This window comes from Larus michahellis, chromosome 4, assembly GCF_964199755.1.
Source record: "Larus michahellis chromosome 4, bLarMic1.1, whole genome shotgun sequence".
Taxonomy (NCBI): domain Eukaryota; kingdom Metazoa; phylum Chordata; class Aves; order Charadriiformes; family Laridae; genus Larus; species Larus michahellis.
The window spans coordinates 49,744,622-49,813,354 of NC_133899.1; the positions used below are offsets into that span (position 1 = coordinate 49,744,622).

Below are 68,733 nucleotides of genomic sequence, written 5' to 3' on the forward strand. Positions count from 1 at the left end.
AGTACAGCTGGCAGATGTTAAACTCATTTTTACCTGTACTCTCAGACAACCCAAAAATCTGGTAACTGCATTAGCACAGCACTGAGCTTGAATTAATTATCCCAATTCTGGCTTTAATTCAGGTTTTGGTTGGCAATACAGGAAACCTGAATTTTTGATTCCTCATAGCAGGTTAGTAGTGGCACAACTGCATAAAGCAAAATACTGAAGTATGATATCACTCTGCTGGTTCACAATTTATACTGCTGAGACCCAGCAGGGTTGGAAGCACAGACTAGTCAGTGGGGAACCACAGATTTAGGCTCATAGCTGGCTAACAGAAACATAAATCGTTCCGCTTAGAGCATATGCAGCATGTACCCATTTTAATCCGAACGCTGTGCAGATATTCCCCAAAGTATTAAAATGCCTATCCTGCTTGCATTGGAAAACTTTCCTTCTCCTGGCGGGACAGCGTAACCATCCTTATGAAGTTTAATGAAACTAAGAAGGGAAGGCTCCTGGCGGGAGAAAGGATTGCAAAGTCTAATCTGCTGTAATGGATTAATGCTGTCCTGAAAAACATGCTGGGCTGAGCTTTCAGCCCCTTTCCTCTTAAATATCTAGGACAGTATTGAAAAATGCATGTGCCACCATTACTGAGAAATGGACAACTTCTTTCCATTCCTCTTCCATTTGCCGGGTAAACAGGCCAATCGCAGAGTCAGCAGCCATGGCAATTTCTGAATCAATATTTATCAAGCCCTTCTCCAACTGCTATTTCATGCCTCATTGGTCAGAGAGCATCCTCTTCAAGTGAGCCAGAAAATCCTGACCTTGCAAATGACAGAGGAGCTGCTTGAGGATCACAAAGTACAGCAGCTCCTCTAGCTTAAAAAAAAAAAAAGAACAAAAGGAAAAAAAAAAAAATCATGTGAATGTCCTCATGGCACTACACATTCTTCTTCCACCCCTTTCCTCTCCCATCCCTTCTTTCAGTGGCAACCCTTGAAGCTAAAGCTTCAATTAAGAGCCCTAAACAAACAGCTTGTTCATTAGCAAAAATCAAACTATATGTAAAGGACATTAAAAGCCATGGATACCTGCAAGGGAATTGTTTTGGGTGGGGGGGTGAGGGGATGTCTGTACTTTTAGTGACATGGAAGATTGATTTCTTCCTACCCCTCCTCTAGGCATAATTCACAATTATTCCATCAAACAAAAGCAACTACGACAATGAAGGGGAACAGACTGACAGAAAGGAAGGTATTTGAGGGCACAAAGATGCTATCCTCCATCCTGGCACTCCCCAGAGGAGACTACAGAGGGCAGAGAAACCTGAGAGAGGCCAAGTGCTGTAAGATCACCCCGGGAAAACAGATCACCAAAAAAAATCAGCTGATAGCTCAGGGATATCTGTAAGGAAAAAAAGCGCTGTCCTTCCCTAGCGAAAGAAAATAACTTCTTATAAAAACAAGTATGTCTGTGATGCTAAGAGATGAAGTGGTGTTACCTACCAGCACACCCTCTGAAATGTATGGATTGTCTCCAGGACCAATTCAGACAAATTAGCATTAACTGTGCACTGTAGCCCAGAAGGGATTCACAGTACCACACAATCTGGTACCACAGCACGTTCCTCTGCTGCTGCTGGACATGCCTGAAGTTTTCTGGAAAAATACACGTGTACCTGAACACCCCATCAAAATATACACTGAAGGTGAGGAACTGCTCCTGCCAGAAAGAGACTGAAAACACAATCAAAGTGCAAATGTGAAGGACCAGAGAGGAGTCATGCCCCTAAGCACACAAGGAAATTGCATCTTTGAGTTTCCTCTGAGCCCCAAGATAAGCAGAGAATTTCTGTATCTTTGACCACTCTAGTGTAGATGCCTTAGGCCTTCTCTGTACAAGTCCATTATTCAAAACAAAACAACAAACAATTGGTATGATTTCAGTACATTTTCCTCCTATTAATCCCCATTACTCTTCTGGGAACACTTCTCCCAAAACAGTTTCTCTCTTCACTATTTCTTACCCCTCTTTTGCTTACAAGCTAATATAAAACTGCTCTTTTGATTTTCATTATGTTTGTAGGGTTTAGCGATAACCTACTTTGTTCTTTTCAACTTTCCTAAACAGGACCGCCCAGTTCTTCAGTCTCTACTCTTTTCTGAACACTACTCAAAAGATCACATCACCACATTTCAAATACTACGCTGCACTCTGTGTTTGAAGCTCTCTCTACTGATTCAGAGGGTAGTCTTGTTCAGGGCTCTTTTGCCATGGGATATCACTTGGATACCAGCTCCAAATTATATAAAGTGATATAGCTTATCACCACCTTGATCCCTGGGAGAGGCTGCTGTCTGTAATATGTACACACCCAAGCTAAACAACTCCAATTGGCACTTTGTTCCTAAGGAGCCCAAGATGACCTCTCTCAGACTCTTTTGTACAGTTTTATTTCTCCAGTTAAGCCATGTTTCATATGACTTCCACTGTTTGAATTCTGCTGTATTGACTTCTGTCCAGATTTCAAGACTTTTAGTTGCCTTTGTATTTATCTGGTACTCACAATGCTTTCCACATTAGCAGCATCAGTGAACTAATGGGCTATTTGTTATTTCCCAGATCATTAGTCAAGGCCTTCAACAGAAAAAGCCCTTCAGCAATACTCATCCCTGCCCAGGAAGGGCTCTGCTTCTCAGCTTCATTGCTACCATTTTCTGTTTCCTTACATATACCGCCCTCCTGTTCACTAGCAGACTATGTGATAGCACCTTCACACATACCAGTGCAAATGCATTTTTCATTGCTTTTGCTGCATACAAAATGCTTTAACAGAATCCCAAGTGTTTGGGATCCTTTCTTCCTGCATTTCTGCCAGCCAATCAATTAGCACCATGTTTTCCTTGAGATAGATGTATATAGATATGTGCCACAGATATAGCAGTTACTGCAAAGGAAAAAATAATAAAAACCAAATCTTATTACATAAACAATGGCATGGAGGAAGTTCAGTTTCTTTCACATTATCTCCTGCTACATTCTCATCCACATCTCCTGAACCTGACTTGGTAGTTTCAGGCTCCTGTGCCTTTCCCTGTTTTAGAGTGGCACGCCAGAAGGGCAGGATTCTCTGTGGCCAATCTGGACCCACAGAGCTACTGAACAGCATGCCAGTATGCACGTGTTAACTGGCTAGTTGGCTGCTACCAGACTGAGCAGAAACAGCCAAGCTGTTCTCTCAGCAGAGACACTAACAGATGCCTACTTCTCTTCTACTCGGTCACCAGTTCCCATGGAGCACACAGAGACTTGACTTACTTGCTTTCTGTTCTGTTACATTGGTTTCAAATTGACCTGTGCATTCAAATGTTATGAGAGAAGCTCTGAAGGGTGGCAGGATTCCCCAGACCTCATTCCTGAAGAGCCAGCCTAAAACCGTATTTGTGTTGGTCCGCACATGCGCACACTTGCAGCATCAAGTCATTTGGGAGTCAATCATGGTGGCAGATGCACCTCATCCGGATCCTAAAGGCTCAGCAAGAGTCAGGCTCAGCCTGCAGTCATGCTCTGTGCAAGTTCAGGGACTAAAGTTTGAAATTACATTGAATAAACAATGTGTTTTAAAAGGTGAATGTTGAGGTGAGGTAGTATCAAAAGACCTTATTAGGGCTTCCAGAACTAAGAGTCACTGGCAAGTCCAAAAGCTGTAAAGGCTGAACCTTGACAAAAGCATTGAGGGGAACTTCGTTATGGTGACAGGAGAAGAAAAGAGAGAAAGGCTTGCACAGGGATTGCTCTCCCTCTGTCACATACTTCCAGTGAGACCTTCACAGTCTGTGCTGTGTTTTTCCATTTGTCAAAGAGGAGTTTATAGACTACTTCTAGATATACTGATGGGGGGAAAAAGCAGGGGCAGGGGGGAGGAGAGGAATGGCACAAGTTGGGGATCAAATTTTGAGGCATCAACTTTAAAGGTGTTCCTCAGGGTTCAATTCTAAGGCCAGTTCTGTTCAACATATTTATCAACGATCTGGTTGCAGGAGCTGAATGCACCATTAACCAAATTTGCTGATGATACCAAACTGGGAGGTGCTGTTGACTCTCTTGAGGGACAAAAGGCCTTGCAGAGGAATCTAGACAGACTGGAGTATCAGGCTATGATTAATGGGATGAAATTTAACAAGTCAAAATGCTGGATTCTGCACCTAGGATGGAGTAACACTGGGCACAAGTACAAACTGGGAGACGAGTGACCGGAGAGCAGCCCTGCAGAAAGGGATCTGGGGGTGCTGGTCGAGAGCAGGCTCAGTAGGAGTCAGTAGTGAGCCCTGGCAGCCAAGAGGGCAAACCACATCCTGGGGTGCATCAAACACAGTATAACCAGCCAGAGAAGAGAGGGGATTATCCCACTGTATCCAGCATTGCTGTAGCCTCACCTTGAACACTCTGTGTAGTCCTGGGCCCTGCAATTTAAAAAGGATGTGAAGGTCCTCGAATGCGTCCAGAAGAGGGCAATCCAGTGACAGGACGTGAGGAAATGGCTCAAAGCTGTGCCAGGGGAGGTTTAGACTGGACATTAAGAAGCATTTCTTTATAAAGGTAAAACACTGGAACAGGCTTCCTAGAGAGGTGGTCGATGCCCCAAGCCTGTCAGCATTTAGGAAGCATTTGGAGAACACCCTTAACAACATGCTTTAACTTCATCAGGCCTGAATTGGTCCGGTAGTTGGACTAGGTGAACATTGTAGGTCTCTTCCAACTGAAATAGTCTGTTCTATTCTATTCTAAACAGTAGAGTGCACTGGCAGTAAAAGCATGAAGCAAGCCTTTCAAGTTCGCTGTGCCAGCTCAGAGCTCTGGGACAAGAAGTTTCCTCTAGACAAGCAGGCCTTGCTGACTTACCTTCCCCCGATGATTCAGAAACTCTGACTGATCTACAATACCATCAGTGATATTTTTTATTTTTTTTTTTTTTTTACTTGGTTTCCTTCTCCACCCACCTCTTCCAAAAGGACTGATTTGCTCCTACATTTCATTACAAGCTCATCCATTCCTTTTCACTGCTGGTGCCAACCAAATTCCTCAAACATGGCTGTTGCATTTGACCTTCAAAGTCCACAAGTCAAACAATATTGTGTGATCAACTCACAGTCTGCCATTCATGGACACATCAGTGATGAGGTTACCCAGACTGACAGCCAACCATATGACTGCAGCATCCTAAATAGCTTCCATATCAAATCAAGGGTAATAATATATTGGTGACTCAAGAGAGAGAAGCCTTTTGTCTCTGAACAAATTTGTTTCTCTCTGAAATTAAGAGCTTCTGATTTCAATTTCACCTCCTCTGCTGCTGCTGAAACGAAGCTGCTAAAAGCACAGATGACGTGCAGCAATGTCCTCTTTGGGCTAAACAAAACTTCAGAATAAACAGATAGAAGGACTTGGCACAGCTCATTCCTTATGCACCCAAGAACAGAAGAGCATTTTCCTTTGTCCATTTTCTCCTGTCTCAGATAACATCTGGCTTGGTCAGGGAGATCTTACTGCAGAGGCACATTTCTTTGCTGGAGGCCAAAAAGGCCCTTGACAAGAACCACATGAATACACACTTTTGTGCTATCAAACAATGTTACAGCAATTGTGTTTTTGTGGGCAATGCGGACATCCTATGGCCACATATGAATGTGCATGCGAGAGGGTGGAAATCAGGTGGCCACACCATATAAACAAAGAAGTTGTGAACCAGGTCCGTGCTCTATACCTCTGCTATAAAGAAAAGCACTTGCTAAGTTATACATAACATGCTAAGAATAGTTGCTAGGGAGAGCTCCTTTAGTTTCCTAGCACATGCCTCTTCAGAATGGAGCTAGGGTACCATAAAGGTTTTGCTTATAAGATTCCTAGAGGCTTTTTAATGTGTGTACACATGCACAGGCAAAACACAATTAACTGTGAAATCCTTAAAGCAGGACAAGCATGGCATACAGACCTGCTGCATTTATACAGTTTGCTATGGCTGCAGTTTTACAGAAAGCAGGAGTGAGGGGTGCCTTTCAGAGAGCTGGCCATGTAGACAGAAAAATGAGCTCACCCACAAAAAGCATTGGGAACTGGATACTCTCCTGAACAATCCAGGAATTAATTGATTTTTCAAGTCTAAATCAGTAAGCAGTTCTGTGCATAGCAACAAATGACAGACATACAAACTGGAAAATATTCTTTGTAGTCTCACTTTGGCCTGCCATAAAAAGGGAAAAACAAATCAGAAAGATACATCAGAACAAAAACTTGTTAGAAACCTCCTCAGGCAAGCAATATGGCAAGGACTCTAAGCTTTGATGGCATTTAGACTCCTGGCTACACAAATCTCTTCTAAAATAAAGCAGTCTCTAGAACAGATAGTCAGATCACACAATGACAGATCAGTAGTTATTAAGTTCATGATCTTTCAGATGAGACATAAAACTGGGTCCTGACCTTGCGTGATCATTAAAGATCTCATAACGCTTTTTGCAAAAAGAGGGTTGTTAATCCCACTGGTCTGGAAACAATCCAATTTGGGTAACTACCTAAATCAATCTTACAGATTCATCTAAATACAGTAGTCTTCGCTGTTCTCCAGGCTAAAGTAGTGTGTGGCATTTCTGTGTGCTGTAATACATAACTAAAAGAGTCCTCCCTATCTCAGCATTAGGTGAAACAATCTCTGTATATGCATTCACTGCCACTCCTACAAAGGGGTTATGAACCTTAACGTTTGCTAAGGAACCTGGAGATGCATAGTACAATGGATAAGAAATTTATTACGGTGTTCAACACGGTTCAATTTTTCATTAAACCCTTTCCACACTAGAGTAGTTAGAAATTAGAGCTTCCCAACTTTTGAGTGCTAACAGAGAAACTACAAATGCAGGGGAGTAGAATGCTTATGCCTTTGCCATTGAATAAGCCTATTGGACAATATTCAAAGGGAGACAGGGACACGACTGGGACACCTCAATATTGCCTGAGTTATGTCTGCTGAACACATCGATGGTCAGCAGGTGAAACTATAGGTGGTCCAAACCAGTAAGTTTTCGAAACAGAAGTATGGGGCTCTTTGATAGGCATTAAAGGAAAACACACAGATTCATCCTAAGCACAACTTCCAGCTTCCACCCAGGATGACTCATAAGCACATCTCATTTTCAAGACTTCTTTACAAATACCATCACTATGGGTCCCAAAACTCCTCGTGGTTCATTCAATATGGAAATCCATAGAAGCGGATGAAAAAGCAGACAAAACCAAACAACAAAATATCAACAGTGCTATTCAGTAAGGAGTTAGCCTCCCAACGTAGTCAATAATTATCTCTTAGAGGAATAAAGCAGCACCCAAATCCTGCAAGTACACACAGCTTGAGCTATAGAAGACATGAAATATGGATGTAGTAAAACAGCGTGGATTTTTTACTCTAATAAAAATGTAAGAGGATAACCACATCTGCCACGCGAAAGATTAAGTTTTGAGACACACAGCATCTTAACATGAGCATTCCTGCACACACATAAAAGAATGCCTGAGTCAGGGTGTGCCTTTGGATACTAACAGCAAAGGCTGATTTTGAATTGAGCTGTCTGCTCACAACTATCTTATTATTTTGCAGCTAGATGAAAAGGAGAGCTCATTATCAAAGAACAACTCCATTATGGTTACTTACAGCACTTACCTCTTGTGATCCTTTGGCATTACTAAATAGAAGCCATGATACCATTCCCATTAAAAACCTAAGAGTAGATTCCCTGGGGAAAAAATTAAGACTAATCTGCAGATGATTCTCACCTGCATCTTCCTGAAGCAGAACATCCATGTTTTCTTCACCAGGAAAGCCTACTAGGTTACCATTTTCCTGGTCTTCACTGTCTATTTACCTCAACAGTCTTACAATGTAACCAAAAGCCAAACACAAAAAAAGAAGGGATCCAAGAACAAGTAGTTTCTTGTAGTGAAGCTTGCTTCTTTGATGAGCCTGCAGAGTAAGAGCATGTGACAGGGCTTTTTTTTTTTTTTTTTTTTAAACACATGTAACCTCCTATTAAAACATTGTGCACTGAAATCAAGAGCACAATCCCAGTAGGACTCTTTCATGGTCACTCTTTCCTGTTCCTCAGTACAGGAATGCAGTAAGGAGCATTCTCCAGTTACTGATTTAGTACGATTTGTTGGAACAATAGGTCGTTACCAAAAAAGAAGCCTGAATGAACTAAACCACAAACTACACATCACACTTTAGGAACCTTGTTCCTATAATTCTTTATAATTAATTCTTCATGAGTATTCTGTTGAGAATGAAGCAAAAAGTAAGAATTCATCTTTGGGTACCATTTTGACACAGTCACACTTAAGTGCACTGTAGCATGAGAACAAGGTGGAAACATCAGAAAATTGGGAACACCTTTCACATCAGAACAGCTGTTAGCCCAGCAGTTTGGGTCTCTCACATCACAAGAGATTACCCTAACCTCAGGCTATTGGTCTTTCTGGGGTGCATCATATTTTCTCTCTAGTTCAGACCAGAAACTGCATTCTGGAAAATGCTCCTGGCAGGGGTTTAGTATGACTATAAAATTGCATTTTCTGTTTAAATAAAGGTCAAGTATTCTATGCTAGCTATAGGCTTATCGCTTCTTTCTTTGATGTGCAGCTAGCTATAGGATTGACTGAAACAAATAACTCCAGAAAGCAGTAAGCAAAGATTGCTGGTTCAAAGGGAAAGTCAAGTTGCAAAACAGAGAACAGTTTCTTAATCTTAAGAGTATCTTACAGTAGCAGAAGACTCATGCAAGAAGACAAACAGTTTATTGTCCGTAAGACAATATTGACAATTACATACTAATTCTAGAGGAGGTCTGCAAAATGCACATGGGCATACCTGCTAACTTTTCCAACAGTGGAATGCTGGGCCTTCATGGCACTGGTGCATACAGAGAATGAAACTGTTTGACTCACGATGCACAGGAGTAGTTATTCACAGTCACTGCTGAATAAAAGTACCCAAGTTCTGCACCCTATTTTTAATGTGCAAATTGCACTGTTACAAAAAAGATAAGCCCCATCACCACCACCCAAATCTGAGCTTCAGAGACAGCTATAAAATATAAACTTTGCTGATAAGAGCTCACTGCAAAGAAGCATGGTCAGCAAGCCCACGCTCTCCTCCATAAATATTTTAAGTGTTCATGAAACAGTACCAAAGAGAGAGAGAAACACACTAAAAAGTATACTTTACATCCCCTTTCCTCCCACTCCTTTTCACAGTGGACAGACAGGAGAAGAGCAATGGCAGCTCCTGCCCAAATAATTTCATCAGTCCAAACCTGATCAATGTTACTGCAGACAGTACTAAGAGGAACAAAAATGAGCCACCATCTGTGGCATCTTCTGGGTGGCAGCAAAACTAACATTTTGCGAGTGAGCTGACACTCATGTCAGAGACAAGAGACACATGATGCTTTAGCAGAAACTTTTGTATCATTCTAAATTTACTTTTGATAATCTATATGAAAGAAATATTGATGCCAGGAGTAGCAAGCTGCTTTTCTGTGAAGGATGCTAACAACGTGTCTTCACAGTTGCACAGCACACTTGTGTGGCTGTCATTGTATCGTTGCAGTGTGACACAAACCAACCCCCCCTCTGAAACTACAATTGATTATCAGCAACACAATACCTAAACTTAATTCAGAACTCTTGGGCTTCCTGCTGCTCTGAAGAGATCAAAGAGCCACCTGAATGTGCACTGTGAGGGAAGCTGCTAACAAAAGCCCACATGCACTGAGGAAGCCTAGAATATTGTTTTGGAGACATGCTCATTGATTTTGTGAGGCAAAAAGTTACTGTGGTAGAAGGCATAACAGTGTAGAAAAGTCACTTGATATACAAGCTTCAGTCTCCCTTTCAGCAGACAGATCCAATAGGTTAATTGCTAAAGTGCCGTCAAATATCTGACGGATCAGACCCAAACAGCGTGGTGTGCTTATACCACCTACACAGCAGGCAATCTGAGTCTTAAAAGTAAAGTTACAGCCTCCTTTGCTGTAAGGTTTCCAAATGGACATGTCACGCACATCATTTATGGACATCTGCCCAGACCTTCAGATGAACACGCCAAGAGACACGAGGTTCCACCTCAAACTCAGCGGCTGCACCTCAGTTCTCCAGTTTAACTATTGAATTACTGATTTTTTCTGCAAACAGCTAAAAGAGTGAGAAAAGCCAATGGAGAGGAACTAGAAGTTACTATGATGCGGGAAAATTCAAAATAGAAAGGCAGACAGAGACAGGGAGGGAAGGAGAGCCTAGTGGAGGAAAACAGGGATAGGAAAAAAATGCGAGAGAAGACAGGGAGGGGGACCCTGTGGCGAAAGAGGGGGAACCACAAACCTCACCTCAGCATGAGAGACCCAGAAACAATGGCACCTGAAAGCTGAGCCATCCTCCACACTCATCGGCTCACTCAATCCTTCCCTTGGTTCCTTCCCAAAGCCTCAAACCAGCCACTACAGTCGGGGAGCAAGGCTGCGCTGTGGTGGGACCTCCAGTACCCGCTTTCCTGCTCCCCCATCCCCTCAGCTACCGCCAGAATTGGCCTTCTCCTGCCTCCACACCAGGCAGCTGGAGGAGCCGGGGGCCTGTCAGAGTCACCTCAGACCACCCCAAAGCGAGGCCTCACTGAGGGCAGGATGAGCACAAGGCTGAGGACTTGGGCAACCCTTCCTCCCTCCCTCCCTCCTTCCTTCCTTAGGGAAAGCACAAGGCAACCACCAGCATAGCCCCAAAAACACAGCAATCACCTCAGCCAGGCAAAAGCCTCGACCCAACAGGACTGCCCCAGTACACAAAACACATGTTTTAATGTTGCCAACCTGGTCCGCAGCCTCTACAGCCCCTGCCAGCCACCCAGTGCTCCAGAAAAACAGATAAAATGGATGAAACACAGTATTTTCCTCCCATTGATGCTGCTGCTGGCCCCTCTACAAGCTGTCTGAGGGATGGCCCTGCCCCTCCCTGCTCCAGGTTGGGCCCAGGTGTCCCCCATTACCTGCCTGGCCCCACAGCTGCCACCACTCAGGGCAGGCTCCCAGCCTCCAGGCTCTTGCAGAAAACTTCCTTCTAGGCTAACAAGCAACTAATGCACCAACCTCAGACTTCAGCATACACAGGCATGCCCGTGCTTTGACATGGCAGCACTTCTAAGTCACACAAGCCCCCCTCCTTTTTTTTTTGTGGCTGGGGGACGTAGAGGGTAGGTGCCCTGGCCTTCCTCATATACCTTAGACTTTGTTATGATCTCCAAATACAGTACTTACTGGAAACATCCATTGCCCCAACAGGACTTTTGAGCTGGTTGCTCAACAGAGTACCACACAAAAGGTGCCCAGAGGCAGGATAAAGGCTATTGCTCTGGTCTCTGGAGCCACAGGTGTCTGCTGGTATCTGCTAGTTATGACCCAGCAGAAAATAAAGAACTGGACCCAAAGATGGACCAGGTGTCACTGTCTAAAACACCCTTTATCCGTTAGTAACCTACACATAGCTATTGCTTGGGGTCTGCTGGAGGCTCACCGCAACACTGCTGGTGCAGCATCTGGTCCTTTCAGACCACACAACCTCAGCTGGGTTCAATTTGGTCTCTTCAGGCTCTTCTTCCCCTCCTTGGGCTGGGGCTGGCCAGAAATCTACATGCACCATTTTTGCAACAGCTGTTTTGAGACTCAAGATTACCACACAAAAAAGGGAGGAAGGCGAGCACACAGTGCCCATTTCACCCCTGCGTACAAACACTGCTCATCACGCAAAACAGCAACTCTGAGAGCATGTCTTCACGGCTCATTCTTCATTCAAAGTGGGAGGAAAAAAAGCCAGATTTTAAAAACTAGGGCAAAGGCCAGTAAATTACCATGAAGTTATTTTTACAAGGGATATCAGAGGCCCAGCTTTGTGAACGGAGAGCTTATACAAGGTTCTGTAAGGGGAAAGAAAACATGTTTTGCCCCCAGATTTGATTATCAGCTGGAGGCAGCACCACTTCATTGATTAGAGATTTCTAAAGAGAACTTTGTAGAGCCAGGAAAGAGCAAAAGCCAGGATTAACAAGCTTTTCTGCTCTACTTTGTCTGACACCAGAAGAAATGGATTTGTCTGACCCTAGTATATTTACACACCCACATCTTATGGCTTGTTCTATCTGTCCGTGACTTAATCAGCAAAAGGTGTTTAGGCTTTGCCTGATACTAAGTGGCCAGACAGAATGCATTAGTCTAGAAATGGATTATTAAATTCCACTGTCAAACCAAAGTAGTCAATAAATACAAGTCCTTTAATCATACACTGCTTCACGTATACAGTTCCCATACAGTGGGGTTTCAGTCCTATTTTGATTTCTTCCTTGTCTAACTCTTCACTTTCTTCTGCCAGGCTTTGCTCTGCCCTACTGTGTGGTACAGCCAGCCACTGAGTTGCTTACATCTTCTTTGGGAACTGCCCCTACTCAACAGAGTGGGTCAAGTCACTACATAGGGATCCAAAATCCAGGGAATTCAAACCACTCACGCAGTTGAAGGATCACAAATGAACTCCATTTCTTCTAGGTAGAAAAGGACATGCTTCCAAGCTAATGGGGAGACTCTCTCTCCCCTTTCAAAAAGAAAAAAAAAAAAAAAAAGAAAAATCAGTAGAATTCAGAAAACTGCTGCCAGTAAAGTTATGGAACGCAAAACTGACAGCCCCACCATCTTACCTGCCAACTCAACAGCAATACCAGAAGGATTATCTTCAGCTCATCTCCAGTCCAATCAACTGCTTGTTTTTAAAACCACATTGTTGCTGCCTTCCAGCACAGCCCCATCTGAATTTGTCCCATTACAGATTCCTACTGTTCCTACATGGGATAACATCTGTAACTGGGATGAAACCAAGCATTTTCAAGTCACAAAGGACAAGAAGATGGTGGATTGTTTTTTTTTCTTTCTGAGAATTAAAAGACAGCATCTGTAGGGATTTTTTTATTTGGTTGTTGGTGGTTTTTTTGTCTTCTGATCACAGCTACCAGACAACATACACTGTTCTGAGTTCAAACTACTTCAAACCCAGAAACCTACTTGTGGGTCTTATTTCAGCAGAATTATTTTCTTCTCAAAGAAAACTTAAGCTTTTGACAAAGAGTTAAGAAGTCACATCAATTATTGGGACAGTTTTCATTTTCTTCATCTCCTCACTTACTCTGATCAGCATTAAACTGGATTAACAGAACTGTCACACTTTGGTCCTACTTCAGACTGCATTCAGTTTAAATTTTAAGCTTATACTCACTCTATCAGGATTCTTCCAACATGCTCCTGCTGGCAAAGCACTGAACGATTCTTAAAAACCAATCACATCAAAAATTATTTCGTTCTCCACACTTTCTCCAAAAGTATATGCAAAAATTAAAAATGCAGAAAATTCAAACCAGGTTTAAGGGTTAGTTGTTTTTTGGTTTAAGTCCCAATTGCACTGAGCTGAGAAAGTTTGCATTTAAACTAGATAAAGCAATGCCCTCTAGTGTTCTGCAGAGAAATCTGGCACTAGGCTGCCCAAAGCCGTAAAAAATTCAAGTTTAGGATTGCTGTAACATCTCAAGTGACAGCCAGTTTTGAAAGCTTACAGCTCACATACAGTGTCCTTAGAACATTCTGCACACAAGTGTGGCCTGCAAAACGATTTGGGATCCTTTTGTTTCCTTCCCCCCATTGCTGATGCTTGCATCAGAGTTTCATGTCAAAAGATGCAGGTATTTTCTGGGGATACACTGATGGCTTCAAAAACATCTGGGAAGAGAATCTGGCATAAGCCTGATCCTTTCCTTCCCTTCCCAGAGTTCGCAAAATCCACCTCCTCTCTCATCACCTACAAATACCACCCATGGACAGTTTTTTTAAACTGTGTTTTAAGTCACATAATACCCACGCCACCCTGTACCTTCCCCCAAGCACACACAACATTTGGTACCCTGTGTTACTGACCCACCACGCAACCAAGATGATGCGTTTGGCTTGAAAAGGTCTCTTACAGAGCTCCAAAGCTTAGCGCATTTCCTCACAGCGGTGCCCTTCCCAAGACATCAATAAATTGCAAACAAAACCATCCAAACTCAAGTAAGATTTAAATAAAGGAGAGCATTCTCATAGTTCCAAAAAAAAACCCTGCAAAGCTATCAAAATATTTATTTACACCCTGTACACGTTACAAAACTCAACTTTGCATCGCACAAAGGACTGGAAGAGGTTTCATAACTGGAGGCCTGAAAAGCACAAGGTGAAGTCCTTGATGAAGGCTGCTCTTAAATGGGCAGCTAGGAGTCCTTAAATATTACCATCCATTGCTCTTGAAATGACAACTGCAGGGCTCTATCTAGACAGAATAGAAACTTGAATGACTTCAATTAAACTTTTAATCACAACAAGTACTTTTAAAATAATTAACAATAAAGAAAAACACGTTGACCACTGTGCTTTTGTTATGTGCCATTGATCTGCAGCAGAGAGAAACCACAGATCAAAAGCTGCAATAGAAGGAAAAAAAAAAATAGGGATTAAAATGAAACATCAGTTCCGCCCATGTCCTATCTGAAATAAGGAGAAAAAAAGACAAAAGGTCTATTTTCTGGCAACCTGAGGGGGACTGGTACACTTAGAAAACTGCAAATGAAAAGACAGCACCACAGCCATAAAGTTGCTAACTGGAATTTGTTTCTTGTCTGGAACAATTTCAACAACTACAAGCTGGCCTGTTAACAGTGTTTCACACTGTTATTAAGACATTCACTGGAGCAAGGTTAATACAGGCAGGGTTTCTTTGGAGGGAAGCTACCTTGGCCTGTTTGATAGATAAAGAGAGAAGCTTAGATCTTCAGGGTAGGCATCACCCTGCACCTTCCAGAGGAATTTATTCATAAGAACAAAAGAAATAACTTTAACAAGTTTTGTTCATAAAAGTAAGTTCTCCAAACCAAAGCCTGCCAGAGGGACTGTTGTTCTGCAAAAATTATTGGATATAAATGAAACATCCAGTGAGATCACACCTAGGGTAAATTCTGGGCTTGACCTGGCACTTGCAATGAGCCTTTAGGCCACTGTATTTGTAGCCCTTGTGTCTGAGGCTGCAATACAGAATTTGGATGAAGAAGTGGGATCAAATTAGGAATTTTTAAAATTAGGTTTAAGCTTAGGAACTCCACTTTTAAATTTAAATTACAATCCCCTCTACTTAGAGGGCAACCAATACATATTCTATTTAAACAAGCAGATATGTTTCCCCCCACCACCACCTCTAATGGGGAATGATTACTGCCAAGCATCCTGCCCTGCAAAGAAATTATTTTTGATCTTGTTATACATGTAACCAAATTAAAGGAGAAAAGAAAGCAGTTTAGAGGCTATCCAAAAGACAGCCAAGGGAGGATATCCAGTGTTTGTACCACTGCACTAGGAACTATTATTTCTTAGAGGTCTGACACAATATGTCCGTGTGACTGACTGTGTGCACAGAACACTGTCCTGTGTGTGTCCTGTATATAAGCAAAAAAATTGCTTATCCATATAAAAAAAAAAAAAAAAAAGATCTCAAGATCAGCTTCTTCCCTGCTGTATTGTCATTTTATTTGCAGGGGATAGAGTGAGGAAAGGACCACTCAAAACTCAGGATACAAAAAAAGCAAGGGAAAGATCTGGAAAAAACAGACATCACCTTGAGAACCCACAGTCTCCAGCCTGGCTGAACAAAATAGCTTTTCCACTTCCTTCAGTTTATTCAACAGTCCAGTGCCCCTCAGCCACATTCTCGCCTTCTCTGGGGAGAAACAGAAAAACCTGAAAGGGAACGGACGAAAACGCTCCAGCATTCATCATGGAGAAGCCGCACAGATGTATTGCCGATTCTTGAGATGATGTGCATGGGAGCACTCTACTAGTGCTTCACTTTGTGAAGATGCCAAAAGTGTCCAGATACGACACTGAAAATTTCTGAAGTGCATGTAATTTCGTTAGTGAAGCATAAACTGAGCTCTTCCATTCTTCCCCTTGGCCCTCTTCTTGCCCAAGTGTTTTGCTATGAGACTAGCGCTGGTGCATTCTCCTTATTTTCTTTCTGTGTCACCATCTGCAGGTACTTCAGTCGCATAGCAGGGAGCTGCTCATAAAGGTCAAATCCCAAAGGGCTCTCTGCATTCAGCAGTCTGTAGTAGAGTAGGTGCTTTTTCAAGGTCTGAAGAAAGAAATAGCGGCCATTAAGCATGTCTGAAAAGAATCTAATCTTTTCCACCGTGTCTCCAACACAACATAGCAACCTGACAGATAGTACAATTCCATCATGCCCACCACATTTAATTGCATCATCTTCAATAGAAGAGCTATAAAAGATGAGTTTCTTCCAAGAAAATTCACATTTGATTTGCATGAGATTTCCTCTTCTGAACACAACTGCACTGTCTCTTCAACAACCCCTCAACAACGACTTCTTGCCAAAAGCCCAAATGGGGTTTTGAGTGGGAGCTAAGAATTTACCCTGGATGCTAAATATAAAGGGCCAAATGACCCAGCTCCGTCACACACATAATAGACCTTGGCAAGCTCCCTGAGAAAAAGAGAAACCTTGCATCTATTTTGTCCTTTTCAGGGAAAGCATCCAACTAAGAGCTAAGGGCCACCTATTCATAGTTGTGCTAGAATCATCCCCGTAGGACCTCTCACTATCCAGATATAACACTGCTTGGGCAAGAGGCATGGAAACAGAGTGTAGGAGATTCACCTAGGTTCCAATAGGCTCAGTGCTCCGAGTTCAATTACTACAAGAACTGGATAACAGTATTTGTAGTCATCACAGGTCAAAATCCCGCTGCTAGTCTCTTCTCATTCTCAAATTAGCAAGGTAGTTAAACAGAAATTTCAAAAGCCAAAGGTAAACCTGTGAGAGCACTGTGTCTGAAAAACAAGTCCCAGTGTTGCAGACAGAACCTTACATATCCTACCTCATCCACCAACAGCCACGTCTTCCGCAGCATGCTTTTCCGAGCAGCATCAATCTCCTGGGAACAAAACACATACTTTGGTTAACATGGCACAATGCTATCTTTGCCCCTACAGCACTCCAGGAGGATGCTTTGCTCATTATGATGATGCCCCAAAGAGCAGCTTGTTCCATCAGAAAGGGCTTAGGATGGCTTTTGCTTGGATCCTGCCTCTCTCCTGAAACTCAGCTGACTTCTCAACTTTCAGGTAGAACTGTAGATCAGAGGTGACTGTTAGCACAAGTAACCAGTTGCTAGAGGCCCCAAGGCCATGGGAGGGCTTCTGCTTGGTTATTCAAGCAAAGTGAAAGGAAAGAGTATTCTGCACCTTAAGATTGCCCCAGGCAGTGGCTAAATCTATTACAAGCTCTCTCTGCCATATCAGCTCCCTCATCCTCTCTGTTTCATTCTTTCCCCACCACCACCAGAGCCCACGCAGTTACTGACTTCAAAGATTTATGTAGGATTGGCTACCATTATTTCAAGTGCTTTAGGGTATAACGAACAAAGTTGTCGTCTCATATGTGAACTCTCAAACAGCTGACTGGTACTCAAAACATTTGCTTACAATCTTTGTTTTCAAGCCCACGGTCAGTGATTCACCACAAGACACACTGGATTCTTGGGAAGAGCAGATGCAAAACCCAAAGCTTCCAGCCCTGAGGCTCTGCTATCCATTACCTACCTGCGTAGTGCTGTCTTGGGAGAAAATAAAGCTGTTCACATGAGTCACAGCCACCACATAAAGAACAGGGCACCAGCTGTGGCGCAGTGCACCAGTGACCAGTGTTCGGAAGTAGAGTCGCAGGAGGTTCAGGTTATCCTCAGGAGGCGAAGTGTATCGCTCAAGAGGCACAGGAAACTGCAAACACACACACACAGAGGCAACATCACAATTTTTGTCAGGGTTTAAGTAGTGAGGGGAAGTTCATGAATTTAGGGTGCCCTTCCCCAGCTGCTTGTGTGTGCACTCCCATATAACATGATGGGCCTCAGTGGCACAACCCCCATTTGGAGCAGAGTTGTTAATGCCCACACCGACTAATGTGACATGCCTTTGACAAAGCATCCTCAAGACCTCTTCAGCTTTATGGAGAGATGTTTTACTGGTCAAATCACTGCAGTTGCTTTTTGGCACAGGTAAGAAGACTGGTTTCAAAGGGAGGAGACAGAGTGCTTTCAACAGCACTGCATCCTGACAGTGTACCAGAGAGGCTTACACTGGCCTATGGATTTAGCCAGAAAATGAAAGCAGATATATGTGCCAGAGTCAATGTTGTTAAGCAAGGTTTCCAACATTTTCCGACTTCACTGTCTTGCTTTGAAAAATAGGTTAGAAAAGCTTTAATTAACAACTTGATTTTGTTTGCTTCTCCCCTCTCCAGAAGCCTAATTTCCATTCTTCTCAGTTTTGAGATAAGTTCTCTAGGGCCATATATTTCACTCTGGAGCATCTACATGATTAAAGACAATCGTTGATTTTACTCAATTCAGAAAACAGTCTGCCTGCTAGGGCATTTAACTCAACTTAAGACAAAAAGGAAAAAAACCCAAACAAACACCACCTCCTCAAGTGACCTTGCTCAAGTTTTCCAACACAAAGTATCTGGCATTTAAAAAAATTTCTAAGCACATGAAAATCAATCTGCTTTGAAATATTCTCCATTGTAACACATGCCGCAATTCTGATGGTACTGAGGGATCTGGCGTTGAGGGATCAAGACAAGATAAAGCATGTGACATAGAATCAAGGCTATGGTTTTCATGGAACATGGTTTTCATCTCTTTTCCTACATATATTTGTGGAACTGGAGTAGAGACAGGGAAGGGCTACTGGGAACATCAAGAGAACAGAGAGCTTACTGTAAGATGCAGGCCAGAATATTTTGGTTTACCTGGCTTAAGAAACAAAGGCTCATCTGGCCATAATGATATAGAGAAACTGGCCGCAGGGATACTACAACCAGAGCAGAAGCACTGCAAGTACACAATGGAAAGCACTGATCTCACATAAACTGCTGCTTCGCAGTTGTTTGGAAAACAGATTTTGAAAGGTTATCTTTGTATTAGCAAACATTTTGTCTAGATTGGTTACTGTCTGTCAACTGACAGAGAACTTAAAGCCGCCCCTGCTCATTCAAAAGAAATGCAGTCCTGCACTTCAAATTTTTTCGCCGAGTTACCCAGCAAAGCACAGCTCCGGTATAATTCAATGCGGAAATAGGGTTGAGAGGGAAAAATGACTGTCCATGCATTGCGCAAGGAAAAACATTTTTTTAAGGGAAAGGTTATGGCTGGCAGAAGAACATGGGGTGCAGACTAGCCCTGCATATATATAGGCCATAAATTAGAAGGAGGTTCTCAATTGTTAGACCAAGCAGGGTCTGGGACGGTTTCCGTTGAAGACTAAGCAACTTCACAGCTCCTGCCCTCCACATATATGCAACTATCTGCTCTCAAAACAAAGTTCAATAGGTTTCTGAAAATGATTATGTGACAAGGGCCTGCACCTACAGGGGCTGGGCTCTGTTCTTCAGACTGACAATCAATCAAGCTTTTTAATTAAAAAAAAAAAAAAAAAAGACAAATAACCACCACAAAAAAAGTATACGCTGCTGTCACAGCCTTAAACCAAAAGAACATTGCTCTCCGTTCTTATTCTGTTTTACGTTCCATGCATTGGACTTTCTTCAGGGAGCGTGAAAAGCTTCTAAGCAAAGAAAGCATGATTATTCTACTGGACAAGGAGGGATGAGGAAGAAGGGAAAGTGCTGGGAGGATGCCCAAATCAAGGTTGGAGAAACACAGGCAAGAGCCTAGTAACCCAGAAATACGCAGTGACAGGCATCTACCATAAAACAGGATTACCTGCTGGAGCGGCACTCCCAGTGCCCGCAGGATACTTGTGTGCTCCCCAAAAACAGAGAGACGCAGATGAACGCTGAAACGCTTCTGTAGAGGCAGAAGAACAAAGACTCCAAAGAGTGGATCTCCAAAGGAGACACCTTCAAACTGCTCCAGAAGACTTATATAGAGATCGTGGAAGGACGCCAGACCAGGGAGAGGAGCATCCAAGTTCAGGGAGTCCAATGCCTTGGGTTGGCAATACACAGAGAGAAGGGCAGCTGTGTAGCAGTGGATCGGTGCTTCTAGAAAGAGGTCACCACCTGTGAGGAAGACACACATAAGCCGTGCAAGTTTGGCAGCAGTAGGGATGCTCTGAAGGGTTTTAGCACGCCAGGTTTCCAGCAAAAGGACCCATTGCAGGTTCCAGGTCACAGTGTTGACAAGATCAAGTGGGAGAGAATTCAGTACAGCCCCACGTGTCTCTGCATTAGTCACTTTGTTGTAGAGGCTGATAAGTGGAAAGAATGGCCAGTCTGAAGGCAGGATGGGCCCTTTGACCTCAGGAAGCAGCATTGACTGGATGAGGTAATTCCGTCCTTGGTAGGATGCTTGGGAACGCGTAAGGGCAGGCTGCAAGTGGACAAAATGAGAAAGGTAGCAGGAGCGGATGAAAGGCAGATTCTGGTACGATTCTCTCAGCAGGGCACCACGAGTAGGTTTTGAAAAAAACGCTGCCACAGAGCCAGGCTGTGCCAGTTTGGCACTGGTACCCAGATGCAGGATATCAGAGAAGTCAGCTGCTTCTGGCCCTCCGGCTTTCCCTTCCCTGTAAGATAAAAAAACCCCGTAAGTTTAAGAAACAAACAAACAAACAAAACCCCCATCAAACAAATGAAACACCACAGAAATTCATCTCTACAATCTTCCTGGATCAAGGAGAATAGCAGATGCACAGCATTTCCAATGCTTTCCAGCATTCAGCTATGGTAATACTCAGTGCCTGTAAAGCATCGGCTATCTTGGTATTTACAGGAAATGCACAGAACTACATTTGGAGTTGGCAACGCTAAGGCCTTGCCATGAAAAACCTCTACACAATGCCAGTAGTCTGGTGTGGACACTGCAACTCCTTGTCCAGAAAGGCAGTCTTCTTACCAACACAGCTGTCAGGGTGCTGAGATGAAATAGCGCATATCATATAAGGCCTACATGAATCAATAATACAATTCTCGAAATAGTAGCTTTGCCACAGCTGGCAGCGGCAAGGTCAGGGGAACCATACAGACTGGTACTTAGAAATTGAGGGGGTCAAATCTACGTGCCACAATCTCAGACCAGAGACCAACCACGGTCTCAGATTACTCGCCAAATTCTCAGAAAATGGTAGCTCTATAGCAGGTATTTGTAAAAAAACAAAAACTAACACCCCAAAAAAACCCCAAGAATTCACTCAAAACCACCCACAAACTTTCCTTCTTTCTGGAAAACTACAGTATCTCCTTGCAGCACCTTGGTCCAATCTCCTATAGGCATGCACCATGGCAAATTTTAAAGAGATTATGATGAACATGATAAACTGCTACCATTTTCTTGGCCTGATACGTGAGGCTTCACATTTGAGATGCTCATGATTTCTTCCAGTGCAAGGTGGAAGACATCACAGTTGTCAAATCAGCAAAAAGCTGTATAAGCACTTGTATAATAAGGGTTTGAGGAAAATTTAATATGCTTTTCAGGCTATGTCGAATTCCCATGTATTTTCTAGACTCACTACTCTCAGGACAGCTGATGCTGGGCCTTAGTGAAAATCAGTTCTGTCAGGAATCACAGGACTCTTGCCACAGAAGAGATCAAAAGAAACCGGTCACATTTCTCAACATTGGTACATTGGAGAGAAGTGTGCAGCCACACTGCTGCTCTGATTAGAAGGCTCCGTGACTGCAGAATATGCCAACGAGTAACTAAAATCTGAATGCAGGCCCTACGAAAGGCCAAAAATGATGACAAAATTGCAGTGCCAACATGTGCTTTTTCAATTTTCCCAAGTTTTCCCATGAAAGTGGGAAAAACTACAGAAAGGAAAAAAAATGCAAAGCTTACGGAAGAAACTCTGGATTAAAGGCAACATCCAGTAGGACCTCGTAAGCCAGATGCTCACTCCCTGGCAACAGACGGCTTAGCAATGCCATGGAAACGCAGTGATGGAGTGAGGCATGCTGGGTGTAATCCGGACAAGAGCCTACCTGTACATGAAACAAAACAACAGATAAAAGCACTGGATCATTTGTCAACAAAGCAATCAACAGGAGAGTCAATCGAGACATAGATCTCGCTGGAAAGTGAGATACTAAGGCCGACTGCAAGAACTGTCAGCATTCATACTGAGATCTTTCTGCTGCCCCTGATTGTCTTAGATAGTCAGACATCTTTCTAGCAGCACACTTGAAAACTTTGTTCTCACTCTAACCCGAAGACAGGCAAAAATATAATTTTGCCATCCAAAGTATTTTGGATGTAAATCCCCACATCAGTAACTGTAAAGATATTATTTGCTATTGGGGCACAAAAGACAGTTGAAGAGTCACCAGACCTAAGTCAGGCAGGAAAAAGAACATGGATGCAACAAGCAGTTGCCAGTCTGACACACTGAGTGGGAGAGGCCAGCGTGAAGTCAATTCCTTGGGTAAAAGAAATGAAAGGGCTAATAACGATACCATTCTCCGAGTCAACGCTAATACAAAGTACTGCAGATGATATTCATGGCGCAGGATCCACGCAGATGAGGGAGTTACAGAGGGAGGTCCGGTCTGCCAGCTTTGATGCAGATAATCCTTCAAGCCTCTGAAGCCCAGCACAGAGCTGTACTATAAAGGAATCAGAAGTGGAGACAAATACTACTAAGACAGTTCACGGTCGGAGGAAAGTAAGACATAGCTCTCTCCAAGGCCTACCCCGTAACCTCTCCCATAAGAATTCCTGTTAGCTACTCCAAAAGCGATATTTAAAAATAGCCTGATAAATATCTGCTTTTCTGCCTCAGGTCTCACCTGCATCCATCATCACCATCCCCATCACAGGTAGCCAATAATCACTGTCTACACAGTGCTTTGTAAGGCAGAAGTCTGGCCAGCAGCTTAAGAAGTTCCCTTCAGCCACTATAGCACTTATTCTCTTGTTTAATTTTATCTCATTTTTCTTTGTTATATATGCTTAAACCATCCCTTTTCTCCTCTGACTCTCAGTTATTTATTTTGCTTAGCCAAACAACGGTTATTTAAGCCCTCTCAACGTTCTTTATAAATCCATCCTCTAAGTGTCATCATCATTCATCACCCGCTCTGCAAATCCAGCTTCCCAGCGTCAACTGGATATTAGAATTCAAAAACAGAAGACATTTCTCAGATCCTTGTCCTACCTGCTCTGAAAACAGGGGTATTTCTCTCTGTAGTAGTTTGATATTTTTAAAATCAAAATACACAGCTATTCCTTTTTAATAGTCCTACTAACATCACTCTTAAGCCTGGGAGGATACAGATACTAACCTCCCTCACAAGTGCATCATCATTCACCTTGAACTTACAGTGAAAAAATCTATTCTCACCTTGCTGGTCAGGCCCTTGTGAACGTGAGTGATGCTATTGATGAGAAACAGGAGGGCAGTGAGGAAAGGGAAAGGTGACTTGGAGCCAACCAGGCTCAAAGGAGGTTTGCCTCCAGTGCAACTCAGCGATGCAATGCTGAAGACAGATTCCGGTGCTGGGGAACAGGACAGAGGGTTGCACAAAGCAGAACATGGCCTGTGTGAACAGATAAAGAGAGAGGGGTCACGTCAATAGCACTCATACTGCTGAAGAATTATCTTGTAGGAATGTTACTATCTGGATTGTGCCACACATTGCAGTAAAATGGAAACCCTGAAGACTGTGCAAGAAAAAAAACTAGTATTACTGCTGGTCAAGTAAACACTACCGCCATACAGACTAATGCCAGTGAACTGCCCGGAATTCTAATCTTCAGCTAAATTGTTCATGACATGCAGAAACACTGATGCAGTGACCCATCTCTGATGTCAAACATTTGAAAGCATCGGGCCTTTGATTAGAAAAAAAAAATACACACATTTCCCCATGTACATACGTAAACCAGGCTAATAATGCTTCCCACCCACTCAAGACATTTCAGTAATAAACTGGCAAGCAAAGCCAAAAAGCCAGCTTATATCTAAAATTGACATTGCAAAATGCTGACCCTTATGTACTCATGAAATGCATATTTTTAAAGTCTATTCAGAAAGAATCTAGCTTTAACGTACATGAAGATGACCATGCATACCACTCTTGGTGCGTGTGTGTGTGCGCGCTTACTCTCCACAAGCAAAACTAGATCTTTTCATACCAACAGTGCTTACAGGGCCCACATTAGACATACCACGTCTGTACAGGCAAAACCACTACAAGGAACAGTGTCCACAAGAATGTTGCTCAACAGCAGTGGGGCAATAGGGAAAATCCTGTCAAAAATTCATATCATTATTCTATGACAGAATTAATCCTATAAATGCACTGCTCTTCCTTCCACTGGCTTTACCATGTAGGAGATGCGTGAACACATCTGGGGCTCACACGGTACCCTGAACTTTTGGCCCCAATCTGACCAGAATGTTTACAACAAGATTGTCAAAATATTAAGGCAAAGACTCTTTTTAAGGCTGACTCTTCATTTTTACCAGTCAATGTTAAGAACAGCCTAGGAGAATTCTTGCCGATGGGCTTTTACCGCCTGACCAAACCCATTGTTTCCAGACCTCAAGGACAGGCAGGAAAGGGTCTAATGCACGTCCTTGTGTTGGAGGCTTTGGTGCTAAGAATTTCATACCTCATGAAACTGCAGTCATGAAAGAACATGGGTCAAACAGTTTGGTGACCATTCAAATACCACTTAAAACCAAAGAGTTACAAAGCCCTTATATCAGATGTTCTCAGAAGTAGCAGGATGTCTCCCTGACAACAAGTTAAGCCTTTCAGGTTACCCTCTCCAGAGGACTGATCACAAGCTAGTAGGAAGGCTCCCTCTACAGCAGAAAGACAGAACATCTGCAGAGCTGAACGGTTCCCAGAGCCAGAGACAAAGCTTATGTTATCTAAATGTCTGAATGAACAGTTTGGTCTCTAGCCTTAAACTTTCCTGCAGGGACTTTCAAGACCTTAGTGAAGCTCTGCAGGAGCTTAAAGACCAGAGTCTAAATTATTTTATATAAACAGCATCACACAGAGCATGTGAATGGTACGTGCACGCACGCACACTCACCTCCCTGATGTGAGAGGGGCTCAAATTGATGTTACCTTTTTTTTTAAACCCATGAAACCAAAGAAGAACCAAAGCCAATCTGAAATTGATATGAAATATACAGCTACATGGAAGGGCAGAGATGCAGGCCCTGCAGGAGCACCAGTAGGAAAGGAGGAACTGGAAAACCTCTGTGGCCATCAGGCTATTTGCTGTGAGGAGAGAGAGGACAAAGTAGGGTGTAGACAGAGCCCTGCTGCACTCTAATTCACACATATGGGGCACATATGTACAGGGGAAAGAAACGGAAGGGGAAATCTGCCACACAGTACAGTATAGAAATGAGGCTCCCTTAGCTTCTGGCAACAGCATCTTAGCACTGAAATTATTTTACCTGAGCAAGTCCCACATGCTGCGTACGGCTGGCTGGCTGAGAAGGGGCTGCAGCACCTCAGATGTCAAACGTTCCAGTTCCTCTAAGCAGTCAATTGGATTGACTGATGGCTGCAGAAGACAGAGAAATACAGGAAAAGATGATGAATGAAGGCATTCCAGTGAGGGCAAAAAGACAGGTTGATCTAAATGCTTTCTCTGTGTTTATTATCTTTTTGCCAGACCACATCATCTACATAGTGATACTGCTCTAGGTTAGAGGCGGCCTCACTGCTGACAGCATGGAAGCTGAAAGCTGGCACCTCAACGTGTTCTCACACTCAAGTATTAAAATGCATTTCTTAATTGGCTGGAAGTAAGGTTTGGGATCCTTGGGATCAAGATTCCCTAAATGTAAACTTGCCCTAAGCATCTAAACCCCCCACCCCATACCATCTACGTGCTGATCTCTCCATTTAACTTGAAGATGACACAAAGGTGATTAGAACTACCTTGAGAAAGCAAGAGTGGCACCACGAAGGTCTCAAAAAAAAATAAAATTAAAAAAAAAAAATCAACTGTATAAAGTGCGATTGACCTACCCATCAAAGCATGACTGTGGATGAACACTGTACAGAGGAGGATCTGTGGCTTTTAGAGAACCATCCGAATTCTTCCGACCCTAGTAAGCAATATTCCAGGTTGAAGGAACATGCTGGCAAATTTTAATGTTCTTTCCCTTCACTAGAATGCTGCTTTAGGATATAGAAATACTAATTTCTATAAAATAGAAGTCTAACTTTTCCCCAGCTGAAATCCCGCTCCAGAAATCGGTGAAATCTGCATGAAGGTGTTCTTAGTAATGTAACAAAAATAATCCAATGTGCCAGAATACACTATTCTAGTTACTAGACAAGTTGATTTTTTTTGCACTCGTCCATTCAAACATGCTACATACAACTTTATTTTGATTTTTTTTAATCAGATTAGCTAATCACAATTGATTCCAATTATTTTTAAGTGGAAATAAAGAAAATCTTATGTTGTAGTTCAAGAACTTAAGTTATTTTGTCAGACACTCTTCTAGGATATCTATAAAGGTTGAAAAGGAATATTAACCTCTTGGTTATCTTGGTCCTCTAATGCTCAGGACCTAATTACAGCATGTGAAGGGTACTACTAAACTTTGGTGCGCTGAAGACACATTTGAAAGATACTGGCGGTGCCCACCCCAGCCACAGCTAACTCACTCAGTTGCTTTGGCCAAGTTTCAGCAGAGTTGCAGAAGTGTGACTAACTACAGACATTAAATTACCCCCACACCTTGAAGACAGCTCTCCCAGGTCATAACTCAGGCACATCAGTTTGGCAGTAAAGAGGAAACTTCCATTTATCTTTAGAACGTGAATCTTTAAGGTAACTGAAGTATAAGACATTTTTCTTCAACAGCATCGCACTGATGTGTCACCTTCAGAAAACTCACTTTAAAAGACTCTATGATTCTACGGTCACATACAACAACTGTAACTGGGTTACAGAATTTGACCTGGAATGTCAGTGGGGCAGCAAATAAATTTGTCTTTATTGTTTGCTATCCAAAGTTCATATGGTATGACCCTCAAATGCTCAATCTTCCAACCAGATTATTGCAGTGTAGCTGTCCACATGTAAGCTCTCAGCAAATGCAAAAATTTGCAACTTGATTTAGCCCACAAGGAGAAATGACTGCCAAACTAAATTAGGTCATATTGCTTCATGCTTTGGATCTCTACAGTACATCAGAACAGTCACAGCACTACCACATACCTTGATTGAGACTCTGAGCCCAAAGGAAGAAAGGAAGACAGTGATATTCGGTACTGCTAAGGTGAAGGATTAGCAGGCTTATCTGACCCTAAATGCCACACAGCCTAGATATGAGCTGTGGTAAACAAAATCTAGTCCTCAGCTAGATGCCTCAACATCTGTCTTTTTCAGCACTGTCCATAAATTCAGGTTTTCAGAGGTAATTTACAAGCTGATGCTGGTGAGATAAAAAGCCACCCTGTATTTTCAGGCCTTACCTGTTGGCTGCAAGCACTATAATAAACTCCCAGGTAGATCAGATAAGTTGTGGTCAGAGGCTGGAGAGTTTGCCAAGTTTCTGTCTGGGATATCTCCTGGAGGCATTTTTTCAGACTGGTCTCAAGGAAGGGCTGTAAGCCTGACACTTGATTCCATGCTACTGGAGGAGGTGCAATCGGTTCAGTATCTTCTGAGCTATTACGGAAACACAATGGAAGAATGACATAGGATAGAGAATACGTCTCAGAAACAATTGTCTCTCTAAATTATCATTTTTAATAGAAGATTTCCAATTGCATGTAGTCTGGAAGGCGACACCTGGCAACAGCCACTAGGGGAAAAAAAAGTCTTTGCACATTCCCACAGACCAGATCAAATCAATTTAGGCAGAAAGGACAAATGCAGAATTTACTCATGAAAGCTGAAGTTTCTTCACCTGCACTACTCTGTCCTTGGGCTATGCTCTAGTTTTAGCAGACACACCACCTCAGTATCCAGCTTTAGTTAAAGAGTTTCTTGTTTTTCAACAGAAAAAGTACCTGTGTCTTCAGCAAATCCTACTGCTTTGATGTCTATCGAAACATCTCTTAATCTCTTAATCCTGACCCACCTTGGTCTCTGCAAAGAGGTTCTTTCCTCCAAACTTCAGGGAGATTACTTTTTTCCCCCCAAAGGGAAGGACAAAGGAAATTCCTAGCTTCTTTCAGCAAGGCATTCAGCTAACACTGCCCTTCTGCCCCATAGCTGAATGCAGATTCTTTCTCCTGCCTCTTACTAGACTAGCAGTTATACAGCTATCAGACTAGATACCCCTTCTGACTTTGTGTCAGAGGGAATACACTCCACCATGCAGCGATTCATATATGGGACAGTAAACCACCCAAAATGAAGTAAAAAAAAGGTGATAGCCAGGTCTCCAAACCAAAGAGTGGGAAGACAGGACGCCAACTACTCAGATTCACAGAACTGGTGACAGAGATGGCCTACCTGCTCAGCTTGGCCTGCAGCTCTGCTGTGTAGCCTGCTGTTTGCGTCACATGTATCAGCAGAGTAACTACTGCGGTAGCTCGCTGGACTAACAACTCAATCACAGGGCTCTTTCCACGACACGCACTGAGCAATTCAGGCAGTGACTGCAGTATCCTCACCAGCACAGGGTAGAGATCCCTATAGTACGAATCACAGAATAGATAAGGTTGGAAGGGGTCTCTGGAGATCATCTATAGTTCAACTTCCTGCTCAAGCCAGGTCACCTAGAGCAAGTTTGCCCAGGAACATGTCCAGTTGGATTTTGAGTATCTTGAAGGATGGAGAGTCCACGATCTTCCTGTACAACCTGCTCCAGTGCTTGATCACCTTCACAGTAAAAATTTTTTTCTTACGCTTAAGTGGAATTTCCTGCATTTACATCTGTGTCCATTGCTTCTTGTACTTTCACTTCATACCACTGGAAGAACCTGGCTCTATCTTCTTTATACCCTCCCATCACATATTTACAAAGATTGCTAAAATGAGATTATGAGAACCATCACCAACATCAAAACAACAAAAACAAGCAGACATGGAAAAAAGATGACAAAGAAAGAACACTGTCATTCCAAATTGATCTCAATGGGACCTACCTAATAAAATATTCCAACAATCTCTTGGAAAAACTACTTTTATTTTATTCTTGTTTCCCTAGTTCTCAAATTCTCTGCCAAAGCATCCACAGTTATAATCATGCACATTTAAGGAATCTTCTGCTGTTTCTCTTTCCTCAACATTATTTATAGTGCTGAAAAGTTATATACAGTTTTTACTCTTTATTAACCAATACACCTGATTGGGCTGGAGAACAACCCAATTGTTGGGAGAGCCCAATCTGTTGCAGAGAGAGAGAACCTCCCTTCTGAAACTTAATACTAGTCTCGCTTTTACTTCTCTTCAGAGCAAATGCATAGCCATCTTTGTGCTTCCCAGTCAGTGCAGTTATAGGAGGAAGATTCAATGCTTGAGGTAGGTCAGACTTATCCCAATGCATATCTTCACAGTAAAGCACAAGAACTTGTACCGAACTGAAAGCTGACACAGCGTGCAGAGTTTGACTGCATCTGTCTGCCTCACTTAGCATGCACGCTGGTGACTGCTGCCCACAGACTGCCTTTAGGTCATCAGATTCAATCCTAGGTGTGCTGCAAACTATGCGTCTTGATGTCGCACACAAGCACGGGTTATTCATACCTTCAAGAGGAAAAAGATGCAGCCCAAAAAAGTTACGGTGATCTCCCATAGTATAGAGGAGAAAAAACAAAATACCAGTGCTTAAACACAGGAGATAAAGAACTACCAGAAAAAAAGACAATACTCAATACAAATACCTTTAGAAACTGTGAGTTTTACTGCAGGAGGCCAGAGAAAGGGAGATAAGACACCATGAAGGGAGCAGAGACTCAGCACGGGGATCCCTATATTTGCCCCTCTGGAAGAGGATGTCCATTTTCTCTGTTGTGCCCTCCACCCCCATTTCTCCAGCTTTGTGCTGTACCTGTAGAGATCACAGCCCTGACCATAACCAGCTGCCACAGCCCACAACCGGAACGCTTCGGTGCTTAGCCTGATGGCTTCTTCCCTTGGCAGGAGCAGATCCAGTGGGTCTTCAGCTATAAATCGACTTAACCGACTTTTCATTTCAAATTTGTTAAGCTGTAAGAAAAAACAAACAAAAAAGAAATGAACAAACTACGAAAAAGACAAAGGAGTAAGAGACAGTTGCATGCATCATTACTCTGACACACCAAGAGAGCTGCAGATTTCAATTCAGCTCATTCTAAACTCCTCTTACGCTGTTCAAATCTGTCTTTATCTTGTGTAATCTTAAGGAGCATACTACGGAGGATCAATAAATGGTGAATGGCTATTAAGAGAGAAGTATTCCTGGAAGAGATGCTTAGGTGTTACGTAAACCATTCCTAACACAAATTGACTACACCTAAATCATTCCTGACAGAGGTTTGTCTAGCCCACACATACTCTTGTTTTGGATGCTTACTGCAGCATTTAATTGATTTTTTAAAAAAATACATAATTATTCTTCTTTAAGTAGTCATAAATAGAACTCTATTAGCCAAGATTACATGCAAAGATATACCTTATGAAAAACCATGTACACAAAAGTAACGAATTGATGCAGACATTCTTTTGGGAGGTCACGCTATATGGCTTTCAGAGGTCCTACAACCTAATTCTTTCTATGATTCTGTTTATTTTATAAAAAGGGTACCTCCTGCCTATTACTTTTATAAGATTATAGAATTTTGATGCCTTGGAAGTGTTCTGAGGTTACTTTAGTATTAAGCATGACACAACTCATTTGCAGTTCTCTAGAAATAATTTTTCTCCTCCCCAACAACTGGGTATTTTTGCTTAAGCATAAAAAAGAGCTTCTCTTTCCTTCTCCCACGCATTCTAAAGCTTGTGTGTGCTCTGTCTAAACAAATGAGATAACAATGTCTTTTTCACAACACGAGGACATATTTATAGATAATTTAAAATTCAAATACTTTAGAGACATCTTATAGGGAAATCAATGCACACTAGCCAGAAACCAAAGGAGCTGATGACTCAAACTATGAATTCTGACACCCCTCCTACAGAATAGGGGGCAAAGTCAAATTTACTTCCAGAGAAGAAAGACGGAAGAATTCTGCTGTTAGCTAAAATAAATTCCTACATTGATGATTTTGATTTAGTTTTTTATTATCTTCCATTCCCATGCCTAAGTGCCTGTAACATGCCAGATGACAGTGCAACAGAACCAAAGACTGAGTGGCAGGAACCTTGTAAGCAGTTTTTGCATGCCTTGAAACACCTGGAGTACACAAAGCCTGAAATAGAGTAAAATTCAGGGATTTTCTATTATGTTCCTAGCACCACTTAACAGCCTTTAAATATCCCACTATCCATTATCAGCACATTATTCTATATATTTTATAGCACAGACTGGTGTTCTTCTGCTGAAATTCGCAGTTTTCTGTATGGCAATTTATTAGGTGCTATTACAATACTGAACCAAAAACCCTAAGAGGTGCTCATTGCACTGTAATAGATGCTGCTCTAGGTAGATATTACGCATTTGTAGTGCCAGTATGATGACCTATATGAGTGAATGCAATTATCTCTGAAGTGGAAAACCTGTCCAAAAGTAGATAAGAGGGGTTGGAAATACTGATAAACGACCTCAGAGTTATTAAGACAAATGAATGGCAGTAAAGTTCAACCAGGGTTGTAAAACACAAGGATAGCAATTAAATCTCTGGTTTATACAGTCCTAAGCTGCCTACCACTGGAACATGGGAGAGTACAGAGCATCACACACAAATGTGTGCTCTAAACGTCTGCTGTTAGTCAGTATCATTGAGTTGTGCTATATGATTTTGCATAAATGCACTACATAAAAAAAAAAAAGGCAGAAAAAAGATTGAGACAGCTCTTCTACTGGTACACAGCAGAAGGCATCATTATTATGATGCTGTCAACAATTCCTTCAAAATACACATATCCACCTTATTCACAATGATTATTTCAGCTTCAGCTCAGAGTCACCTCCGTTTAATCCTTTTTCTTTACTTAGAAAGTAAGGCACAGAGAACAAAGGCCTTTGCAAGCAGAAAAGCTCTTCTGAGAATCACTCACCAGCCTGGCTGTTGCATTTCGGCCTCCAGATGCCAACACTCTGATGAACTTCATAGCAGTGGCACAAGCAACTCCATGGAGGCTGGTGAGTAAACACCCTGGTTCAGCCACTTGGGGATCCCACTGCGTAGGAAGAAATTCCCTGACAATGGTCTCAATCAACCGAGGACAGTCAAGCAGCTGCAGAGAAATAGCAGAATATTTGTGTAAAATAGCAGCACAAATAACTAAAGGTACACAATTATACAGCCGTGCAGAAGACATGCAAAACACACGAGTTTGTATAGTCTCCTTGCCATAACTTTGCCTGCTCCTTTCTTCCCTTTTTCAAACCTTTCTCTACCACTCCAGAGCTCCTGCACAATGGGAGATTTACCTGGCTGCATGCTTCAGAGGAGTGCCTTGCTATGTGGGTAAGGATGTGCAGTATATCCAGGACTACTGTTGGAACAGGTCGTACCACCTCCAGGATGTACCTCAGCCGGTGCTGGATCCGTGTCTTCAAAAGTCCCTGAAAGGAGCGGGGGGGGGCGGGGGGGAATAACCCATTATGCTCTTAATGATTGCTTTCTGAACTGCAGTTGCTGGAAGACAAAAGCAGGTTCAATTACATCTTCTGCAGAGAGGAGGTTTTAGAACTACCACTGGGGAAACAAAGAGATAAGTTTCTGCGGATTTTCCAGTACGCCAGCAAATGAACAAGAGTTAGCTCAAGAGAGCAGGAACAACTGAACATCTGTTCTGAATCCCCAGATGGTGGGATTGGATACTTGTGTCTTCCAGAGTATGAAACTGTAAGCAACAGGGAATAGGAAAACAACCTTACCTATAAAGGACTACTAAAACTTAATGTGTCTGAAAAGGATTCTCATGCTCCTTCAATCACTTTGGCTACACACCACCTCCACCTAACACGGCACTCTGTCCGATAGTACCTGTTATGCCAGAGAAAGCTGACAGAAGCAGAGAACAGATGCCAATCCCTATTTTGCAGTATGCAAAGAGAGATGCAGAGAGATGATGTGATTTTTATTTTACGGTTCACAATGCAGAAGACCATGATCAGTGGCTGTGCTAGGAAACAAACCTTGAATTTAAGTGACAGCATTATGCATTCCTAGTTCTGGGGAAAGGCAACTCCAAAACACCTGAGTTTGTAGTACTGATACTTCTAAAAAGTTGCAGCCAAGCAAGGTAGTAGTTCCAAGCCTGACCAAGTTCAGCTGCTAGTTTAAATACTCCTTTTTGAACTGTGTGGAGTTACTGGGTTGTAACAGCCAATAAGCAGGTGTGAAATGGAATTTTACAACAATTGTAACAGTGGAGAATTTCATCCCAAATATCTTCTGAGTTCAGGCCACTTGGAACAATTTAAAATCCATTATGCTGAACCACGCAACTGTTTCCAGAATCAGAAACCAATCTTATCTCTTCTGTCTATAACTCTTTTGTTAAGCTTTTTTAAGTGTCACCTAGTAGAATACATCTGAAATCATGAAGCCTCTAAATGAGACCACATGCACAAGTACAGTAATTCATTTTCCCAGTGAAGCTTTTAACCAAGTTCCATTCGAACACAGCCTCAAGCACATGGGCTAAGTGATGCAATCACAGGTTTTAATGACTGCAGCAGGCAAGAGAATTGCATTAGCACCACCAAGGTTGGGTTTGAGATAACAAAGATTGCTATTTTTAGATCTCAGGAACGTGGGATTAGGCTTAAACATGTGAGGAATTCCTTCTTAATGCTGTAACTCTTTATCTGAGAAATGCAAACATGAAGAATGAAATTGAGGAAATGCTAAGTAGCCACCTTATGTCAATTACAAAAAGAATGTCACTGTACAAATCTAACTAGTTCTGAATTATCTAGCTGTAATGCCCACATTTAACTTTACAAAAGTGCATACAGACACTTTAATAGTGTCTGGATCCTTTTCACTTTTAGCTCAAGTAAGCAAGCTTGAAAATCATGTTCATATGCAGTCTTTCAGCAAGTCTTACAAGGTCATCAGTGTGCTTGTTGCCAATTTCCCTAGAGGAAGTTAGAGATACTTAATGATACTGAAATCACACAGGTCAAGTCTCAACATTTTCAGAGATCAATGAAATTACCCTCCTGGTAATATATGACAGAAACATAACACCCAATAGCCAGGGAAGTGTTCTATTTCTTGTGCAGAATGTTCTTAAGAGTCTACACAGGAGTGCTGACATTTCAAAAGCACACATAGCCACTGTGCAGAGCCTATTTTCCTAAAAATATTTCAGGTCTAGCTCGGTGCTTACCTTTACAACATCATATCGGGCCACATCTGGATCTGGCTTGTTTTCGTCCTTTAGTTTTTTATCTTGAGACTTCTCTGTTCCATTTAATTCTTCCTCTTCCTCCTCTTCTTCCTCCTCATTGTTGGGGACAAAGGGGAATGCAGCCATCCCTTGGTACCATGAGAAAGTCCAATCAAGATATTTCTATAAGGAGAGTCAAAGCACATAAAAATAATAAATTCTCAAAGAAATCACGGCAGACAAAAAATTTTCAAGGATGCTCTTGATTATAGAATGCTTTATTGATTCCCACCTAATCCCAGGAAAACAGGAGCACAATAAAGGGTATTCTTAACACGTACAAGCACATTGCAGTGCTTTTTCAGAGAAGTGATTTTGACCTATGACCCACACACACTTGGGAAACCATGAAAAGCAATAACTGTGAGGTGGATTAAATTCACTACATAGGTAACAGAAATGCAGCTTAAGTGAAAAATGTTTTGGACAAAAATAAATAAATAAACCACAAAGGCTCTAGAAGTTAAACCGGAATTCAGCATTTATTGGTTCTATTCCTATTTCTGGACCTGTGTGGAACTTAGGTCACAAATAATACAGAACGATCATGTAAAAAATGGTACGTTAAAATAAAGACTGCCTGGTGTATCTGTTCATGTTTGATTTAGCTTTTGTTTGAACAACTCTCGCTTCAGCAAATAAAAAATACCCTTTTTTGTTCATAGCTAATGACAGTGTCAGATACTCTCAAGTTCTGGGACAATACTGCAATAAGCGAGCTTTCAGCTTTTCAGAGAGGGAATTGCTCCCATAGCAGAACTACTTGCCTCAAAATGTTTTAGAATATAAGAGACAGTCAAATCTAATGCTTGCACTACTTCATAACTGCTTTGAATTTCCATTTCTTAAACTGGCAATCAGAAATAACTACTGCATTAGTTAGAAAAGAAGTGGTAGACTTCAACTAAACCCAAAGCTGTTTTGAAAAATTTCAAATGAAAGTGCCAAGGAAGGGCAAATTATTATCAGACATTAAGAAAAAAAAAAAAGAAAGTGCAATATTAAAATTGGCAAGTGAGTGAATGACATGGTCAGAAGAGGCCTAACTTTAGGGGATGAAGCTACGAGTCCATCAGGAATACAGAGTTTGGGACTATAGCCTTCCTTCCACCAAGAGAAGGAAAAGCAGAAGACAGAGTATCCGGGTCTTCGAAGGAAACAGAGAAACATGCTTCTTCCCCACACAAAAGAAGTTTGAACCTTCTAATTCTCCTTCTAATAGGAGAAAAAGCATCAAGGAGAAAACAGACACACAAGAATGCAAAATTAGGTATTTATCAGTGTAAGAAAAGCACATGAGAACAGCAGAAAATGGACGAGAGAAAAAGAAAACAGCATCACTATGAAGCATAAGAGAAAGTAGGGAGAATATTTAATCTGTCCAGAAGCCAGAAAACTACAAAGACAATGACATAAGAGACTATATTAAAACAATTAAATTGTACGTATACATTTGTAGTGGCCTGATCTAGATTGTAAAGATGTCAAAAGGAAGAGAACCTCAGCAGGCTGCACTGAATTTAATCATGGGACAGAGCTAATTCAAGCAGGATAAACGATGTCTGAATCTGTCAAACTGGGATAACACACTCCCTTGTCTGTCCCGAAGCACAGCAATGGCATTCTACTGATGATTAAACTAACCCATCCAGCAAGCCTTTGTTCAATCTACTTACCATGTCTTCTCATTCTGATTCCTGTAAACAGCTCAGCATGAAATCAAACCCAGGCACTTAATGATTGTCTCACCTCATCATCAAGTGACACCAGCAGAGCCCGGAGAGCACCAACAGATGCTGCCATGACATTATCCACCGCATCATCCAGCGAGAAGCGCAGCAAGAAGAGAAACCCAGCATCAAGCAGCAGACGCAGAACGCTGCCCTTCAAGGAGGAAGCAAACTCTCCAGCCCTGGCCTGAAACGTATGCCACACAGAGCCAGCGTTAAAGCTGTCTCATCTCAGCTGGGTACACTTCAACATTCTGCATGTTTGCCTCTTCCCATTTTTACTGTAAAGCAGCTAAACTGTATGCAGGGTTTTTTCCTTTATTTTCTCCTCCTTTCATTCTACAGAGGCATGCAATTAAAGTTCCTTAAGGCAGGAAACCTTTCTTTCTAAAAATCTGACCCCATCTTCTGACTTCACCCTGTTCCGCACCATCATTCTTCTCAAAACCACACTCCTACTTCTTCTCTGCCTCCACTGCTGTTGGAGGGAAGGTTAGCACTTCCCCTAAGAGTTAGGTGAAAACGTGCACAGAAGTAAGTGTTCATTTTACTTTATGCTATTGGCATATTTATTTATGCTTTATGAGTAGGCTGGTTCATTCTCACCTCCTACAGAAAAAGCACATCATGAAGCTGGCTCAGGCAACAAGAGTGAAAGGGTCATTGCCAAGACAGGTTTGTCACAAAAGTAACACCAAAAAAAAAAAAAAAAAATAACTTGCATCCAAAGCAACAAGGGAACTGAAGTTGCAGCACTGCTGATGAACAACACGTGGAAGCACCTCCCCCCAAAGAAACCTGAAACTCAGTTTGTTATGTCCCAACACTTAACTCTTCTATCACTAAGGAGACTGTCAGTGAAAAAGAATGCCCAGCTCGTGATTTTGCTCACCTTCATTGAATAATAGAAGGCAAACAACTAGTTCTGGGCCCTGATCCACCAGAAACTTGAATTACGGGGAGAAGTTCCATGGAAAGTGACTTACCTTTTGAACAATACGACCCAAGACCTGCAGAGCCAGTGTCCGCTGCTGAATAACTTGGCTGCGAGACAAATGAAAGAGCTCTTGGAGAGAATAACCAGCCCTCTAAATGGGGGGAGGGAAGAAACAAAACAAAAAACACCCACACTCAGCTATAGGAAAAAACAGGCCCCTGGAAATAAGATTAACTGCAAAATACTGCATCAGGTGAACTGAAATGCAATGTTGTTTGCTGCTTTGTGGCAACTGCAAAAGAAATTCTAAACGTTGATGTGACAGTAGATAACTGAACGTCTTAAGAAAAGGATACATGTGCGCTTTTTACCAACACAACAGATCCTTACTGGCACGAAAGAGAAAAAGCATTAATGGAGTTTTCTGAAATTAAAGCAGTTACTGCATGCAGACCCAACTTCTCTTCAGGAGCTTGTTTCAAAAGAAAATCACCTGGCCTCATTTCCTAAGCTTTTTGTCACTAAAAAGCCTCAACACAAAAGGAATCTGCCAAACCAAACACTGAAAATGGAAATGGCTGTGCTCTTTCTACTATATTACACCTACCTCTGCCTCTTCGCCATGGTGATGCAGGCCTAGATGTGTCGGTAAATCAGCATCTGCAGGAATCAATTCTCCTTTTAGACTGAATCGAGCTTGCATTCCCTACAATGAGTGGAGGGAGAAAAAGATTATTTCTATTGCCTTCCACTCCATTCATCACTTAAAACACCACTTTTTACATCAACTGCTGGAAGGCAACAGTTCAAAAACTCCCCAGGTCAGGCCTCAAATTCTTAAAAAAAACTTTACTCCCCTTTCCTTTTTTTCTTAGCTTTCAGACCTGTTCAATCCACGATTACAATTGCTAGTCTCTCACTTCCTAGCTGTCTTGAGCTCTACGGACTGAACTGACAGTGTATCATCCCACCCTGTGGAAGAAAGTGAGGAATCTCTCAGCCTGATGAAATCTTACAAATTGAGTAACCAGAGGACTAGTTTTTGAAGCCTTCAAAACCATTATTGCTGAGAAGCATGATCCAGACACAAACATGAAAAATATCTGTTTCTGCATTCAAACCTTCTTGGTTTTCTTTTGCCGGGGTGAGGGCAAATCTTTCATCCATTCCAGCTTCTCAAACTCCACGTTGTCCATGTGAATCCATTCCTTCTTGGGCTTCACAGGCAGATCATCATCTTTGTGGGGGGGAAAAAAATGGCAGTCTTACCTTCTAAGGCAGGGATGAAGAAAATACTGCTCCCTCTTTGCCAACCTGCTTGGCTTAAAGCCTGCATCAAATATGGAATTCATGTAAAATAATAAGAAAACAATTTTCAAACTGACTGTTGGCTGATGCATACACATCAAAGGTTTAAAGCTGTTTTCATCTTTCATGAGAGCTAGAAGAGGAAGTAAACAGCACTGTAATGAAATTCACAGACAAGGCTAATTTGGGAGAAGTTGAACAGAAGTCAGGACATAAATAAGGCAAGTGATCAGAACCAGGGCAGAAAAATATCAGACCTACTTTTGAGAAAGCAAACTAATATCATCGAAGGAGGGGGGCATTAAGAGTAGATGTGAAATGATTCAAAAGTGTTAATGCAGAGAGGTCCAAGCAAATTATTGGAGGCCAGTATGACTTCAGCCTAGATACACTGGAGAGGGCACAAACACTACCATTCGGGCTTTTGTCACATTTGCTGTGCTGCTCTTCATTGTATGTCCCCCTCTAAAGGCTTGAGGGGATCAGCTTAGGAAGAAAAGATCAAAACAGCTGAAAATTTACAGAGCTTGCCTAAGAAACACCTCAGCAAGGAAACTGGAGAGTTGAACAAGAACTTCCAAGGTACAAGTACTAAAGGAAGAAATTACTGATTTAACTTTATAAAGAGTTTTGACTAGAAGAATTTGAGAAACAAGACATTTTTGCCTGCCATCACAAGAACTGCCCTAGGAAAGAGACAGATCAGCATGTGGAAGAATCTCACAAGTGAACGGACAGAAGAGACGTAACTGGAAGTGATGTGAACACTAGGAAAGGTAATGCTTTGCTACTAGGATACTATCCCATACCAGTATGAGAAGAGATGAGCTAAGAAGTCTTTGCTATCTCAAGAGAAATTACACATAAGGACAGGAACAGGCAGTCTAAGGGCACGAAAAGCAGCAGCATCACCCCTGCTGGAACAGACCAGAACTCTTTTGCACTGCAGCTATTAATCCTAGTGCTCTGGTCTTCTCTTGCAAGGAACGAGTCCCACGAGGATGCTCTTCTTTCATCAGATCTTTTCCTGCTGGTAAGTGGCCTGAAATCTAACCTTCTACTTTCCTCCAAATCACAGATAAACTTTCAGGAAGGGCACTCAGCCTTTCTAGGATGAAGCTTCACCCTTATGATCAATGTGGTACTGAGTCAGGCAAGGAACCAAACACAAAGTTATCTTCCTCAGTCAGAAAGCTGTTCCGCAGAATTTCAGCCAAAGGCTCAGCACACATTTTAATTGAAGACAAGGAAAAAGCATCTGAAATGTAAGAAAGTGGAATGTTTGTGGGTGGTAGGTGCAAAACTAGAGGAAATAAAATCAGCAGAAAAATGAAATCCATTGACATTTGTAATTCAATAAATTTTCTCCATTAATCATTAAGTTGATAGGGCTGAGTTAATCATTCTATGAATAGGATTACACATTACCACCAGCCCTTGGTATTTTGATCTTGTCAACAAGAAAAGACAGATATATATTCAAAGGCATCAGCAGATTGTTCAGTTACCAAGAAATCCCTTCACAGAAACACAAGCTGCCAGTGTGAATGCAACATTTGCACTGAACTTTTTCAGACTTGGGTTATATTAAAGGCTATCAGCCAACCTCTTCCCTTTCTGCTTTACTTCCCTTTTTGTCTGTGTGCCAGAATTTACTTTTCCATTTGCTAAGATTGCAAGCTGCTGGATAAAGTCTTCACCATCTTGTTTATAAGCAACAGTAGCCTTTTACCTCATTAGAGAGGCAGGTTTGACTTTTGAGCAATCCCATTGCTTTGTGTTATCCTCCTCTCCCTGGGGAAATTCAGAATAACCATTTCTGCTGGGTTATTCATGATGAAGTTACTTCTGAGCACAAACAGATGCAAAATCCCAACACTAAGTGCTAACATCAAATTAATATTTTACATCTGCTGTGGCCAAGATGGGCTACAGACACAGACTCAGGTGCTGAAAAGGCCTCCCTTGGTTCTATAACTCTATTCCAGCTCATCCTTTCTTTGTTATTTCAAATATCCTGGGAAAACTCCTCTTCTCCTTTCCTGTGCAGTCTTCCATGGGAAGCAAAAGATGTTGTCAGCACATGATGCTCTGAACACTGAGCTATTCCCAATAGCACTGCTACAATCTTGTTCAGCCTGTAAAGGCTTCTTCTACTGCTCCCAGGTGAGTGAAAGAATGTCACTTAACCTGGTGCTACTTGTGCACTTGATTGTTCTGGAACTAGAAAGAACTAAAAATAGTCCTTTTGATTAAGATGGATTCGTGGAAAAGCAAAACTTGGGGAGAAGCAGTAAGGGACTGTTCAGTGAAGTGTTTTCCTTAATAAGAGGCTAATCAGCTTTCCTCCTTCTGCACGTGTATGCACATATAGACTCACAGACTCATCCCTCTCATCAAGAAAATGGTAAACGGTTGTTATCGCTTGCAAACACCAAGCTGAAATCCAGGAGTGATTCAGAGACCTCTTTAATCAGTCTGCTTGTTGCACTGGCACACAAAGAATACATCAGAAGAGAAGATGAAGAGATGAAAACAGCCAAAAATTGGTGGGGGAAGCATGCTAACGAGGGAGAGAGACATGCTACAAACAAAAGTGTGGGGAAGACAAGAATGAGAGCCTAAAGTCGCCACAGAGAAAAAGAAATGGCTAAAGAAAAAGCTGCAGTGAGGAAAGCAACAATAAGAGCAGGAGCTTAAGGGGAAAACACTTCTTTTCTGTGCCATGAGAATATATGGGTTGCTCTAGCTGCTGGGGATAAAGCAGCTTTCTCCTCATTAAAGAGTTCTGTCGTAAGAGGCAACAGCTCTCTATAATTCTTCAAAAAAAGCAGAAGAACACTCTAAACCTTAATAATTCCCTCCATCCACACCACAAAGAAAGGAACCGTATCTTGTGGAAATCACCACATGGGCTCTGAGATACAAGCCACAGTGTGGGGCCATCAGGAGCAGTGGACATACATGCACTATATGAGCAATTTCCCTGAAGTGAGATTGACTGTCATCTCCATGCTATCCTGTGAGCAAATTATTAACTCTTACCTACCCAACACCCTCTTGTCTCCAACAGGTCCTAGTTAAAAGAAATTATTCAAGCAGCAGATGAATCTCACTACCACACTCTTCTGTTTGCCCTGTTTGCACAGCTGAACAGAAGAGCAACGATGCCCAGTTTAACACACATTTTCCCTTTAGAGATCTCAGAAAAAATTTCAGAAACAAAGACCTCCCCCACTGAATAGCTCATCTCCACTACACAGTCTATCACCCACCTTTCTAATCTATGCAGCCCAGCTAGAAATAACACAAATGTTCTTTCTTGAAACCAAAATATATGTATTTTTTAAATATGATAAAATTCCGAGTTGGATAACTAACAAAGCACCACATCAATCCAATCTGGATTGATGCAAACACCACACAAACCTTACATTTATGTTCAGAACATTAACAACATGCACTTTGTTTCTTACCTGTGATTTCTACCTTCATGTTTTCTTCCTTTCTTACAGATTCTTCCAGACCTGACTCCTGCATGGAAAGACATGATCCTACACCATGCTGAGCCACAGGCAGAGATTCCACAAACTCCTCCAGTCTGTTCTGTTCCATTTTTAATTCCTTTTTTTGGCTTTCATTGCCACTACGTCGTGACTTTAAGAAGGCCACTAAACTGGAATCTGCAAGTATTGACAAAGAGATAGACAGAGGAGTGACAGAAAGCCTCAAAATACTTGATACACCTATAGCTCCTGCTATTTATGTTTTAGCTTTTTGATTCCCATTCCACAAGTCCTCTAATTCTGTACCAACTGTCACTTCTTTTCAAACTGAGACACTTAACCGCTTTATGACTTCTTCAGCACATAAGCTAGGTACAACTGACCAGCAAGGCAACAGCACAAAAGAGCTGATAAATGCCTTTCAAGGTAAAGCAACAACAAAAATTCTAGTTATTCTCCCAACTTACAAATAAGGAGATAATTGGTGTCCCCCCGCCCCCCACCTTACTGTCACTGAAAAGGCACATCTGAAAAAAGACTACTCATTGTGGAGAGAATTCTGGTCTGTGATTTATGGGAGGAACCCAGTTTGCCTACCCTGCCTGTGGACCACTCCATGGCATCAATCTGAATGCTACGAGAATACATCGGACAGACACCACAAAAAGAATTAACCTGCTCTTTATTGAGCTGCACTAGAGCTGCAGTGCATGGTCTAGATATTATGTTAGGAGAAGATCTTATTTGTTCTGAACTGACTCCCCACCCTGAGAGTCAATTATGGTCTGACAACATACAGAAAACAGACAGGGACATTCTCTTCATGCTTTGGAGGAAATTAGGAACATTTGGGAGGTAGGGGTGTTTTGAAGGACAGATAATATTCCTACGGCTCTGAAATAGGAAAATTTCAGAAGATCATCATTTTACTTTCAGATCTGCTACAGATATCCCACGTCATTTCTGATGGAGCGCACCATTCTCTCTGAATATTCTCCACCTAGAAGATGGCACTGGGATGCTTATGCCAGAAGTGAACAGTAGAGCCTGTACTTTGTGCCTCTAAAAGGTACAGAGATACTCCAATAAGCAGTGTCAGAGATGTATAAAGTAACAGAATATAACACCTACATTGGTTATTTATTCTTTGGACAACAAAAGGCCAAGCAATTCAGAAATGCTCTGTACCTGGGAGAAGTCATCCCAAAAAGGAAACAACTCCCATGTCTCTGAAACAGTTCGAAGATAATGGAGGGATCTATCCCATACTTGTGATTGCACACACATTATCCCACACTCTCATGATGCAGTTTAAACCTCAGTTGGCGAGGGACAGGCATTCAGACCAATCTCATTAAAGCACCCATATTTTTTCCTGACTGCAAGCAGAGCTCTCATTTTCTCACACTTCACTGTACACAGCAAGGAAAAGACTGTATTTATTACTTCCTCATTTCACACAAACAGTGAAACAAGTAATTGATTATATTAATCTGTGCACAGTATGTCAGAAAGTAAGCCTACTCCTGTGCAGAGTCTCCAGGACCAAAACCAGAACAGTATCAGCAGTAAGACCCTGAAGACACTGCCCAGCATGGAATTGTCTACCCACCCTCATAGTCCACATCATGGAATCTCATCTGCTTCATAACTAAGAGGTTAATTCAGAGGCTGGGCAGCATTAAACACCCACAAATTATTCTCGTCCTGAATATGCAGAAAAAGTCTCTTTAATCCACACCTCTGTGCCTGTCCAGCTTCCAAGTTCATCTGTAAGCCAGCAATTTAGTTTAGGAGTTGCTTCATCATGCATAATTCCCTAACCACAGGTATTTTGGGAATGCCAAAATTACTCCCAATTTCCTTAAGGCCTAAAAGACAGAAAGATCTACATTTTTAACCCATAGGGCATATAAACAAACACATTGTTCTAGAAAATAATTTATTGTTCAGAAATACTTAAAATAAATCCTATCCTTTTAAAACTCCCTAAGCATTCACTTCACTAATATCACAAAGGACAGAGAGGTGGGGACAAGGAGCAAAGATCACAAATCAGTCACAAGAAGAAAGTGCGTAAACAAGGTATTTTTCATATACATACCATTGTTATAAGCAGTGAAGTTTAAAAAAATATTATTTTTTTTCACCTCAGGTAGTTTGGAGAGCTTAGCTCTCTCAGTGAAAGATGTGCTTAAAGATTCTGTCTACAATCATTTTGCACAGTTCCTTTGCCACCTTTCCAGTTATACGCAGGCTGCTTGGACTGAGGTCAAGACCATTAATATGATCTTTAAGCTAAATCCCCAAGAGACATGCATCTAAAATGCCACTCACATCCAAATTTGATGCTAGAGAATCTGAAATGATGAGAATTTTAAAAGCCCTTGTCTGCCACCCACATCTGTATGTCTGCTCTTCAAAAACCATTGAAATCAATGATCAAAATCTGCATACAAAAATTATTGAAACCGATACCAACAACTTTTACAGTGCCCTAGATCACATAAGTCTTATCAAACATACCACACTCAGTGTTCACGCCCATCTTGTCATCAGCTGTCAGTGACAGACATTCCCAGAGCATGACTGCAGACAGGGCTCCAAACCAGAGACTACACCCCTGCATCCAACAGTCAGGTAATTAAAACACTTTTTTGAGAAGTTTGAGACTAGTTGTAAGTTCTTCTGCTCTACCAAGTACAGATTCGACTTCAAATCTCCCACACGCCCACACGTTTCCCCTAACCACATACTGACAGTTCCGGCCCATAGGTATTTTGGAGGGCAAGACCAAGGGCTCTCTCTCACCTCAGCATTGCTACAGCCATCCTAATAATAGTTTTGCTTTCTTATCTGCTTCAGAGAACTACATTTTAGGACCTCACTACATGTATATGTAAATGTGTATTTGATGTGCAAAGTAACAAAGTGCATGGACCATCTTATCCCACACCAAAGGGGAGACAAGACAGACTTAAGCTAAGCCCCCTCTCAATGAGGAATAAGTGCTCTAATTCTTTCACACTTAATCTTACTCATAAGCTACTGATGTGACATGGAAGCTAGATCATCCACATACGCAGTGAACAGGAATTCCAAGCTCCCATCTTCGATCTGTGAATTTGGTAAGACTTCAGGACACCTACACATTCAGTACACTTCCATGCCTCTAGGAGAATTCACCCTGGGAAGCACGTACCCAGCTGAGCCAGAAGCTTTTCCTGCTCCTGCAGTATCTCTTCCTCAGACATGGACTGCAGCTTCTCCAAGTTCTCTTTGTGAATAGCTTGAGCTTCCTCCTCGCTCTTTTGGCTTCCAAGACCCTCTCCCGTTATGAGACAAGGCCGTTGAGAGGTCAGAAAGTCACCAGCTTTATCTATAAGATCCAACAGAGAAAGCAGTTAGTGACTTAGGTTCTACAGCATTATGAATGTATCTCAATTTTATCATTACCAGGCTCGGATAATTTCTTTTTTCCTTTTTTTTTTTTTTTTACATTGGTAGATGAGTTAAAATACTACAAGTAAAGAAGTTTAGTTTAGCTTCAAACCAAATTAAAATATTTGGACTTTCATCCCATGTCACAACAAAATCCCATTTCCACCTTGTTTCTTAGGAGTTAAGGGAGGGATGGGGGAACGGAATTTTGTTTCTTTAATGCAAAGCAACAGCAAGAAAAAGTAAATTGGAGCATAATTCACAATTCATGAGTGAGAGCATTCTTCCAAGTTAGTGAATACTAGATTCTTTCTCTGCCCAAGAAAACCTGAACGCACATTTGTATGTCAGATGAACCATGACCTAGTAAATATGTGTTGAGTGAGACAGATAATTAAAATACTATGTAGCCCAGTTTCTGGAGCAATACCGGATCCATTCTTAACACAGGCATGTTTGCTTATAACAATGTCTTGCATTCACCTTTAAGGGCTAAACGTATTAGAAGTTCCGGCATGAGGGCACATTTTTCCTACCCTGAACAAAATCAAGTCTCCTTTATCACCTGATCTAAATTCTTTTTAAAGTCTCATTTCATTTAACTCTAGCAGCAAGGTAACACGTTCCTTTGATCAGAGTGACCCTCCAGCCGCCCTGTAGCCAAGGACCTATACAAGGACCTGACTTAGTGGCTTCATTCCTTATGTTTTGTTCATATGCTCCTTATAATGACTTGGAACACCCCTATGACCCTAAAGCAGCCAACCCTGAAAGCATCAAACACCTGTTCAAACAGCAGTAATAACGCTCATCACAACATCAGCAAGGCTTGGTGTCATTTCCACAGAAGTTGCCTTGCACATTGAGCAGAAAGAGATGAGAAGCCAGAGTGACCTGGTAAAAGATTCAGTAAGTTTCCCACCATCAACAACTGAGCTGAGGGTTACCAGGCACAAACACTTTGTTACTACAAGAAATGCAGCACCACCACCGCCCCCCTCTTCTCCTCTTGCTTCTAGGGATCCTGCTGCAACAATATTCCTGAGGAGGCCAGGCCATTTTCTGATCCAAATGTTGTTCTACTGCATTTTAAAAGCATTCTACTTCACGAGGATCACAGCCATAGGGTTGTGACAGGACAGGAGTACACATGCGTGACTGTAACAGGATATACAGTAAGCACAGTATATTGACTTGGATGGTGGATTTTTGCACGCGTGGCACATCTTGGGGTTCTCTTACCAATTCTCTGACAGGGCTCAAGGCAGACAGAAACTTTAGCCAAACCACAATAACCCTCAAATGACATCGAGCCTCTATTTCAATGTGAAAAAGACATTGTCAGGGAAAAACGCAGACACATGGTGGTCCTAAGCAAACAGGACCGACCAAGCCATTAAAAAAAAAAAAAAAAAGCAAGCCCAGAGATGCTGGTACCAGTTGAATTGGTTTCATCTTTCCTTGTCACACATCTTTCCTGTCAGACAAGCAACTGCTGGAGGTGGCACTGACTCATCAGTACTGCCTCACAGAATTCCTTATGGAGCAAAGTCACAGTCTCGTGGCAGCAGATCTGGGGATGGAAGACTGAGCTTTCAGCTTCTAGGCAGGAGTGGGAACCTGCATCACAGTGGTCTCAAACACCTTCATCAGACACAAGAACAACCCTATTCCTAAAATTATGGAAATCAATGATGAAATGAGAAAAAATTTACATATAACAAAGAGAGAGGAAAAGGAAGACAAGAACCTTGAAAAATAAATCTGTTTGGCCCTGTGTGAAGCAAAAAGGAAATCAGTGAGAAAGCTAACACTATTTTTTGAACGTTAATTTGAGTCTCAGACCATTTCAAATCTTTGTCATGCCACAGACATTCCAAGCAACCTTGAGAATTCCTGAACAGAGGACAACAGCGCAACCCTAATTTAAAAATAAGGCACACTGATGTTATGATTACTAAGGTGATGTAAATACAGTAGACTGGATAAGTAGAACCTTCTTCACTTACCCTCCCTGATGCTGGGGAGAGGTGCCTCTCCTGTTGATCCCTCAGGATCCAGGGCATCTCGAGCAGCTGATTTTATTTGCACGCACTCGGCAGCAGAGGGAGTTGTTGCTGCCCTTTCAGCAGCTCTTCTCGCTGCCATCTTTTGTGCAAAGATGCTTTTTCTACCAGATCCCACCTTCACCTGCAAACAGGGAAGCCATGTGTCACCACTTTCTTCTCCACACTCCCCCTCACACCTGCCACTAACAAATGTATAGATCTGATCCCAAAGACACCCTCAGATCAGACTCTGGGACATGACACAGAGAAGCTGCTGGCAGCCGCATGCCCTTTTCTGTGCTTGTGCTATTCTTTTTTTAACACACGGTTTAATGCTAGGACAGAGAAACAAAAACGTGAATTTTTTTGCTACCCAGAGAAGGAAGATGATTAATTATAAGAGAATTCAAGTCAAGCAAGTACACCTAAAATACCACCAAACACAACAGTTCCAGCATTCCTGCTGTTTGGAAACCATGCATAGCTTAATACTTTGCATTTCTGAGGATAAATGGGGCTGTACTGTACTGTGCTCACCACATGCTTGAAAAAGGCTTCTTATAAGGTGATTAGAGAGCAGCAGGGTGAAGAGATTTACACAGTAAGAAGTGGGCAAGTGGCGCTAAAATAATCCTGACTAAATTACTCTGCTGCTTGTCTAGGCGATGGAAGTGCACGGCTCTCAACAGCCTTGCACAGGAAATCCACAGCAGACTAAGCAAAAAAAAAAAAAAACCAAACAACAACTCTTGTATGTCCTCAGTCCAGAGAAGCAGCTTAAAAGGCAGTCTGAATATTTGGTAGCTGCTCTATGCACTCCTGCGTCAGGTAAACCGAACTGGTAGTTTAAAAAGTATTACTCTCTCCTTTCAAAAAAAGCTTTCAAAACAAGCTACCTCTTCAAAGCAACCACAGCTATCAACAACATATCCAATTCCCAGCATCTGACTCCCACTCAGCTAGCAGCTCTTGCTACTATAGCAATGTCTGAAACCAGCCATGGTTTCCAGTTTTACAGCCTCAGAAAAAAAAAAATGTCAAAATCCAAAAAGTTTCAAGAGGTAATCTGTGCAACCCTACTCAAATATCATGCTGGGAGGAATCTGGTACAACTTCAAAAGTACAGACTTAACCAAACCCGGTGGACAAATTAACAGAGTTTGTTCCTCAGAGTAAAACCAGCAGCAACCCTACCACAACAGTGAGATTTGATCCACCTCATTGAAGAAGGGGGTCGCCTTTGTTCCTAAACCGAAAGGATTCCAATATTATTTAACCGCAGGGTATGGACTACCTACTTGATGGCAGGTGGGTAGGAGAACTCTCTCCTACGCTAAGGTGGCAATGCCAGAGATACGTTGAGCCAGCTCCTATCTCCAGCACACCGAGTCACTTATTCTGAGCCCTACCACCCATCAAGCATTAGGCTTTGTCATGGGGAATTTTTAATAGCTAATGAAGGTAGCATAAAACAACTGCTCCCAATCTTACCTCACTTTTTATCTCAGAGCGGTGAAATGTCCTTGGAAATGGGTCTCCCGTGGGCACTGGCATGGTTACTGCTACTGCACTTGTGTCTCGCTCCTGCAGCAAAAAATTCAAACCATGTAGAAACCATTGCAACACTGAGACATGTTTATACCATTTAGCTAAGACAGGACTCAGCTCTGCAGCTCCCAAGCTTTCTGCTACATCGCCATCAGGCTCAAAGGACCTTGTGCTTAATTAGAGCCAAAGTGAGGCTACTTTCCAAAAGGCTGGGCTGCCAAACTCCACACACCACTCAAAGAATCAGCTAAAGGAAAACCTGGGCCAGTGCAGAGAATGAGAATGTCTCCCTTAGAAAGTCCATAAACTCAGCCAAATCCACACTAAAGCACATGCCTGCAGGCAAGCAATGTGACCTGTAGGCAGTCTGGACTGGAAAGCAGATTCAAACCCACATTTAACTGACAGCAAAAATATACCCAAAGACCTTTTTCTTTCAAGGTGCCCCAGGACACTGGTCTACAGTGCTACAAGTGCTTCATTATACTGTAGAAATAAAAAGCAGCAAGAGAACCCTTCATCCCTGTCGACTGCTTAGTTCACAGCATTCCAAAAAAAAAAAAAAACACACTACACCATCACATAAAAACCAGACATACAATAATTTTGCTGAAGACTGCCGTAATGTGTTGATCATGACTCTCCAGTCTTTCCTCTGGATCTTCATCCTCGAAGTGGACACAGGCACTTTTAATCTTGGACTTTTTTGGAGGAGCTGGAGTTAGAGCTGGGAGAGTATCAGGAAAATCTGGGGAGAGGAAGGAATAAGAAAAAAAAAGCACTCAAGTTACTCAAATATAACTACTGTGCAATAGCTACTAGACCAAAGGCTCCCTAATAGCACCTATTATTGCTTTGATGAGAAACAAAGATAAGGAAGCAGTAAGACAATTAATTAAGAGTCCTCTATCTCTGACTTGTGCTGGCTAGTGGTGAGAAACATGCTCAAGAATTTTATTATTTATGTATTGGCACCAAGGTCTTCTTAAAGAGCTGCATAAGCAGGAAAGGGTAGTGAGGCCTGACTGCAAGTATTAAGGCAAGAAGCAAGGCTGTGCAGAAACAGATAGTGTCCTTGCACGTTGTGTTCAGACACAGAAAAGCACATTTCCACTGTCAGCTCTAACAGTGATTGATTTGTATGATCATGAGCAAGACCACCTTTTCACAATGTATAAACTGGAATCATATTTCCTTAACTGGAACTAAACCCTGCAAGATTTAAATTCTTGCTTTTAAGAAAGCACCTTGAGCTTCTGAGAATATTAAGCACATGACAGAAGTGTTACAGTTACTACTGACAGAGGAAAACAAAACCACAGGAAGAAGGCTTATCAAGCCAAACCTGCTGGCTGAAAGCTGGAGCTGTTAGCAGAGCTAAATCTCAAAGACACTGACTGAGAACAGGGTCTGGATAGATGGCAAAAGAAGCACTGAGTGTCCAATGGGTACAAATCACAGAAAACACCTCTTGCGTTGAGGCTGGCAAGGTACCACAGACAGCTGATCAATGTAGACAAAGGTATTATGTTGGGAAGGTGGTTCTACTGGATGCTACTAGCATTGGACAAGTGCGTTTTCCAACAAGGTGCTACAGTTTGAAGAACATGCAACAATTTATTGTCATTTAGACAATTATCTTATCATCCGATGATCACTCCCCGCCCAGAAAGGGGAATGGGAAAAACAAGGAAACCTGAGGGTTGCAATATGAACAGGTTTAATAGAATAATACTAAATAATTAACAATAATACTAAAGAACCAATATTGATCCCGATATCAATATAAAATATAAAGGATTATACTCAGCCAATTCTATCAGCAGGAAGCTGTGCACTCCCAGCAGTGGACAGCAAATGTTGGACACTGAGTGCTACAGCTTCGGGAGAAAGGGAAGGGCTCAGGGGTCCAGCACCAGGGCAAGAAGTTCTCAAGGAGGCAGCCATCAAGGAAGAGTGAGACTCCTCAGCAAATTTTCTTATTTATACTGAATGTGACACTCATAGTATGAAATAGCCAGCTCAGGTCAAGTGCCTGGGTCTCACTCCTCCTCATCCTTGCACCTGGCTAGCTTGAAAACACCAAGACCTTGAAACCCACATAGCATAGCTGGCTATAAAGTAAATATTTTCACAAATTCAGACACTGGAGTCTTCTAAAAATGCAGTTTTCCCTAGCATTATAAGAGACCTTACTGAAAAGTAAAAATCCTGAAAGAGAAATTAATCCTGTGTTGCTCAAACCAGGACACAAGGCTACGAACAAAGAATACTGCAAGGAGGACACACATGCAGGGGAAAAGCAACACTGGGTTGAGAGGGATGCAAAAGGGCAAGCACTGAGGAACACTGAAAGAAACCGAGAAACCTAGTAATTCAAAGAACTCCACAAGGGGAATTACCATCCAACATCACTACATCCTTGCAGTCCTGCAGTGGGGGTCTCTCAGCATCTGTGCTGCCTTCCTCCCCCTTCCTCTTGTCGGCTTTCTTCACAATCTTCACTGCAGGTGAAGCTCTGGCTGCCAGGAACTGGTTTTGAAAGTGCAGCAGGTCTGCCTCGGACTCCCCAGGCTTTGGTCGTGACAACATCCTGCCTTCTTGCTCTTGGAGCCCAGCCCTGTGTGTTGTTCACATGGAACCTATTGAAGACGTGGAAAACTGGTTACAGAACTGGATTTCCTGGGGAGAGAATGGGGACAGCAAGGGAAAACTATTAATTTTTGTCTCACTCTGCTGTTCCTGTACATACTGCAGCCACCATACTTCAGGATCACCCCAGGACACAACTAGTTGTACCAGAGTCACAGACAAACTGTTTACCTTGTTCTTCATTGCCAAATAACACACTACTAGACAACTCAACACCTGGTGTACCAGCCAGCTGGGAGCAGAATGGCATCCATCCAGCAAAAAGCTAGCCAACAAGTGTATCGCTGCCAGAATGCCAACAACACGGCCTTGGATTTGCAAAGCCAGAGAAGCACCTGGTCCAAGACAACAAGTGCTGACTTACTCTGATGTCAACACCAACCAAGAACATCAGAGGCACAGTTGCATGCAAACCTCCTCCCTTCAGCTATGGTCTTCTCAGGATCCTAGCATTAGCATCTCCGTCAGGATGCAAGAGCCTGTCCACTCAGTCTCACTGACTCCGCTCTCCTTCTCACTCAAATCTCCCAAGTGAAAAAAGTTTTTCTTCCTTATCTAGTTCTCCTGCTTTTGTTCTCTCTCATTCTTTCACTGCCCTCTTATTGGCAGAAACCATGCTATTTCCAAACATTTTCATTCACTGCCCAGGCCAGTTTGGGGTTGAAAGCCAAGGGTGGTATTTATAAAGACTTTTACCCCTGTGCATACGAGAAGTTACTATGAAGGCAACTATTCCATTTCTCATCTACTGGGCATGAAAATACTCATGCATATTACTCCTCACCTCTTATTCCCAGAGCCTGGGACTGTCAATCCATTTCTCGCAGGCAGCAAGTAAAGTGTTTGCAAATACATTTCACATTAATTGAATCACTGATCAGCACTAATGCTACAGACTTGACACCCTCCCACACTTGGTATGTTGAAATATTTTGTACATATTTGATCTCTTCCACTTTTAAAAGCCCATCAGAACTTGATGATTTGTTGGGAGGCTGGAAAGGGAAGTGGCTATGGGTTTTTAAAAATACAATTATCTGCCATATGGATAGCTGTACGCAGGAGAAAATGCAAGGCTTGGAAGTGAATCTCTGTCTTAATCTCAGACCAAAACAAAGTTCTGTCATTGTGTAGGAATAGCCACTGCCCTGAAGTGAATGTTTTTTCTTATGCTATTATCATACTTTATTGTAAAATTTGTGGGGAGATACCTTGTGGGAAGGATGCGAACAGACAGAAGAATTGCCTCATGCAGCATTTATGACCTACATTTGGAATATTTATACCCTTTTCAGGGATCTCGTTCTTGATGAAGGCTGGTTAGATGCGATGCTGCTGGTTCGATGAGCACAAAGAGGTCCAAGGGAGTTTTATATTTGGTGATTGGCATTTTTTTTGGTGTTTTTTATTTTTTTTAAATCAAGGCCTTAGTATAAAACCACCAACCACGTAAGACCCACTGAAATTCTTTTTCCTGCCCCTCATTTTGTGCAAAAGCTGGACTAAAACCATTCAGACTTAAGAATTTTGTGCACCAAACCAAAGTGGATTTTCAGAGGTTTCAAGATTTCTGGGGACTCCATTCACTTCAGCACTTCAAGACTAAGGAACCAGACCTCTTCATCTGATGCCAGCATCATGAGTTAGTTGCTCAATTTCAGACATCTCAAAACACTGACCTTAATGAAAGCTATCAGCTCAAGAGTCCCAGAACAACAAATTCCATTTACATCAAGTCCACATATGGCACAAGGAGCAGCAAGGGGAACTTCCCTGTACGCTCTGAACAATAAAACCCTCCCCCGGCACACAGTGAAAATGCCAGACTTCTCTGCCAACACTCTCAAGGACATCTGTGGAACACAGCCACCAGCAAAGGCTACTTCAGGGCAGGAAGGGAAGGGAGCACACTGCTATGGTGCCTTGCTACAGTCGGAGAAGGGCTTAACACAAAAACACCTGGGATGTCATTGTGGTTCTGACTGATGTTGAGAATGCTTCTGCATTCCATTCAGCCCAGTTCCCTTGCAACTGCACAGCAAAAATCGCAACTTCTGCAGACAGCACCTTTTTTGTGCATTCCTAGCAGAAGCATGCACCTATTTGCTCTTTATTTATAGAGCTTTCTGCCACAACAGGGGCTCCAATAGTCACACTTCAGTTGATAGGTCCCTCTTTGATATGCATAAGTAACACCACACACATCAGAAGCCAGGTGTTTCATGCCCTATCATCACAGGCTTCAAAGCCCAAATGAGGATGATGCTAGGATTAACAGACACAAAACACCCAGTTATAAGCAAAGTGTGCTGCTTATCTCTCTGCAACAAGCCTCATCCACACAGGCATGTACATACACTCGTCCGAGTCTCTGCATATTAAAAACATTCAACAAAAATAAAGCAGGCCTTGAAACTGTCTTCATTTGTCTGGGGAACTGTCAGGCACAAGAAGCCAACTATGCAGTCATTTCCTAAAGAGGTTAGATGTTGTTCCAGGAACCGTTTCCTCAAAGTCACTCCTTCTTCCACATGGATATAGAGGCCACCCAAATATAGAGAGCTACACGATGGTAATACAGAGGTGGGCATTAGTCTGGTGCAAAAATAGATAAGAGCTTTAAATGTGTGCATTCCACGTTCTAACTGAGTCTAGAAACTTAATACAGTCAAGGCCTTTGACTTGGTCCTTCTGCGCTCCAATAAGCTAGAAATTGCTTATATACGTATAGCACGTGCAGACAGACAGAATGCAGTGAAAATAGTTTGTTTTCTAATCGTACCTTTTTCCGTTCCCTCTGGAAGCCATCTATGCCCATTAGCAATGCTTACCTGGCCATCACAAGGAATAATTCTTATCCATCAGTGCTCAGAGAAAACAGGCAAGAAAAATAACACGCTACTGATGATCAGCATCATATAGTCTGGTTATCCCCCATCTTGCAACTGGCTACTTAAAAGCTAATCGCAAACTGCCTAGAGGGACCACCATATGCAACCTGCCAAGAATATTGTCCTATGAATGCATGTAAGGGATCAGAAACGCTGTCAAAGGACCATGAGCACCTACACACACCAGAACATAGCGATTATGTGAATACACTATGATCTGCTGTTGTATCCTCTGTCTGCACGAAGAGTCTCAATAGTTTTCTGTCATGCTTTGGACTTTCTATGGATACTGTTAGAAAAGCCTGTCAGTGATGCAGGAAGTATTACAAATGTAGCTGGGACCAGTGGTCTAATACAGACTAAAAGAAGACACAAAAAGCACAGAAGGCAGTAAAGCCACAGACTGCTTCAAGTACCAAGATACACTTTTGGATTAACCAACTTCATCTCAAGTGTAAGCCTAAGAAGGAAGGCCAATTAGGACAGTAAGGGACCCTAATCACCAATTAATGCAGCACCAATGTTTCACAGAGGATGGCATTTACTTTACAGAAAAGCTGAGGTTTATAATACTCTTCCAACGGTTTCCAGAAGCAGCATTTAAGCTTCTGAGGCGTATATTACCAACCTCTGATGCCACTCTCAGCAGACATAAAACAACATAAGAATCTGGCACAGCATCTGTTTGAGCAAAGTACCACGCCACTGCTGTCCAAGGTTTTTACAGGTGCCACCAGGCTATATAAAACTGTACTTACTTGATACAATCCAACACCACTATGATTTTTATTTTATTCTAGCTCTTGTGCATTTACAATCCATTTTTCGTCTGCAGCAGCAGAAGCCTACAGCCCATGGGAGACACTTACATCACCACAGCAGCCATGAACTAGACACAGTTAAAAGCAAAAAGGTAGCAAGTACGTGTAAAAGCAAAGAGTCATCTCTGACTCATACTGATTTCTAAACCCTGTCAATTTTTTTTCCCCCACCCTCAAGTCTACAATTTTGCATTATTTTGCTGAAGTTATCAGTTAGGGGTAAAAGAAGAATACCAGGACCTGCTATCAAATCAGTGCCTCAAATTAGCATATTTCTTCAGACCTTGTTGGTTAAGATAGGGAATTAAAAGGAGAAGCGTAGCCACATCTCAGCCTCTCCAAGGCAGCTCAGCAGTCAATGGAAAAGTACAATTTCTCTGGTCTAGATGTGCAGTCAATAAAAGCCTCACTTGAGGCTCTTGGCTACTTTGCAAAACGGTGATGTGCATGCTCTCCTCTGTCACAAAAATGCCTTCTGCAGACAATACTGCAATGACTCACAGTCTAAAACATCTAGGTTTGACAAGACAGGTGGCAACTTTAATCTGCTATAGAGAAGGCAGATACTTGTAAAGACCCTCCTCCCAGAAGGAAAATCACAGTCAAAGGTTGCAAGAATGACTCTTCAAAGAGACTCCACAGCTCACGCTGGTCACATAAGACTCTGCGACTGTTTCTTTGCCTGTCAGGCACATACCACGTACACACATACAGCGCCTTGTCTCAGGAAGCACTGCTTTCCCCAGCTTGCCTGAAGAGTCTCTGCAACAAAGAAGCACCAGCACAGCACAAGATAAAATTAAAAGCAACGAGCTGCCATTAACAAACTAAAGAGCTGATGTGTCCCGACGCTCCCACCGCGCTCACAGCCCTCATGGGCTTTCCCTAAACAAGTCTGAATCGAAGCCTTAAAGACGCACACGTAGACTAAGCCCAGGGGCCCAGCGAGGCCTCTCCCTGACGGGGAACTGCTCGGGGGAGGGACTCGGCGAAACAGGGCCCCGCAGCAGAGCAGGCCTGGGGGGCACGGCCGCTGCCCCGGGGGCCGCACGGCGCCTGTAGCCGCGCTCCTCCTCACATAGTAAAGGCGAAGCTCTGTGGCCCCGCTGGCTGTCCCGAGCGAGACCTAGCCTATCTCCGCCGTCCCAGGGGACCTCGCACCCCCAAGACCTGGGCGGGGGGGGTGGGGGGCGGGAAGGCCCCACCGCCCCCTCAGCTCGGGCGGCGCCTCACCTGCGCTCGGGCCGCGCCGCTCTCCGCCAACACTTCCGCCCTGCCCCGCGGCAGCTACTTCCGCCCGGAGAGACGTCACTTCCTCTTGCTCCTGAATCCGCTGGCAGGGGCGGAGCGGCGCCATTTTCCCCTCCCTCAGGGCTTTCGGTCGCGGTGTGCATGAGGTTTCTCCGCGGGGTGTGTGCGCGGAGTGGCCCAGCGGGTACAGTCTCGACATGACCCTGAGGCAGGTCCCGTGCCGGCTCCCCCGCTGACCGCGGACAAGGTGTGGGGAGGCCGCCCGCTGCTACTGGCGGCTGGGTGCCTGTGGGAGAAGGTTCTGCCTCTGAGCGGCCTCCCCAGGTTCGCTCATGGTGTGTGTGCGTTCTCCCAGGCCTTTTCGTTGGGTCTAAATACAGGGCACCATCATCCCATAGCGTATGTCTACAAACATAGGAATACACCTATGTAAATGTATGATCTGTGCCTTTTCACTATGAGAGGGTGTTGATGTGCCTGAGACTGGAGGTATTTCGTGAGAGCAGATACATAAAGCTATATAAATACAGCTGTAATTTGTTATTTGTGTCTGATTGTTCACTTATTATATATGCCAAGCTTTATTAAAAGCTACTGGAAAGCTGTCATAACCTGCAGAAACATTGATTTTAATATTGGTCATTAGTTCTAAGTGCTTGGCTTTTGACTTTTTTACCTGGAAGATTAATTCTGTGGGCGTGAGTATAGCCGTAGATCAGAGGGCTTGAGCTGGACCCCAGGGGCCAGTGGGAGGGACTCATAGTTTTATCCCTTCAGAAAACTGTGATTCTACAGCAAAATTACAACCAGACACAAGTTTCATTCATTGTGAGCATTGAAAGCACTTAAATGTATATAAATTAAGGTAAACCTTTACCTTAGCAGCAGCCAGACAGTCTTAAGCACAATATCAGGGAACCAGCATTGTGCTGAACTTGTCCAAAATAGAAATTCTCAGTGAAAATGCTGGGCAGAAAACATCTCCCTCAGCTGTGCATCTCCGAATGAGCACCACTTTTCTTGAGATGGTGAAGTTGATGACTACACTATTTTAGGTTGTTGAGCACTTTTTGACGTAGGAACCACCAAAATTACTTGATGAGATCACTAGACCAACTGATAAAGCAGCCAAGAATGACCCTGGTTCCACCCTTGTGAGTGGACGTTTTTCTACCACCTGATTCTGGCACAGGTGTTTGAGCAGTTGCTACTATTACATCTGGTGGTTATAGGTGCCCCTAGCAGGAGGAATAAATAGAGCTGCTCTTAATTACATTTGGAGATTCTCAGAAGGGAGCCTTGAGAGTGCTTGGAGTGCTTCTCTGACACTGCCCTGCCAGGCTGCAGTTCATCAGCTGGTGGAGCTCTGCTTTGCACTCCCTAAAGGAACTGGAATCAAATTAAAGTCAAACCTAGTTCAGGAATAGCAGTGACTGCTGAGAAATACAATGTCCCAATTCTCCATTTCACTGAAATCAACTGTTACTCTACCACCACTATCTGCCACTTAATTTTGTCATTCCCAGTTTCTGCTGGTATGGGATGCAAGAAACACTTTGAAATAATTGTTCAAGTTTCTTGCAGTTAAACCTGAACAGCTGCAGTTTCTACTTCTTTCTCTGTGGAACTGCCTGACGTTGCTGGTGGCTCCAGAACTCTGTTGATTGTATAGGACTGCTCCAAAATCTACTGAAATCAATGCATTATGCCTCTGCTTGAGGCAAAAGGTGAAACTAGGATTTTAGTTTATCGCACCGTTCCTCTTCAGACCGGACAAGAGAACACCATTAATTTTACAGAAGGGTTCGGCAGATGCACTGGTGCAAGTAGAAGAACTCGCACTTTCTGAGGCTTTGCTGGTGTTGAATTTAGGAACAATTTTCCGTGGACCCTGATGAAGACATTTGAGTTCTCTTACCTGGACAATAAGGCAGGGAGGCCTTGGCACTGGTTGTGTTGGAACAAACTTGGGTTAAGCGTTGTGACTGTTTAGACTGACAACCGCTTATGAGGTTGAGCTGTCCTGACCCCAGGGAATTTAATAAGTTGTTGTAAGGTCACTTTGACCTTACTAATGTTGTTCGTCTGTAAGTGATGTAAATGAATTGCTATTTGTCCAGTGAAAAAAATACCCTAAAGGTGTTATAGAATAATTAACCCTGTGTTTTTAACTGAGTCTATTCAGTAAACTAGATGTCTTGAGTCATGAAAGGGCCTGTTTGAGTTATGGTTCTTCAGGGTGCTCCACCCATCATCCTTTCCTCTTAAACCCAGGAGAGGCGCCTATGGAGACATAACCAATTGCTAGCTGAATTTTGCTTTGCCTGAGTAGTCCTCTGATTCTAATCATAAAAAATGTTAACTTTGCCTCTTGCTTTCTGCTGAAGAAAGCCTGTGCCTTTCTGTAATACTTCTCATGTGAATGGTCAGCACTGAACTTCACAAAACTAACGAATGTTATTTGAGTTATATGTAATCTGAAATTAATCTGAGGGTCAACCAGGCAGAACTGGTCAATACACACAGACGGTAATCTTACCCTGAGCGCGGGGTGGCATTCAAGCCATAAGCATTTTTCCTCCCCAATTTCTGTCACGCTGGCTGCACAGGTTCTGCAGCCACACACACTCATTCTTAGCATGCATGTGAAGTGGGCAAATAATCTTTTTTTGTCAGAAAGATATAAAAATACACTCAGAATGTATTCAGTTTTAATTACTGCAAGACAAGAATGCTTCCCATCAAAACTGCCAGAGTTTTATGTTTCTTTTCTTCATTCCATTAATTATTTACCTTTGGTTTTAATAATACAGTTAAGGGCACTATATATAGCTTATGCTCTATCAATAAATCATGCTTGCGCGTCTTCATATTTATCCTATAAATTATAAGTACCAACACACTTGCGTGGATCTGCTAAGCTATTCTAGGAAAGAAATTCCCACCACAGCATCTCTAAGAGTTGTTGGAGGTGAACTCAAACATTCCTCACTTAAGGAGAGCTATTTTATGAGGTTTTTAAAAGGTCGTCAGTCTTGTCACAAACCTGGACAATCTCCCTCTCTCCCCTTCTTCTCGTTTGCCACAAGCAAATAATTTCACGTGACTTTCTGGAGGATGGGTTTGGTGTTCCAAAGCAGAGAGAACATGAAAGCCCACAGCCAAATGCTTTCACACTGGATTATAACGGGGAAGGGATCAGAATGACAAAGACAATGTGGCAGCGGCCTTGGTGGGATCAGAAAGGGTAAATCTGTAAATGCAGCAGTACTATCTATGTTGCAGAGATGATAAATATTAGGATGAGTTGTCTAAGAAGCAGGTGACCAAAGAGACAGATAATCCTAGTGGTTTGTTGCCAGAAGACAGAAACTGAAGTCGAGAACAGAGTAGCTGGCGAGCAGGGTGGTGGCCATCATGCAGGTCTGCTTGGGAAGGGAAAACAGATGATAATAAGGGATCAGTCCAAGATACAAGTCCTTGCTTGTGTTCCCTTGGAAAAAAGAGTTGAGTCTGGTAGGACAAAATGTTCAGTAGTAAGTTGTCACCTGTGCTAAAGGTTCAACTCTGAGAGAGGCTAAGCATTGAACTCAGAAGAAATGGTAATATATCATGCCTCAAAGGAGTGCACATCAACACCAACGACTGCAGGAATCCGCCTGGAAGAGTGAGAGCCCTGAGCCAGCAGAGCAGGGACTTGCACACAGCGGCGTCATGCGCAGCACATGGGGACTCTCTGTGGTAGTAAAAAAGCTACACGTGTTCTTAAAGAAATATGCGTGTGTGAGAGCAAAACTGGGTTGTGAGCTATCAATGGTGGCTTTCTTGCTGGTGGGACAACATGACAGGTGAGCAGAGACAGTGTGTGTCCCCAAATATCCTCAGAGATCCACCCACAGAGCCTTGAGTGGCTTTTTCTGCAACTCTGGTCTACTTTTGGGGTGGAACCTTGGGACTCTGCGGCAGTAACACCTCATGGAGCAAAGGCTGCTGGGCATCCCTGGGACTAGGTGAAGCGGGGAAGTTTTAAATCAAACCCCGACTTGCTCACCAATAAAAAGCATGCATCCATGCATCAGTGTGAATTGATTTAACCATCTAAGTGAGGCGGAAGGGTTGTGTGCTTTAAAAGCCCAAAACAGCAGAGTATTTACTCATCTCTAGCAATGCATCTGGCAAACATTATGTTGGCTTTTGACAGTTAGCATGGGATTTCCTCTTTGTTGTTTGTTTTATCAATTGTTTCTATAGAAATGCCATTTTTATCAGACTAACTGAAAATATCCTGAAATAACACACATCTTCAGCAAATAAAGATATTTCTCACTCAGTCCATGTCATGTATCTGTATCACACTGGGTTTTCCTCCCCTCATTACAACATCGAAATAAAACCCAGCTAAAAGCGAGCTGCTGTACCGCTGAGACTCCAGAGAACAGACTGCTGTGGAAATTAGAAGGGGCAGTCAAGCAAATGTGTTTCTCAAGTCTGGTCATTCAAACACTGCCTCAGAAGAGTATTGCAGGTGAAAATCAGTGTTTGCACAGATGGTGAACGTGTCGTCATTGACAGAAGGCTTAAATGAAAATGGTCTCCCAGCTGATCCTCCCTGACAATGCCCTCTGCCCCTGCTACCACCACAGAAAGCAACGTTTCCGAAATTTCCCCCCCAATCTGGGCCGAGGACAGTGCCTCTCATGACTGCTGCTGCGGGATCTGTCTGCCAAAATCTGAGCCACGTAGTGGATGCATTCAAGTCTACTGTCATAGATTTTAAAGGAAGCCTGTCAAAGTGCCTAAGCCTGATATTTCATACAATTTAAGACAGTTTAAAGTACTGGATATGCTCAGATGATTATCCTCCGTGGCAAATCTCCTGAAGAAGTGGCTGTTTTGTTGGCAATTCAGGATTTGTTCCTTTGTTCTCTTCAGATTATTGAGTGTTGTATCATGGGAAAAACCTTATATTTCTGCACCTGAGCAGGACAAGAGAGTGATGCATCCAAATCCCACGTGTACTAGCCAGAATATACACTGAAAGGAGCACCATGGGAAGCTCACCTCTCCCAGTCTCCAGCTCTCGCACCTTGGGAAGGGGAAGTGCGGCCTCTGCGATGCACTCGCTTTAGGGAGCTTAATATTCAGCGTAGGTGCGTGCACAGCAGCTAGCTCATACTGCCAGTGGACCCAAGCCTGAAGTACTTAACTCTGAATAGCTGTGCTAATGCTGTGAGATCTGCCAAGAGTTTTTAACAGTGATAACGTCCTGATGATTTAAGTGGTCTGGCAGAACCAACTGCAGTCACACAGAGATGGGATTTTGCCTTCATCTTTGGAAATGTGAAGGGCTGTGGTGCGTAGCTGTGCCTCGTCTTTGTGAGTACTTGCCCATGGAGTCTTATGAGGCCAGAGCTGGTTTCCCATCTCCTTGGGAGCGACATGAAGTGCTGTGGGTTCCCAGAGGAGCGTGCTGGTGGTGTGCGTTTCTGCTTCTCAGGTAGCAGCACACGCTGCTTCGCCCAACCTTCTGGGGAGGAAGACACAAGCAGCCTAATGAGAAACAACTGTCTAAAAGGACAGACCATCGAGGTGGAAGAGACACCTGGAAGAGGGGTGTTCTAAGGAAACTGCCAAAACTCTATTGTATCACATGGGATATCTAATACCTAGATGTGACACTGGTACCTAGTGTCGAATCACTTTTGAACTCTGTTGCCACCTCATACACTGAAGAAATGCTTTTGCCAGTCTTCTGCGGGGTAGGAATTTGCGCCCTTTTCTTCCAGAGGCTCAGTGCTTGTGAAGTTTGGTGTGTGCCTAGCCCCAGGACGGGACTGTTCCCTCACTGGTGGTACTTGGTGATGGAAATTAAGTCATCAGAAAGCTTCGGCTGTACATGCTTCTCTACCAGGTTGATATGAAAGCATCTTTCTAGAGTACTCTCTTATGCTTATTATTTGTCTGACAACAAGTTCTCTTCAGTGTTGGGTGGGAGTTTTTTTATTTTATTTTCAGAGGTATTTATAGCTGCCTATGTCATATATCCTGCCTACGTCAGGAGCAAAGAAGTTGACAGTGGCCAGAGGAAAGCTCACAGGCAGAGAGCCCCTCTCCTGATAGTGGCAGGCAGTACCACTAGCAACACCAACATTTAAAAGCCCCTTTCTTCAGCAGCACAGTCTCGGGGGAAACAGCAGAGATCACCCCAGTGCTTGCTCAATGTCACTGTGTGGGAGCATTGATTGCTCAGATGCGCGCGTGCACCTTTTCATTTTGGTTTGTCACTGAGGGCCACGCATTTTAAAAGTCTCTTTGGCACTGGACAACAGCCCTGAGCGCTGGCAGGCTGCCTTCTGGAGACATACAGCAGCAGCAACTGCCCGGCTTTCTTCCCATGGGAAAATGTTGGGAACTCTCCAAATTATCAACTTGGCTCTGGAATGGCACTGCCCAGATGGCCGTTCTGCATCAGAAGTCGTGAGCCATGGAGGTCAATGGATAGATTTGGGCTTCAGAGTTTAACTTGGGAAAGAAGCTGGCCAAGCCTCATGATAGTTAGATAATTCCTGCTAAGAACCAGAGGTATTTGCTCTTCTTCCAGTCATACACGCCATATTTTGGTGCTTGGAGCCACTGGTGATTTGCCTGGCCTAGGATTGCTCCTCCGGTCAGCAACAGTGTCTAAGGACTTCTCTTTCCTATTTAAGATAACAAAATGTTGTGAACAGATTCTTCCATCACTACTCCCTTTGATTTACAAAGCCCCTCAGAGCTGAGGAAAGATAATCTGGGGAATCAAATTCCCCGTCATTGTCCATAGCACCCCCTTAAAATTGGGGTGCCTTTACAGTATTTTTTAAAGTACTTTGTCCTCATTTGCTGCAAAGCACTTTGTGGACAGGACCTGGGTAGCATTAAGCTGAGCTACCGACTCCCACTGAAAAGCAGGGTACATCAGCTCAGGCTTGGCACAACATGAGCAGCATCGTCAGCCTCAGAGGATGCTGGTGGACTCTTGTAGGCATGGCCTTTTGGTGCTGCCTGACTCTCAGAGCATCTGGCTAATTTTATGCAGGTATGTTCAGCATACATGAAATAGGAAATGTCAGCACCAGCAGAAAACAAAACTCCTGTGTACAGAGGAGGGCAGAGGCAGCTCTAGGTTCTTCATGCTGCCCATGGCCCTCCATGTCCTACCTAGGGCTGAGAGGACAGTATCTGTTCTGTCTCTGTCAGTGGAGGTTGGAGATGTCCTTCCTCACCGGCAGCCCCAAAAGGGAAGAATAACAGTTTGAAGAAGCAGAAAAAGAGAGGTTGGATTCTGCTTTGATACAGTTAGCAGAGGAATACTCTTACTTACTCCTAATACTCTGCTTACTCCTAAGTGCTTCTTGGGAATGACTCAAGGGAGGGCTGTAAGAGGAGATGCAGCTCTTGGTGACAGTGATGGGGACAGAACTAGGAAAGGTTTCTCAGGACTCAAAGATTGAAAAAGCTGGGAAATTAGAAGTTGTGGGAGATGGTGATTGTTCAGGTACTGCAAATAGCACATGGGAAGGAGCAAGATAAGGAAAAGATAGAAACAGGAGACAGGTGCCAAAATTGAAAGGCAGTGCAAATTCTGGCATGTCTGCACAACGTGGCAATAACATTACTAAGCCTCGAGCTTGAAAGTAGGCATCACTGCCACCAGAAAAGAGATGGTAGGAGGCGGGGCAGGGACATCTAAGAGAACTAGAGGGAGACAGTGTGGAAGCAAAAAGCCTAAAGTGTAGAAATGGGTTGAGAAGTAAAAAGAAGCCAATGAGCAGTACCAGGAGGTGACGATGGCAGGAGGTGGCAAGGAATGAAGAGCACTTCACCCCTCTAGAGATGGCCCTTGTCTTGGGCCTCATGTCTGCGTGGGTGGTACCCATGCTCTCCATACATGTTGGGTCCCCAGAGGTTTCGTATGTTGGCTGTTAAAGCCCAGGCCTCTCTGGGCACCAGGCCTGCTGTTTACACCAGGGGTGCCAGGGTGCTACCAATACCAGCCGGCTCATTTCGTGCTGTTAATTGGAAAGGCATCACACAACAGGCTGGTTGTTCACCCCACTGTGATCCCTGGAGCTATGACCATCAAGTTGAAAGTCATTTACATTATTAGAGTCAGAATGCCCCTCAAAATGTGGCCATCCTTTGTCAGCACCAATGTATTAGAGTATGCAAAGTCTTTACAACCCAAGAGACAATATTGCCTTTGTCCTCTTTTCCTCTAAGAAGGCAGCAAACTACAAGCACCAGAGGATGTAATCCAAGTGCTAATAAATTATTGACGTCTCCCTTCAGCTTTTTACTTACTAAAAGGATATCAAAGCTCATTTTGTGAATGGTCCAGACAGATTCCCTTTTGCTATATCCACAATTTAATTCACAAATATTGCACTAAGCGTTAATATTGAAGCAACGCAGTGTTCTCTCTTTACAGGCTTTGCAAAAGATAATAGTCATGTTTTGGATTACACAGACTCATAAACAGATACAGTGAAGGAAATGCCACTTGTGACTCCAATAGATGTTTGAATTTGTAATTTAAAAAAAGGCAGAGCTTATTATGAACTAGGAATACACTTTTTTTTTTTTAATTTAAATTTAAAGCCTGTTGAAATCCCTGGACTTGCTCCTTATGGGTAGTCTGCATAGTTCTTTGGCACTCACACAAGTCGTAGGACAGTATAACTTACTTTATAATTAGTAATAGCTCCTCTCTTCCAATATGCCTATTTGCATAAGTCAACTAATGAACCATCTGTATTAAAAATACTCTTTCCATTACTGTCAGCTTTGGGGCAGCATGTGGCAGTTCGGCATATATTAATTTTCGCTATTTTTTGGAGCAGCAGCGAAGTAATTTGAAGTCCTCATACTGCCATTTCCCTGGTAGGAGTCTCCCCTGGACAGAAAGCTTAATGTTCCTTTTTCAATAAAGTGCTCTGCAAGTTTTGATGTCCAGAAATGCTCAGGATCTTGATAGCTGTCTCATCCGAAAGACACCAAGCTCCTGGGCGTATCATAAAATGGTACCGGATCTTTGCAAATTTAGCCTGAATGCCGTGTTTCAACCGAAGAGCAGGACAAAATCCTGCCTGTTAAATCGGTGCCATGGCCCAGCTGAGCTCAGAGAAAAGATTGCCAACGTTTTAACAGAGGCACGCTCTGAGTGGCAGGGGGCTGATCTTAAACTAACACAAACTGCAGTTCCTGACTGCACCAGTTTCTTCTTGCTCTGAATAGGGGCGGCAGCGCTGCAACTGCATGTTGTTCTTTGCTAGCTATTTAGAAAGAGTGAGTGACCAGGCACAAAGCCCAGAAGAGAGAGCTAATTTTTGCAATATGGTATACACATTTTGCAAGCCAGCCTGCAAACTGCTTATCTCATTTTTGGTGCTATATACATAAATATTCATAATTAATCTGTGTTAGAATGGAGGGAAAAGCTTCTAAAGAACAAAAATAGCCCCTTCAGGCAGCTCATACTAGTGACACTGATCCTCTGCATTTTGGAAGTCAACAAATGAGCTTCTTTGCATAGATTTTGCAGTACTCTGAAATTCAAGCTTCCTTTTCTCCCTGTTCCTTCAGGTTGTGAAGGCGACCTTGATAACAGAGATTGATGCCTTGAATCTGGAGCTAGAGAGGTGGAAATAAAGGCGCCAAGTGAGAGATGACATTTCCAAAGCTTAAATCTCAGGGATAGCAACCTTCATTTTCCCTTCTCCAGGTCTCTCTCATCTTTAGGCTTTTCCCCATATTTTGGTTTCAGGTGCTAGCAGAACGCTGACAGCGTGGCAGGTGGGAAGATTTACACGCCGGTGCCTTACAGATCGAAAGCCTGAATTCAACTGGGGGCTACATACCCTCAGAGACAACTTCATCCCTTAAAGGTGGAAGAGCCAACTAGCCAGTCCTTGGGACTGCTTGAAGCCATAAGCCAAGCAACAGTCAGGATTGGTTGAGTTGAAATAAATCACAGTTTATTCAACATCAAAAGCAGAGTGTCTGTGGAAATGAAAATAAATTAAAAACCTTCATTAAGCTGTTCAGGCTGCCCCAAAGCTCCATGGGTGTTAGATGTATTTATTAAATAGAGGTGACTATTCGGATGGGGATAGCAGACAAATCTGACAGGCTGAGCTCTGCCAGGTCTTTGTTTTCCGTCCTTGTCTGACTCAGCTTTTCAATGTGATGCTCCTGCTCCTGGGCTGCTTGGCTTGCCCGGCTGGCACCTTTCTGGTGCGCAGCCTCTCCTGGCTGTCTGTGCAAACGGGGGCCCCAGCTTCAGAAAACTGTCACCCCTTCTGCCTTACCGAATGGGGGTGCTTCTTCACAGCTGCCTTGCGATACACTGAAGCCCATTTTTTTCTACCTCCCTTCATGGTGCCATTAACTCTTGCTTTTTAACAGTCCCGACAAGTAGAAATTTGGCACAAATACAACTTTCAGCCCAGATTTCTTAGTGCACAATTCTCTGGCTTGGCACATTTCCCCTCTAACCACAGCACTCCATCATGCCCCAGCGCGGCCACAGACACCCATTTCATAGTGTATATAAGGTCACTGAAACCATCCAGAGACACATATACAGGCTGACCAACCAGAGCAGGGTTTTAATTTCTCTCTTGTCCTATAGATTTTGGTGGGTAAGTCACCGGCACTCCTTATGCATTCTTTACAGCTCCTTCCCGTGTCCCAGATGTGACCTGCTCCCTGCCCATCTGCTGCCCTTATTCCCAAGAGATCATATCCCATTGTGCCACTTACAGAAAGGAAACGGGGTATTTTAAATGTGCATTTTTGTGTGGTTTATGAAGCTGGGTTGTGCTGCCTTCCACTGTGTGCATCCGTCAGGGCTGACAGGAGGAAGATCCAGACTACTTTGTACGTATATATTGGATGGAGGCAAAAAAATGCCACTCCTGCCAGGAGGAGATGTCATCAGGGGAGGACAAGGCACATGCGGCTGTAACTACAGTGGCAGTGGATGCACTGCAGTGTGATCCAGAGCCACGGGGGGGCAAAGGGAGTTTGTCAATTGTCTCTCGTGGACATCCTGCACCTCCAAAAATGGGTGAGTTTCTCCATCTGGCATCAGCCAAGACTTGTCCAATGCAATGAACACCCTGAAATTCAGATTTAGCAGACCCCAACACTTCTACAAAATCCCAGCCTTGGGGCTTTTTTTTCTCTACATTACATTAACACGCAAAGCACCGTTCCCTGCTCTACAGTCCTCCTAACCAACCTCTGACACAGCTTGAGTGCCTTGAAACTGGAGTGGAGTTTTCCAGAGCAGCATGCCTGAAAAGCAGCAAGCATGTTGTGGCAGGAGTTGAGGTGCGAATATTAAAGTGAACGTTGATGCTTCAAGTGCGCTCACTTGCCTGTTTGCAAGGTTTTATGAAGCATTTAAAATATACACTGCTCTAGGGCACAGCAAGAGAAACAGATCAAATGAGACGGGCCTCACGAGGCAAAGAGTGTAATGAAACATGAAGCAAATATGCAGAGATAAGATGGTGCAGCACACCAGTCCTGGTCAGCGGGAGAGCAGATAATGACTGGATGCGCTGAGCAGCAGGATGCAGGCGGGAGGAAGAAATATCGACAGTGCAGGGAGTTTGCAGGAGGCTGCAGTTGTGCAGGGGGAGACCTGTGCTGGAGGCAGATGAAACCGTAGGAAAGGCGCAGGCACCAGGGAGGGGAGAAAGGGGCAGGAGCAGCAGGGTGCCTCCATTCCCTCTGCCAACTACTTCTGCCGGGAGAAAGGAGGTGAAGGTGGGCGGCAGGGCCGGGATGCTGGGGCGGCTCCGCGCCAACGCTCCTCTCGCACCGGGGGCAGCAGAAATGCCACTGCGGGGGATGCGGGCGAGGGGGGGCGGCTGCTGCTGC

General features: G+C 43.0%; 1 protein-coding gene across 7 annotated transcripts; it reads right to left on the reverse strand.

Annotated features, from left to right (window-relative positions):
• Positions 1-12,896: 12,896 nt before the first annotated feature.
• Positions 12,897-56,853, reverse strand: RPAP1 (RNA polymerase II associated protein 1). 7 transcript variants are annotated; one of them, XR_012586690.1, is made up of 26 exons: positions 56,788-56,849; positions 51,593-51,872; positions 49,790-49,938; positions 49,134-49,226; positions 47,604-47,784; positions 45,356-45,532; positions 42,124-42,330; positions 38,461-38,576; positions 37,947-38,045; positions 37,389-37,490; positions 36,422-36,589; positions 34,613-34,795; positions 32,700-32,834; positions 32,324-32,503; positions 30,177-30,334; positions 28,637-28,816; positions 27,649-27,844; positions 25,608-25,717; positions 23,529-23,724; positions 22,642-22,791; positions 22,028-22,170; positions 19,949-20,753; positions 17,766-17,942; positions 17,042-17,098; positions 15,763-16,278; positions 12,897-12,916 (listed from the first exon to the last, which is right to left on the reverse strand). XR_012586690.1 is itself a non-coding variant. In XM_074584605.1 (26 exons), exons 3-26 carry the CDS (start codon positions 51,780-51,782, stop codon positions 16,123-16,125), a joined length of 4,308 nt encoding a protein of 1,435 aa, XP_074440706.1. In that variant the 5' UTR covers positions 51,783-51,832; positions 56,252-56,316; positions 56,788-56,809; the 3' UTR covers positions 14,163-16,122. The 7 variants fall into 7 exon arrangements, 6 of the variants coding, with proteins under 6 accessions (XP_074440706.1, XP_074440704.1, XP_074440702.1 ...); XM_074584605.1 differs by lacking the exon at positions 12,897-12,916 and adding an exon at positions 56,252-56,316 and having other exon boundaries at positions 14,163-16,278; positions 51,593-51,832; positions 56,788-56,809; XM_074584603.1 differs by lacking the exon at positions 12,897-12,916 and having other exon boundaries at positions 14,163-16,278; positions 51,593-51,832; positions 56,788-56,853.
• Positions 56,854-68,733: the final 11,880 nt, after the last annotated feature.

What these genes read in the sequence shown, in the direction of transcription:
- RPAP1 (XM_074584603.1), bottom strand. Translation starts at nt 51,782, where the DNA reads ATGTTGTCACGACCAAAGCCTGGGGAGTCCGAGGCAGACCTGCTGCAC. An exon ending in GAAATGCAACAGCCAGGCTG is followed by an intron (nt 30,335 to 32,323) that starts GTGAGTGATTCT and finishes TTTTTCTTACAG; the next exon opens with CTTAACAAATTTGAAATGAA. An exon ending in CTGCAGGCCAAGCTGAGCAG is followed by an intron (nt 27,845 to 28,636) that starts GTAGGCCATCTC and finishes TTTCCGTAATAG; the next exon opens with CTCAGAAGATACTGAACCGA.